We start from the raw sequence: 68,770 nt of genomic DNA, 5'->3' as shown, positions 1-68,770 counted from the left end.
CTGAGTCTTGGGGTCCCCAAGGAAGGTTTTGGGGGGACAGAGTGTACCAGACACTGGAATTTCTGGTTGGTGGCAGCATTACAGGATCAAAGCTGGTAATTAAGCTTAGAGGATTCATGCTGGTACCCATTTTGGACGCTAAGGTCCAGATTTGGGAATTATATCATGACAGGAGGATAGATGGCATGAAGCACCATGGCCCTGGGGGCCCACCATGGCCCCCAACTTGCCTGCTCCAGGGAATACCAGGCAGGACGGTACCTGGGGGTGGAGCATGGGTGTGGGGACATCAGGCTGTTTGAGAAGGCAATGCCTTCCCGTGCCTATGTTACCCTCCGCCAATGGTAACATATCAGTTGTGATTAAACTTTAATCTGAAAGGGTTCTCAGGTGAAGAATGGAATTTCTGCTCAAAGTGAGACAGAGATACTTACACTCTCACCCCAGAAAGTGGTTAGGGTAATCACCTGGGATGTGGGTGACCCAAGTCCCCATGCCACCTGATCCAGAGCATGGACTGAACATACATTGCCTATATGCCAGATGAATGGCCTAAATACTTTGCTATTCAGCTGTTAGGGTCTAGGGTTTGTTCTGATGTGAAATGGGAAAACTCTCTGAAATCTTGACATGTTAATGGGACAGCAAAAGCATTCCAGCTCAGCTCTAGCAGTACTTATAGTATGTGTAGAGAGTTTTTCCTTCTTGCTCTTATTTTCAATGATTTAGTTGTAGTATTTAGATTTTTTTTTAAAGTTTTCTGGCCTGAATTGAAGAATTGATAAGCACTCTGAAATCTTGCTCAAGACCACTAGATTATTTTTATTTTTTTTAGATTATAATTTTTTCCCCTATTTTGGTTCCAGATTTAGGCCTTGGTCCTGCAACTTCAAAAGATGACATATGCATTCAGAAGGGCAAGTTGCATGATTAGTGCCTTAGAACTTAGCTAAATATAGCTCTTCTCTCAACAAAATATGAAGAGCTTCAGCTGACCTCAAAGCATGAAGGGAAAAGGTCAGCCAGTCACAGACCCTGAAAACATATAATATGATTTGGACCATGTGCTCTTCCCCAGCAAACTGAGAAGATATTTACAAATTACACCTCTAAAGATTATCATGTCCCTAGATTGAGAAATTAATTCATTGCATTCACTCTCAGCAAAAGGAATGTGTAGATGTAAACTTTCTTAGACAAAACTTTACTGACTTGTTCTGTCAAAATCTGAAAACACACAATTTTCATGTTTGTTTCAGTTTTATTGTAAATGTTTTTTTCAGAGCTCAGTTTTCTATAGACTACAAATGTGCACCAAACTGAACACCACATCGAAATCCCCTAAATTTGTGTGCACTGTTAGTGTGGTCTGAATTTTGCAATTTATTGCTACATTTGACATCTCTACATTTGCTACATTTGACATCTCTATATTTGTCATGTGCTTCAAGATTTTTATGCTTCCCTGGAATTTTTAAAATGCTAATACTGGTAATTGGAATGGACTAATTCCTGTCAACCAACTCACCCCATCAGATTACTTTCCTACCCCTATACACACACTTTCTAAGTGGCAGGCAAAATGTACAATATTCCATTTCTATGTATTATGTCTCTATGTACACATGAAATATGGAAAGATAGACTATATGCATACACACTCTGATAATAAAGTGTTGCATGTTGCACCTGTCATTTGCTGTAAAACATTACTATGGTTTATTTTAAAAAAGCACACACACAGTTGCCTGTTGTAATTAGAACCTGACTTTTGAAATATTGTATGCTAATTTTAAATTCTAATTTTAAATCTGTGTTGAGAAAATGCCACATCCACATTACAGGGTAGATAGATACCAAAGGTAAAATTTACAATTCATATACTGTCACAGTGAGTTTAATTAGAAGATAATAAAAAACCTATAGTTTATTGATGTTTTTAGCATGCATTAATGGCTTTTACCTTAGGCTAGCCTAAGGCATATCTACTGCTTCTTTGTTTAACAGAATATGAATATACAGAATCAGTTTAATATTGTATGTGGCACATATCAGTAGAATTACTTATCACAATACTGAAAATTTCAATGAACAGATGTGTTTGTACACTAATCAAGTCTAGCATACATGACAATAGTATAAAAAAAGGTCAGTTTTCTTATGATAGCTATAGTACAGGGGTAGGCAGCCTGTGGCCCGCGTGACAAAGGCAGCACGTGAGGTAATTTTCATGACACTCAAGCTGACTGGATCCTGGTCTCTGGTTCGGGGGGCTCTGCATTTTAATTTAATTTTAAATGAAGCTTCTTAAATATTTTAAAAAACCTTATTTACTTTACATACAACAATAGATTAGTTACATATTACAGGTTTCTAAAAACGTTAACATGTATTACCGGCATTCGAAACCTTAAATTAGAATGAATAACTGAAGATTCAGCACACCACTTCTGAAAGTTTGCTGACCCCTGCTATAGTACTTTAGTGTATTTAGTGTATTTCAATGGATATCTGTGATTGACGTTTTATCAACAATCTGTTTCTTAACACATAGTATCAGCAATGACATACTTTTACTGTGACAATCCTTCTTTCATATATAGATATAGACAGATATGATATCTTACTGTCCTGGAAATCCCTTTTGGGATACCTGAGTGGGTTCCTATTTTTAATCTAATTAAGCCAACTTCTTTCCCCTTTCTTTGTCATTCTTTTTAAAATAATTTTTCTATAATTTGAAAGTGTTTGTTCCAGACATATTGCTGGACTGCATAAGATTTACTCTGTGATTAGTAAGAACAGTTTAGTGGAACAAGTGTTCAGTTTGATTAATAGCATTTGGAGTGAAGAGAGAAGTCAGATGGGCCTAGAACACTGCCAAAGCTCTTCTTTTGCTCAAATTCACTGTTCATAGAAAGATAGAGCTGGAAGGGATCTCGAGAGGTCATCTAGTCCAGTCCTCTCAACTCAAGGCAGGATTAAGTATTATCTTTTCTAGACCATCCCTGACAGTTGTTTGTCCAACCATCTCTCAAAAATCCCTTATGGAGATTCCACCACCTCCCTAGACAATATTAATGAAACTTATTCAGTGTTTCTTCATAAACTCATTCAGAATATTAAATTACTGGAATAAAAACCTCAACTAAAGAAATGTGCCACTGTTGAGCCAGTGGTTGGCAGTACTGATGCATGTATGTGTGTGTCTGTGTGTGTACCCGCATTCACCAAAGCCCATGTTAAAACTCCATTGACTTCAGTAAGTGCCACATATTTCCAGTATTTGCATAGCTCCTGATAGATGCTGAGAATGTAAGAATGCCCAGAACAGTAGTTTGACACATTGTATATTTGTTGTATTTCTTATTCCTCTGTAGCTTCTTTCGGCCCTTATCCTGCAAGATGCAGAGTGCATCAGTTCAGTGAGATTTAATGGTGTTCATGACCTTGAAAGAGAAAGTGTTTAATATTTTCCAGCTTTGTGCAAAACAAGAATAGAAAACATAAGATATTTGCAATGTAGTTACTGTTATTCAGAGAACCTTTACTTTTCATTTCCTGGCTCTTGAGCATTTCAATTCACAACCTTAACATTGCATTTAGAAGTGCAGGAATATAGTAAAAATGTGTACATTTATAAATGTTATTAAGAGTGAAATCATATTTGTTTCTCTCATATTTGCTATCCCTTTTGCTTATTCACAAATATTTTAGCAAGTCATGTTTTTATTCACATAAATGTTTGTGGAAAGCAAAAACACCACAAATACTAGCACAAATAAATCGTGGTGCATATTTTAACACTCTGAACTAAGCAATCCTTAGGTGAAACCTAGAAATGTAGGAATGGAAGGTGTCTCAAGAGATCATCTAGTCCATCGTCCCCAACCACGACCCTCCCCACCCCCACCCTAATGTTTAGGCAGGGTTAAATATACCTATACCATCCCTGACAGCTGTTTGTCAGAACCACTCTTAAAACTCCTCTAAGGATGGGGATTTGACAATATCTCTAGGTAACATGTCCCACTACTTAATTATCCCTAAAGTTAAAGTTAGTTTTTTTTCCCTAATATCTAACCTGAATCACCCTTGCTCCAAATTTAGCTGTGTACTTTTTGTCATACGCTTAGTGGACATGGAGAACAATTGATCACCATGCTCTCCATAATAACATTTTACATATACAAAGTTATCTTGGACACCTTCTGCCGTCTCTTTTCTAGACTAAACATGCTCACATCTTTTAACCTTATAGGTTTTCCTTATAGGTTGTGCCCCGAGGTGCCTAAGGAAGCCCACACTGAAAATGCCAAGGTCAGGGCAGACTGCAAAAAGGAGAACAGATTCTCCCAAAACTGGTGGTTAACACTGTAGTTTTAACTACTGTAGCGGTTAACAGTAGTCACAAACTGTGCTCCTGATCCCTCACACTGATTATCAAGAAGCTTAAAAAAACAAACAAACAAACAAACAAAAAATCACAGACCCCCTTTATTTCATTCCAGTCTCTGGTTCCCAATCAGCAAATAGGTCCAAAAAAGTGAGAAGTTATTTAAAACTCTACTTACTATACAAAATATTCTTCTGATTCCCAAAGGGCCAGTCACATTACTAGGCCAATACTAGTTTGGATCTTACACAAAATGCAACATTGCCATCTATCTTTTAGTATCTAAAACTAAAGGTTTATAATAAAAGGGAAAAAAAAGAGGAGAGAGTTGTTAAATGGTCAAAGCAATCAGATACTTACATATGACAGAGTCCATATATCAGGTTCTTAGCAGCACTGGTGAGTTTGCTGGCAGCCAGCATGTCCCTTTTTAGTTTATTTTTTTTTAAATTAAATAATTGGGGATACACTCATCTGCTAGAACTAGAAGGGACCTTGAAAGATCATTGAGTCCAGCCCCCTGCCTTCACTAGCAGGACCAAGTACTGATTTTTGCCCTAGATCTCTAAGTGGCACCTTCAAGGATTGAAGTCATAACCCTGGGTTTAGCAGGCCAATGCTCAAACCAATGAGCTATCCCTCCCCTCTGCATCCTGTGTTACTTCCCACAGCTCCTATTAGCTGCAAACAGTGAACCATGGCCACTGGGAGCTACAGGCAGCTGTGCCTGTGGATTGTCAATGTAAAAAAATATCTCACAGCCCACCAGCAGATTACCCTTATGGGCTGCGTGTGGTCCGCAGGCTGCGGGTTGCCCACCACTGGCTTCTTTCAAGGCATTCATTGTAACAGCTGATTGTCCTTGATGGGCCATCAAGCAGGCTGAATAGTGCTGATACTTATCTGTCTGGGGGTGTCACCCAAAAACACAGCACAAGTTTGATATACAAATATCCAATACATTTATAACTTCACAATACAAAGATGATGTGTACATATAAATATGATTATTATATTTAGCAAATCATAACTTTTCCACTGATACCTTAGATGGCATATCTCATACCAGATTGATTGCAATTTTCTAATATTGGTATCAATAATATTATAAGTCACTACCTTGTCCATACACTCTCACATAGGTCATATTTTGTAAACCTCTTATCTTTTTTGTTTCTGTCCTCTGGACTCTCTTAAAGTTTGACACCTAAAACTGGATGCAATACTCAAGTGAGGTCTTATCAAAGCCAAGTAAAGCAAAACAATTTACCTCCTGTGTCTTACATACAACACTCATGTCAATACATCCCAGAATGATATTTGTCTTTTTCTCAACCGCATCACACTGTTGACTCATATTTAATTTGTTATCCACTATAACCCCAGATCATTTTCTGCAATTTTGCTGCCTCGCCAATTACTTTCCATTTTGTATGTGAGCATTTGATTTTTTCCTTACTATGTGTAGAATTTTATATTTGTCTTCATTGAATTTCATCTTGTTGATTTCAGATTAATTCTCCAAATTTATTAAGATCATGCTGAATTCTAATCCTATCCTCCAAATTGCTGGGAATCTGGGCTCTACAGAAGTTAGTGAGAGTTTTCTGTTAGACTTTGGTGGGATCAGGATTTCATAACTTATCTTTTTCTCTGTGTCCTCATATGGAAGCCTTTCTGTGTTTTCAATAATTTTCATCTGTCTCTGGATCCATTCTATTGCTGTTAAATGTTATTTGAGATAAGTGTGCCACAAATGAACTCTGTTCCACGTAAGGGCATACCACTGACTTATATGATGGCATGATAACATTTTCACTAATATTGTTATCTTATTCTTCTGATTTTTTTTTTGGATGAGCAGTGCACATGGTGCATGTATTTCAGATGAGCTGTTCACAGTGAAACTCATCTTTTCCCTAACTGGTTACAGACAATTTAGAACCCATCCATGTATATGTGTAGTTTAAATTATTCCCTCCAGTGTGAATTCTAATGCCTTTCATTTATAAGCAGTGAAAAAAATATATTTTAAATGTTTTCAACAAGAAAAAGGGACACCTCTTTAATGAAAACTTTGAAAAAATTTTTAAAAGGTTTCTAATTGCATTTCATGTGCCCTCATGGTGAAATGTAAAGCAAAAATATCCAGGGAGGTAAAATTCTTTCTAATGCTTTCACTGGGGGCATTGCAGCTTCTATTCCACTTCCAATGTGGGCTTTTGTGGATGCAAATATATCTTGATCTCCTCCTTTGTAATTAACTTTTCTTTTTGAAATACTAATATTTAGCTAGAGTTCATTACTGTGGCTTCTATACCAGAGGTTCTCAAACTGTGGTCCTTAAACCCCAGTGGTCCATGAGCTCCATTCAGGTAGCCCGCACATAGTTCCCTCTAAGGAGCACACAACAAAATGAAGTGTGACCCGCCAAATTAGTGGAATCACGCAGGCGTGGCTCCACTCATTAGGTGCCTAGACTCGGGAGAAGACGCACATATAAGATGAGATGGTGGCCTTGGGGGAAGCATGGGGGAAGTGGAGGGGGCAGTGGGGTGAGAAGAGGGTGCAAGGGGAATTTGGGAGGTGCAGGGCTGTGGCAGCCAGAGAAAAAGGTGACTTTCCCCAACTCCAGTGCTACAGCTGCCAGGAAGAGACCCCCTCTCCTTCCCAGCTCCACCTTGGGGACTGCCATGGTGGGGAGAGAGAGGGAGAGACCCTCCTTCTTCCCCACCCCATCTCAGGGGCTGATGCACGGGGGAAGAGAGGGCACATCCATTGCATTAGAATTGGAAGACTATGGATATTAAAATATGAGTTGTGTGCTTTTATTTGTAGAACCAAAAATGTTAATTATTAAGTTTTTTATATAACACTTTTATCCAAAGCACTTTCCAAATGTTGTTTCTACCATTAGCTAACTGTTGTAAAGATCATTAAGTGGTTCACCGAGACCCTCAGCAATTTTAAGTGGTCCACACATAAAAAAAAGGTTTGAGAGCACTGTACAAATCCACCATAAACTGGGTTCTGGCTACTAGTCCTGGTGGGGCTGTGGAAAGCCAGAACCTACTCTTCTGCAGGGGTGCTCCCGGGCCTGGGTCAGACCCACCTCTGGGAACCTCCCCCAGCAGAAGGAAGCTTCATGGCTGCTCCCCATACAGTGACCCCCCCACCGCATCTGGGAAGTGATTGGGACAGGAAGTGACGCATGTGAGTGGAGTTTCCTGATGCTGGGGGAGGTTCCCAGAGGTGGGTCTGACCCAACCCTTGGAACAGCCCCAGCAGGAGAAGAGGAAATCTTGTCCCTCTGCAGGCCGGCCAGGACTAGCAGCTGGAGCCTGGCGTGTAGGAGGAGCCCTGGCTATGGCACCCGCAGCCCTGCCCCTCCCCAGCAGATTTAACAGGAGAGACCAGACTTCATTGTCCTTGACACATTTTTCCCAGCTGTGAAATTGGTAGGGTCCTACCTATAATCCTTCTGGACTGCACTTTCCTTTAAAGGAATTCACTCTTAATACCCTTGTAGAAGGTGAATTACTACGAAAAAAATGTTTCCACTTCAGAAAGATATGTTAGTTCTGATTAGCTGGGACAAACATAGTGAATTATTATTATTATTATAGTAAATTAATTATAGCTCTTAAATTAAAAAAATAAAACAAAAAAAAACTTTAAAAACAATCAAGAAACATTTGCTCCACCATAATGTGACCTTCTCTTACAATTAAATGTTTCTTGCTGTGTCCTGTTGGGCTAGTGTTGACCAGACATAGGACTGAATCTGTGACAAGGAGCAATTTTTTCCTTGCTCTCCATGTCTCCCTTCTCCCCCAAAACTCCCCATCTCCCCCATACCAGTCCCATGTCTGGTGAGAACTACTTTCCCAACATGACACAGCTGGAAACATGCTATGAGAACAGAGAATAGTATTATAAAGATATAAATGTTTCTTGAGTGTTTTTAACGGGTTTCTTCTTTTGTAGCATATCTTCAGGATATTTTTGCTTTGCATTTCACCTTCAGGCATATGCAGTGCAGTTAGAAAAGTAAAAGAAGAAACATTTTTCCCAAACAGTTTAATTTTAAAAGTGCTCCTTTTTGTTGCTGAAAAATTTCAAAATACAGTTTTTTTCAATAATCTCTAAACATAAACTGAATAGAGACAATTGATGAATTAATAGAGACATCTCCAAGGGAAAAGAAATAAGTACATGAATATGGTATTTTGGTTCACGTCTCACAGTTCTTTTCTGTCTTTGACAGATATTGTGGTTAGTTAAGCCTTGTATTTTATTTTAAGATTAACAGGTAAATGTAATTAATCTTTCAGAGTTTTTCAGAGGAGCCTGAAGGGAATAGTCCACCTGAATTTGAACTCCTGGCAAACAAATTCTTGAAGCTCTGGTAACGTTTTAGCTGAATGAATAAGTCTGAGGTGTTTTTTTTTAAATTGAGAGGAGTGATTGCCTGAATACGACATATGCTGGAAGCCAGTCTAAAACATTAGATTCTCATATTAACAATAACCTGGGACTTGTTGAACAAATGTTAACTTTAGTTCACAAATATGTGTGAAGGTAGCATTTTCAGTAGCATGATGAAGATATACTGTGGGCATACAAAAAGATCCCTGTTGTCACATTAGCACAACTGGAATGCATATTCTGGTGCTACCTTATTATAATGCCACCAAAACCGTGACATTAAGTGTTCTGTCAGTTTAACACTTTGTGCCCCATTTCTCAGGAGATTATGAGTATGTCAACACTGCAATTAAACACCCATGGCTGGTCTCCGTAGATGACTCAGGCTATTGGGCTGTAAAATTGCAGAGTAGGTGTTTATGGGGTTTCAGAGCCCAGACTGCAGCCCAAATCTAAACCTCTACACTGCAATTTTAAACCCCAGCACCCCAAACCCAATGAGTCTGAGTTAGCTGATACCGGACAGCCACGGATTTTTAAATGCAGTGTAGATATACCCTATGCGTGAATTGGCTACAAATATTTGCTACCACTGAAAAGTGAGCAAAAAAGGAACCTTCATAACAAAATCACAACAGTACTTAAGGAGAAAAAGATATATTCCATAATGCAAGAAATGGAATTATGTCAAATTCTTTATTCATTCACAAAGTATAGAATATTCTGTTCTGCTAGCAAAATAAATACTACAAACTATAAATACATTTCTCATAGAATCATGGAATTGGAGATACAAAAGACGTATTACATCATGTGACCACCACCACCACCTTTGCCATTGAAGGATTGTTCCCTATAGTATATTCCCTAGTGTGCTGTTGAGGCCAGGTGTAAATGTTTATATATAACAGTATTTTAAGTTTTGCTCCATTTCAAGCCTTTCCAGTATGACACACACATGTTGAGTATTTATAGATAGAAACTGTCTGTTGCAAACCCCTTGGATCTGACCCAGTGGTTAGTCTGAAATCTGGATCCAGATCTGTGTTGCTGGAACAATGTTTATTGTAGAAGGTAGAAGAGCTCTGTCTGCTACCCCTAACAAAACTGGAGCTTCTTTAGAGCCACTAGTTCTTTAGATGCCTCATTAAACGGACAGTTCTGTATAACTTTACTTAAATCTTCCTTATCTGTAACTGGATTTTGAGAGGTGAGTGTGACCCATCGGAAAGTGCCAAGAAATGACTATTTAAAATTCTGACATGAATAATGATCTTATGATAGAGGTTGCTCTTGTATGCTGGCCAGTAATTCCACTTCTTGTATGAAGTTCCTTATTGCAGCAGCTGCTCAGAGATTCAAGGTTGTATTATCCTTTTAGGCTAATCATGAGTTATTTTTGAAACCTTGTGGGAGGGACAGAGAAAGATTTGTTAATTTGTGATTGAGGCTGATGCACAACGATATATGTCATTCTGTAGAACATCCACTAATTTGTTGCTTCAAAGGTGAATGAGCTCAATAATTAGGTTAGTTGTTTCAGTTCAGTAATAGAGTAAAAGAAATATAGCAACATATATGCTAAGTAAAGCACTTTGTTTAGGCATATGCTTCGAAAAGAAGTTCATGTGTAACAGCTGATGGGAACTCTGCCAAACATTACTCCCTTATGCAATAATTACCGTAAATAGGATTCTGCTTTCACATTATCAGTCAGTCAGCATTAAAAGCTAACACAGCACCTCCTCTTCCTTTCCTATGTCTTTCTCTGTTCAAGTATAACTCTTCTTCTAGGTGCTAATGACTGAAACAAGAGCTGAGTTCAGTCTATAATTGTGCCCTTTTCAAAATAAATAAAATTACGGCTCACATCCCTACCATATTCTTACTTTGACTCTGGAAAATTAAAATTAAAATACATTTCCCTTTTCACCTTTCTAGCTGTTATTTCCCATTCATAGGTACTCATCAGTCCTTGGGAACGAGGATCCACAAATACTTTTTATTTTGGGAAAAAGTGAAAAGAATAAATAAAAGAAACACAATAATTATGTAGAGATATAGATTATATAATACCACCCAATTAATGTGTTATGGCATAGTTCCAGGTATTAATCGTCTGGTTTGTTGAGGTCCAGAACTTGCACAACAACCCCCACCCCGTAAAATCCCACTCATTGGTCCACTTGGACTCACTGGTATTCAGGAGGGTATTGGGGGTGGTTTGTCACCGGTCTACTACAATTCAGAGAAATCTGTACCACAAGGCAGCTACCTGGCCCAGTTCTGTGACATCAGCTCTGCCACTACTAGTCTGGTCAGACCTTGTTGTGAAATCAGCTCAGTGTTGCTCCTGACAGTTCAGCTTATGCTAATACTGCAGAATTACTCTGCACAGGGTTCAGAATCTCTAGGTTGGGAATGGGAATCCAGAGAAAAGCTGGACTGAGTTACATATAATAACACAAAATGAATCCTAGGATTGAGTCCCTGCTTCCTGGGCAAGAACTCTTGATCTCAGAGTCTTTACCCTCATTTTGAACTTGAATCCTATTTCCAAATCAGACTCCACAACCTGTACATTCAGAGTAACCCACTAATTCTAGGGAACAGCTCAAACTCTTTCTATGTTTTTTTCATACCTACAGTTAAACAGTCTAGCACAGGAGTTGGCAACCTCTGGCATGCAGCTTGCCAGGGTAAGCTCCCTGGTGGGCTGGGCCAGTTTGTTTACTTGCCGTGTTGGCAGGTTCGGCTGCAGTTCACCATCCCAGGCCAATGGGGATGGTGGGAAGACGCAACCAGCACGTCCCTCGGCCCATACTGCTTCCCACAGCCCCCATGAGCCTGGGACAGTGAACCACAGCCAGTGGGAGCTGCGATTGGCTGAACCTGCCGACACGGCAGGTAAACAAACTGGACCAGCCCACCAGGGTGCTTACCCTGGCGAGCCGCGTGCCAGAGGTTGCCGACTCCTGGTCTAGTATTATTCATACAATCAAAACATAGGTAAATTCCAACTAAAACAAAAAAAAGTGTGAGGAATTATGGGTAAGCAGCGTATTCGTGTCAATGAATCTGCCCAGAGCTTTTCCTCTTTTCTCCATAGAGCGAACAGAGTTCTATCTCTATAAGCCCTATGTCTGTTACACAAGGATGTATTTCCTTTTCCTATCTACATGGGAAGGAGGCTAATGGGGATCCTGATCCAGGGAGACAGAATCCCCAGGTGTTTGGGCACTGGATTGCCCTTAATCTTTCAAGGTTTATGAAAGATGGTGACTGGAAGGATAGGGTCACCAGGTAACTATTGGTTAATTTTGCATTACACTTTTGTGACTGAATATTTTGAAGTTACAGTCAGAGATCTTTAAACAAAAATGTTCCTGTGAAAGTTTTACTGATGGTGCTTGTATGAAAGTAATGGATGCCTTAGTGGAAATCAGGATCTGTTTGAGATTGATTTGAGAACAGAAACACAAGAGTAAATTTGTTGGATAACTTCATTCATCAAATAGTTTCAAGAGCTCTAGAGTTAGGGGTTCAGGGTTTGGCCTCATTTGTCACTTTAACAATGATGTTACAAAGAACACGAATTTATTACTAGGACAGTGGTAAAAACCTGACATTTTTATTTGAAAGCATAATTTAACGTAGGTAGGGATGTGCTGCTATTGTAATAACCTGTACTCTGACAGAAACAACCCAAAGAAGGAGTTCCCTTTCTGTGTAGTTAAGTGCTCCTTTACATTTATGTTGTTAAACAAGCTAAGATGGAGAAGTTGATCAGCTTTAACATGTCTTCTGTGTTTAGACAAATGTTAAATGATATAATTAGTTGGACAACTCTTGCTCACCTTATTCATCTGGGTGATCTCATTGACTTTAGTGGAACTAGTTTCTGGAGTAAAATGAGCAGCATTTGATAAACTGAATGGATTTCTAAAAGCTTCAGTCTGATTTAACCATAGCTCTAGTATTAAAAGGGGAACTAACTCTTATCAGAAGTAGGAAAACAATATTATTTTTCCAGGTATGGCTCAAGCTTAAGTTGGTGCTTTTCTTGAGACCTCTCAATAGCTTCAGTTAGTTTAGAATGCTACCACTTGTTTGCTTAGAGGCACTTTTTCTTAGGCGCAATTAACTCAGTTGTTCTGGGAACTCAACTGGCTACTAAGAAGATTTCAGGTGGAGATGGGTAGTGTTCATGGTTCAATTTTCAAGCCCTAAATGGATTGAGTCTGTTTTGCATGTGAATCAGATTGCTGCTCTTTCCATATTACTAGAACAGGTCAAAAATGTTGCAATGGAGTGTTTCCAAACTGGAAAACAACCATTTTGTTGAAACTACGTTTTTTTACAGGAACATGAAATAAATTAAATTTCATTCTGAAAAAGTCAAAATGGAAAGTTTTTACATTATCAAAATTCTTCAGTTTGAATTGGTTTAATTTCAGAAGGGCTTTTTGTTTGAATTTTATATTATACATTATAATATAATGTAAAGTAAAAAGTAAAAATCTAAGCTAAACATTTCTATTTTATAAAAACGAATCATTTTGCTTGACCCAAAATACTTTTGCATCTTTTTTTCCAAAAAAAATTGTTTCTCGGAAAATTCAAATTCAGATTGAAAACAAATTTCCTGTGATGTGGAAATTCCAGTAACCGTACAGTTCTTTGTATTAATGTTGCTGTGATCAGCAGAGGTGGTGAACCTGTGCTCCCTAGATATAGAGGGAGCTGTTGGCAAGGCACTCCCAATAAGGATTTTTCACTTTTTAATGTGCTGAATCGGTCAGCTTGCCTCTGGGAACTCCTGTTGCTCCACAAATACTTTGCATTTTATAGCCCCTTTTAATTAAGGATCTCAAAGCAACCTGCAAAGACTTTCACATATATTTTACGAGTGAGTTTGTTGTTAGTGCTGCAGATTGTTGCTGGTGCTGCTGTTCTTGGAACACCGGTGTTAGCTGCACTAGCAGAGTTGCAGCTTGAAGACTCAGCAGACATCGAGGTTGTTCATGAAGAGAGACCACAGACTCGGTTCGGTGGCAGAGGTTCTGAGCTAGGTTAATTGTTGACAAAGTATGGTAGTAGTGCCCCATAGAAGCTAAAAGTATACTAATGTGTATAGCTGCAACAAGGTACCAGTTCAATTGACTTATCAGGATGCCGTCCCCTAGACCAGTACAAACATGCCACTCCTATGACTTCTCCTTTTATGCATTGATACAAATAAGTTACATATTGCATTGCAGATGTTGTTAGTTACTACCCTTATCCCTTGTACTTGCTAGTTCAAACCAAACATCCTCATCTATTATCCTGTCAACCCATCCTTATCTGTGTGTCCCTGTACCATCTCTTAGGAATTTGTTTACATAGATTCTGCAGAGGTTGGTGTATTCTTGTACCATCCTCTCCAGTCAGGAATGTACTTACTTGATTAACCAATACCTGGTGTGTTACTATTCTGCCAAAACCAGGCCTACTTTTGTTCACAGACTTTGTTTCATACTGTTAATTATCCCAAGGGTTCCTGCAAGATCTTCAGGGTAAACTGAGGTCAAGGGAGTTCAGGTGACATGCTCAACCTCACATAGTGATCTGGTGGCAGATCTTAGATTTTCTAACTCTCAGTTGTATGTTCTAACTTCTAGACAGCTGTCTTCTTTTCTTTGTGACTGAAGACCATATGTACTCCAACATCTTGATCCATGGAGACTGAGCTAAAAGTGTTATTTCTTTTTGGATTTACCCACGAAGTTCCCATAAAACTATTAAGAGTTAAGACTTAATTGTCATGTGCTGTAATGAAAGTTTACTCTATAGTTTCCACCATTTTTTCCTAAGATAAGAGTGTCTACAATAGGTTGAACTTTATGGAGAAGCCATCAATCCACCATTGCACCAAGGATATAAGGGAAGGAGATTATAATGGAGTTCTTTACACACTAAATTATTTATGTAATGCTCCTGAAAGAAGAAGAATATTTTTATATATATACATATTATGCAAACAACAAAAATAAACTGACATCATTCATAAACTTCCACATTTTGCATCTTTATAGGTAGGAGACCTGCTGTTCATCAAGATGACAAAGAAAAAGGTAATGGAGCAGAAACAAGACAGAGGAGAACTCCAGAGTGACACTCCGATCTAAATTAGCAGTGAGGCAAAGGTCGTAAAAGAAGGGAAAAGGCATTCTTTGTAAATGACAGGGCTTTTATGCAAGGCCTGTATGACATGGTAGTAATTTGTGTGTGTCTGTGTGTGTGTGTGTGTTTCTCTCTCTCTTTCGCACTTTACGTTTGTCAGCATTTTTAGCTTCTGATTACTAAAGCCCTTTAGAGTAATCTCATTACAAAATGAAAAGTAATATTGTAAGTAATTAAATTTTGGTAAAATGAGGTGTTGTTGCTTTATTTAAATTAATCCAGCAGGATGTGACACAGTCTCCTGTGACTAAGATCTTGTTTAGTATCAGCTCCATCAGCAAAAATACATTTATTCTTAATGGAGTTACTTATATTGTTTTATTTCTTTTGATAGGCAGTAAAAACAACATTAAATACAAACATATTTGACAAGAAAGGTTTCAGGTCCATATTAAGTAGGGAAACAGGCTTCAGTGCCTTTTTGTTTCTGTCTACTGAGGAAGTTGATAATATGTAGCAAAAATGTAACATCTATATCAGGGGTCAGCAATCTCTGGCACGTGGCCAGTTTGTTTACCTGCTGCATTGGCAGGTTCGGCCGATCGTGGCTCCCACTGGCCATGGTTCACCGCTCCAGGCTGATGGAGGAGGCAGAAAGCCACGGCCAGCACATCCCTCAGCCTGCGCCACTTCCCACAGCACCCATCGGCCTAGGACGGCAAACTGCGACCAATGGGAGCCGTGATCAGCCGAACCTGCTGACGCGGCAGGTAAACGAACTGGCCCGGCCAGCTAGGGTCTTTACCCTGGTGAGCCATGTGCCAGAGGTTGCTGACCCCTGATCTACATGAAATTAAAATGAATAATAATAATTAAAAATAACAATCTTTTCATAATAGGGTTAAGGCCTTTGGAGAGTCAGTCTTAACTGAGGGGAAAGGGAGAAGTTGATATAAGTGGCCAGTTAGTTAGGAAATTAGATGAGATATTTGTTCCAAGATGAGGGGGGTCATTTTGCAGTTAAAACAAACAAAAAAACCAAATTCTTATGAGTACCTGAAATCTGTGTGAAAGCCCGTGCCATTTCCCGCAGCTCCCATTGGCTGAGAATGGCAAACCGCAGCTACTGCGAGCTTAGGGCAGCCATGTCTGCGGCCGGTCAATGTAAACACTGTCTCATGGCTCACCTGTGGATTACCCTGACAGGCTGCGTGCAGTCCACAAGCTGCAGGTTGCCCACCACTGCACTAGGTCCTCCTTTCTCCCGAGAGAATATAGGAAATGTTTCTTTAAATACAATTTTTCCATGTCAAATTTCTCTCTCTCTTCATATTGGCACCTTCTTAACACAGAATAGGACACTAGGAAAGATCAAAGGTCATAAGAAGGGTTGGGGGGGGTCAGTGAAATCAAGTAATACAGGTTTAATATTGTTTTACAGACCATGTCTAGACTTCATATTGTATAGTGCTGAGCACCTTAAAACAGCATGATTGAAAATATGCTGGTGGGAACAGTGTGACATCAAGGACCTGATATAAATCATATTGAAATCAGTAGGAGTTTTTTGATTGACTTGAGTTGAATTTGGATCAGGTCCTTAATGAGCTGGATTTATATCGTTCTTCTGTGGAAAATATCTCAGTTCTCTCAGTGATGGATACAAAAAATGGATCATGAAAACAATCAGTATTGGCATAATTTTGCAAAGGTGCCAACCTAATAAGTGTACTCTCAGAAATAATTCAAATGGCATTGTCTGCTTGTCTCACTATCCAAACTCTCTGGGTTTTATGCTTCAGTCCTCAGTCTGATATCAAAGTGTCTTGTCGCTGCCTGAACTAAGGAATCTTCTCCTCCCCAAAAGAAATTTCCTTGTGAAAATATTATGCAGCTTCAGTAGTGGACTTCCTCCTTGAAAGAAAGTTTACTGTTCAGTCCATTTCTTTTCCTAGTCAGCTCTATATAAGTAAATACAACAAATTCCTCCAGACATATTCTGAGGTGAAGATAATAGAGTGATAATATTTATCCAAAATTTAAAACAGTACTAATTGAATAGAGTATTCAGTGAAATCATTACAATATTTAAAATTTCTTTTAGTAGCAATTTTAAGAAAAGTAATTTAAAGGAAGAGCTGCTTGGACAAATGCATGCAGATATTTAGCTAATAATTATAATTTACAAAATAGACTTATCTATACTAATGCAACATTTTAAGATGCCTTAGGTTTTAAATATTGCTAAATTGCTTTATATGCCAGTATTTGAAATAATTACTTGCTTATTAAAATGTAAGTTTCTTCAAAAGGCCTACTGTCTCTCCAATTGTTGAAACATTTAAACATCAATTATCTTCCTGAGTCATGAAGTGAGGTAGTGTATGATCTTGTGCACCAAGCTCCACTGTCCCACTGTTACTTTAAAGAGATAAAACAAATCTAGAGAAGGAATACAGAATGATTGTCAGGGAGATAAAAGGATTTAATTTATGATTTTTAAGATGATGTGGATAAAATAAGCAAAATTGAATGCTTTATCAACCCCATGGGAGAAAATGATGAACTAAATTCATTCCTGATATAATTTCAGTGGAGAGACACCAGGAGTGAATTTGAACAAGCACATTACAAGTACCAAAATGGAATGATTGTGGCTTATTACTGGTTACTCACCTATTATCCAGGTGGTTTAGACTCTAATGGTATCCAAGACTCTTTGTGGATGATATTCCTATGCTGTGAGTCATTATTTAAATGAGAGAAAAAAAGGATACTATGTTAATTCCCACAATATTGTGAGATCAAAAACTCCTGGCTCTTAACATGCACAAAACATACACAGCAAAAGAGGTGTCATTAACAACCTGCCAGGAACTAGAAGACCACATCAAATTGGCATTGAATAGAACAGATCACAGCTACCTGTGGCTTTAATTCAGAAAAATGTTCCATGGAGATTTGGTCCCCACATGCAACATTATTTGAGAACTAAATTGCTTTGCTAAATAGTACCTATTAAACCTAAATGAAGATACAGCTAGATTAGGAGTAATAGCAAAATCTTCTTTAAAAGAACTCTGTTATTTAAAAGAATTCTGTCATTGTTAAGGCTAAGGACCTTCTCCTTTATGTGGGAGATACCCACAACAATGACAAAGAGGGTTGTCTTGTAGAGTAACAATGTGTATGTATCATAAGCATTCCCAAATCTGGACCTTAGCGTCCAGGAATCTGGGTGCCTGCATGAACCCCTCTAAGCTTAATTACCAGCTCAGATTTGATCTCGCTGCCACCAGCCAAAAATTCCAGGGTTTTGGCTCCCTCTGGTCTCCCCAAACCCTTCCCTGGGGAACCCCAAGACTCAGAAGCCCTGAGTCTTACCACAAAGGGAAATAACCCACTTCCCTTCCCCCTCTCTCTCCCACCCAGACTTTCCTCTCTGGGCTAACCTGAGAGTTACTGATGCAATCTCTTTACATCACAATACCAAGAAGCATGTCTCCTCTATTCCACAAAGAGACAAACCCCAAATACAAGGAAACAGAAATGATTCTATCTCTCTTCCCCCTCCCACCAATTCCCTGGTGCTGCAGAGCTTTACCCTCCGTAGATCTAACACAAAGAGAATTCCCCTCCCCTTCGTTCCTTAGCCTACCCAGAGAGAAAAACTCAAACAAGTCTTAAAAAGAAAACTTTATATAAAAAAAAAAGAAAAAAAAAGACATCAAAATATTCTCTGTATCAAGATGACAATAATACAGGATCAATTGCTTAAAAAAAAAATTGAATAAACAGTCTGATTCAAAAAGATATCCAATTTGAAACATTCCAGCAAGCTACACACATGTAAATACAACCAAAACAACATAAAAGCCTATATTGTTTTTCTACCTGTACTTACAATTTGGAAACAGAAGATTAGAAGATAGAAAGAACCTTCTCATAGCTGAGAGACAGACAAAAGACACAGACCCCAAAAATTCCCTCCCTGACTTTGAAAAATCCAGTTTCCTGATTGGTCCTCTGGTCAGGTGTTTGGTTCCCTTTGTTAACCCTTTACAGGTAAAAGAAACATTAACCCTTAGCTATCTGTTTATGACAGTATGAATTAGTCTTCTCCTAAGACTTTCAACACAGTATCATATTTTAACTCGTGAAAGTTACATCCCAAGTATTGTCAATATCATCCGTTTCCTTAAGTATCTGCAGTTTTCTTTTTTCCTTTTTCTACTTTTTCCAGCTCTTTTCCACTTTCCTCTTTTCCATCTCTCCCATTCCTTGCTTCTGCTAATATTTCTTAACCTTCAAGAATCCATTTATGTAACTCACCAAGCTGCAATAATGAAAACTAGACTCATTACTGTCGCACGTAAACATGTAGTATTAATGAAATTAATTGTTGTTCATGAAAATGACTTTTAAAAGCTTTTTTTAGGTGTGATAAATTGCACACACAAAATCATATTTATATCTGGTAGTTCTTGTGCCTGCACTCATTTTCTAAAATAATGTTTTTGTTTGTTTTCATGTCAAGATTTACATGCTGAGGTTGCATTAGCCATAAATTGCTCTTATATATATGAAAAAAGAGGGTTGCTTGTGTTTGGCCCATGTCCTGAGTAAATTGAGTATGTGTTTTGCATAGTATGTTAATCCTGTAACCAAATGGTTAACTATCTCATATTGGATGTGTAAAGGCGGCAGTGATTCAAGAGCATGAATACCAACTTCAAGCAAGACTGTTAGGTAGCAAGGTAGAAACCCCAAATTGGTTGTGATTTTACCAAGCAATTATCAAGCCTAAACCTCTCAGGCACTATACTAGCCTAAACAGGAATCGCAGACAGTCCCCTTGGGTACTCTGATCTATCTCACGGCTCACGTGAGCATACCATCGTGATTGATGGTCCCTTACAGCAATATTCAGCTTACTCTTAGTCCCAAAGGACCAGCCACTTAGCCTAGGTCAATTGCACCTTAGGTCTTATACCAAAGCTTGTAGCCAGTCATACAGTGCACTGTATAAATATTTATTATGTAGGAAAAGAAAATGAGTTGTTTACAAGTTTAAAGCAGGTATATATATACAAAAGGAATTACAATCTTAAATTTCAAAAATTAATAGAGGCTTCTATAATAAGTAAATTCTGTATATCCTTTAGGGCTAACCCAATCAAAGCACTGAGGATCACTTGTTTATACCTAATAAACCTTGTGCCATCCCCCACTCCAAGTCCAAGCAGCATAGAGATAGACTTCCTTCTTGTTAGGGGCTTTTATTCCCTTCCTCCCTTGTGCTCTGAGCTGTAAACTCAACTAATAGGAGTAATCCACTTGCATGATTCATCTTTACAGGGCAGGGAAGGGCAGAACAATCAAAATATTTTGTCCTTTTTAATGTCCCACAATAGTCCTTGTTGGTCAGGATGTAACACTTTCTGTTGGAGATCAGTACTTTACACTAATTAATGTCTCTGCCCCGCCTGGTTATCTGCCAAGTCACAGTGGCTCACAGTAAATCACTCAAATATTATCTTACAATATGGGATGCAGATGTTATAACTGAGATTAATGGATGCAGCAACAAACAAGTATTCAATAAATCTAAACACTAAATCTATTCTTATAATTCTGATATTCATTTTAACAATCCTAACACAAGGTGAGCCAGACTGATTCCAGCTGTGTACTTGTGCGTGTGCAGTTGAGACATGAGGATTTTGGCATGAGCTGGCACCTGGTTTGCCAGTATAACAGTATACACACTGGATAGGCTACAGTCTATGTGAACTGCTGTGCTCCTAGATTATTATAACTCTTTGAGGGAAGGACTAAAGGAGATTCATTGTTACATCCTGAATTCTGGTTCTCCTGGTGTTTAACTACTCTGACTTGGTCTGGAAGCAGAGCTATGTGAAAAGAGAGCTTGAGAGCTGCTGGTGCAGAACTGCTTTATTGAGCTCTAGTAATCTTCGGTGTTTAAACCAAGATAAAGGTTAGCTTTAAAAGAAATTCAGTGCAGGAATTTGGTGATTCTTCAGACTGTTCTCCTGCCTAATTGCATTATAGCAGCAGTTGTCGCTTCACATACAATAGTACGGATAGGTGTTATGAACATTTAGTTCTGTTGAACCAGAAATCTTAATTTTAAGATCAGCTTCATTGTTGGTTTGCTTTATCAGAATGCTCCCTGAAAGCTGAATGGACAAGATAATTCAGAGTGGAATATTTGTTATCTCCTCCCACGTACATAAATTCAACACACAAGTAAATAATTGAAAAAAACAATTAGGAGTCCTTATGACACCTTAGAGACTAACAAATTTATTTGAGCATAAGCTTTTGTGGGCTAGAGCCCACTTCATCAGATGCATGAAGTGAAATATAGAGGAACATGTATAAGCACAGGAAAGGATGGTGGTTGCTTTACCAAGTGTGAGGTCAGTCTAAAGAGAGAAGTCAATTAACAGCAGGATACCAAGGGAGGAAAAGCAACTTTTAAGTGGTAAGAGAGTGGCCCATTACAGACAGTTGACAAGAAGGTGTGAGTAACAGGAAGGAAAAATTAGTAATGGGGAAATTAAGTTTAGGTTTTGTAATGACCCAACCACTCCCATTCTTTATCCAGGCCTAATCTGATTGCATCCAGTTCGCACGTTAATTCCAGTTCTGCAGTTTTACTTTGGAGTCTGTTTTTGAAGTTTTTTTTGTTGAAGAATTGCCACTTTTAGGTCTGTTATTGAGTGACCAGAGAGAGTGAAGTGTTCTCCTACTGGTTTTTGAATGTTTTGATTCCTGATGTCAGATTTGTGTCCATGTTAATTGATTTATCTCATTAGACTGACCTCACACTTGGTAAAGCAACCCCCATCCTTTCATGTATTTATACCTGCTTCTGTATTTTTCACTTCATGCATCTGATGAAGTGGGCTTTAGCCCATGAAAGTTTATAATTTGTTAGTTTCTAAGGTGCCACAAGGACTCCTCATTGTTTTTGCTGATACAGACTAACTCTGCTACCACTGTGAAGTAAATAATTGCCATCCCAAAACTGGCCTACTCCTCTGTAAAGAGCTGCTGTTCATAAACATTTAATTAATTAGACAGAGGTGTTACTAGATGTACACTAATTAGATATTTTCTCCTTTCACAGGAAAAACTCAATTGCTTCTGCTAACATTTTCAAAAGTACTTAAACAACTTAGTAGCCTACATCTCATTGATTTTCTATGGGACTTAAGTTCCTAGGTCACTTTGAAAATTTTGCCCAGTGTGATTAAATTAAATCAGTGGCAAACAGTGTACTTCGCATCTCCAACCAAATTGAATTCCTACCTCTCAATAGCAGAAGAGAAAGGTAATTGGTACAGATTTAGAGTACTCGTATGAACCTTTGTTATTCATTTCAAGCCTGGAACTCATCTTGCAAAAGAATTTAGAGAAGAGGTATGTCCTAGACCAGGGATCGGCAACCTTTGGTAAGTGGTTCACCAGAGTAAACACCGTGGTGGGCCGGGCAGTTTGTTTACCTGCTGCATTTGCAGGTTCAGGTCAATGGGGGCTGTGGGAAGCGGCCTGGGCCAAGGGATGTGCTAGCCACCACTTCCCGCAGCCCTCATTGGCTAGCAGAGGCGAACTGTGGCCAGTGGGCGCTGCAATCGGCCAAACCTGTGGAAGTGGCAGGTAAACAAACCCACCCAGCCTGCCAGAGTGCTTACCCTGGCAAGCCGCATGCTAAAGGTTGCCGATCCGTGTCCTAGACAGAGGCTGAGTAAAATGAAAAGTTGTAATTTTGTATATTTTTGTGAAATGGAAATTCCAAGAAATTTCAATTTGAAAATGTCAAAACATTTCATTTTGTCATTTTCAATTGAAATAAAATATGTTGACATTCCGAAAATTGAAATATTTCATTTTATTTTGTTGAATTAATCTGAAACACTTATTTGTTGAGTCAATTCAGCATTCAATTATTTGTCTTGCCTTACTGGAGTTGTAGTTCTAGACCCTATTGTTTCTAGGGAGCCCAACCCAAAAGAGGACATGATCTCCCACAATGCAATATGGACTCAGCTGACTGAGTTTTGTGATGCATGGAGGAGTTATATGACTCTGGGCGTATCATGGCAGATTTAGTCCAACGGGAGAACCTAGTCTAAATGTGAGAATGGGGCCAACTGGCTCCAGGAATGAACTATATTTCTATGATAAACCCAGAGTCATATAACTCCCACAAGTATCACACAGCTTGGTCATCTGGATCCACATTGCATTGTGGGAGATGTAGAACAACAGAGAGTCAAGCTAATAGGAAACAGTGGTGACTTGAACTATAGCTCCCATAAGGCCATGTTAGGGAATTGCAGTTTAATGAGTTTTTAACTTATTTAAAATGTGGGGTTTTTTTTCAGTTCAATAACATGAAATATTTTGACTTGGGTTGATGCATCATTGGCTCAAATGTGAAGTAAACATTGTGGAGATAAAAAAATTAGCTTAAATTAAAAATTATGTTTTATGTTCTCATGTCTCTGCACTGGCTCCTCCTGCCCATCCCATGCTTTTGGAGGACAAACAGTTTTAATTGCAGAATCTGGCCCATCTACATGAATTCATGATAGTTAAATCAATATTTCAAGTGTGTTTGAGCGGGTTATCCACCCAGCTCTGCTGCCTTCCCACTTGCAAAGGCTAATCTGTGCAAACCACCCATGGTGACTCTCCTGTTGGCTTGGAAAAGAACATCCCATGTCCCATTTCCAAGACCCCAAGTTGGAATTTGTGCTAGAAGCAGAGGGGAAATATTTGGCCTGGAGTAAAATCAACTGTGGCATAAATGATAGCAACTTTCATTGACTTCAGAGGGAGCTGACCTGAGGAAGGGGTGAGGGATAGCTCAGAAGTTTGAGCATTGGCCTGCAAAATCAAGGGCTGTAAGCTCAATCCTTGAGAGGGCCATTTAGGGATCTGGTGAGAAATCAGCACTTGGTGCTGCTAGTGCAGGTAGTAGGCTGGACTCAATGACCCTTCAGGGTCCCTTCCAGTTCTAAGAGATAGATATATCTCCATTTATTTATTTTTTAAGAACTCTGTGTAAGCTCAAAAGCTTGTCTCTCTCACTAACAGAGGTTGGTCAATAAAGGATATTACGTAACCCACCTCGTCTCTCTAATATCCTGATACCAACATTGAATATGCCAAATTAGTGAGTTGCCTTCTGCAACCACTTATCTGTTTTCTGACTAGCTTTCATCCAGTATGGACTTTACATCACCATTTATATGTTTCTGTGGGCCAAGTTAATGCCCTCACTCACACTAAAACTACTCCATTTAAGTATTTCCTAGGTGTAACTGAGGGCAGAGCTTGAGCCCAGGTGTCAGAACTCCTACAGAAAACTCAGTAGGGCTGACTTGGCTAACTTGTTTTTGGTTCCAAATCAGCTGAATGATGCTTCAGTGTCAGTCTCCCTAAGTGTGGGAGAAAGGAGCTTCAGTGTCTGTACAACACACTATATTTAAGAATTGTGCTGTACAAAACTCTTGTCAATATTATGTGTGTCAAATTGCCCTTATTTGTTCACATTACAAGCTGAAGGTGATTGATTTTTTTTTAATAGGATTATTTTTATTAGGGTGTGAAAAGGCATAGATAAAACAGTGCAAAGGCAATAACAGTTTTCTGAAGAAGGAGAAGAAAAAAAGATCAGTATGCTCTTTTTATTTATTTTCTATATGCATTAAATATTTATCATAATACAATCACTGACACAGTTGAGGTAATGGATTTTTCACTCATCAAATGAAAGGTTTCTCTGAGGCAGAATTGCATTGTCTCTTGGGATCTTGCAGAAGAATTCCTAACAAATTATCCTCTTTGTAAAGTTATACATTTTAAAACTCGGTATATTGTAGAGCTTAGTGGAGCTAGCAGGGTTATCTGAATTATTAATAATAAATAAGATATGTAACACTTATATTGCCTTTTACAACTACATTAGCTAATGAACTGCATGTAAGAACCTGGAAAATGGCACTGAGAATGAGTGTTTGAGAATCAGAAGCCCTGTAATCCTAACATAACACTTAGGTAACAAGACTTGCTTCTGCCTGCTTTTCCAGCCAGCCCTGGACATGCCTGCCCTCTCATAGAAAAGTTTACTTAGATGCCCACCTAAACTTCTCCTTTCTGGGTGAAGACAGAGAATAAAATGATGTGTGGCAACCACCAAGGATTGTGAGGGAACGTAAGGATATGGTGTTAAATTGAGATACCATCAGACAACATTAGGGGAGCTGAAGAGAGCATCTTCCCAGGAATATTAGGGGAAAGAGAGGAGACAGGTACCAAGACAATTGTGGGGAGGGGTATTACATAGGAGTAACTGAGGAGGAGAGGGCAGTCACCAGGGCTGGCTGCAAAAGTGAAAGAAGAGATGAAATAGTAGGAGATCAGGGGTATTATGCTCTTACTGAAGTCCAAGGGAGTTTAACCATTCACTTCAGTGGTAACAGAGTTAGATTTAGATCCACGTCAAGAAAATCCCACCTGCCATATTTAACATAACATGCAAAAAATGTTATCTGGAAAATTTAAATGTTTAATTTCAGGTCAGTTCAACATTAATCACTGTGTGCCTGAGCTGCCATGCTGCCTCATGAGAGCTGTAGATTGGCTGATTCTTGCCCTTATTCCTCTGAAGAGGCCAAGCTTCTTGCCTGACCTATATCTCCTATTTTGCACCACAGTATTCCTTCTGGTTGCACAGTCACGATGCACCATGGGAGTCATGTGACCATGACATATTATGGGAGATATAGTCAGGATAGGAAACTCAGCCCGTAGAGGAGAAAGAGAGCATAAATCTACAGAATGGAAGCATAAGAACTACAACTATGAAACAATGACGTCTCACGGGAGCACAGATTAATGGTGAACCAAGCTGGAAGGGAATAATTCAATTCAGAAATGTTAACTGAAACAAAATGTTTAAACATTTCTGAATTTAACTGTTTCATATATTTCTGTACAAAGAAAAAATCAATATTTTGGCTTTTTTAACTTGATTTATGTTTAAAATGGATTTTGGCTCTGTGAATTTCCTGTGGGCTGGAAATTCTGATTATTATTATTGTTTTTTACTAGCTCCGTACTAATGAAACACAACTTTAGGAACTTTGACCTCCACACAATGTTTTCTTAATTTGGACAGGTACTTCAGTACATATGTATTTATATTTTTCACTCTATAAATCATACATTATGAATCTGAGTATCTGATGTATAGTGACTAATATAATTAGATGTTTCATCCACTGAAGTCTGTTACTTTGATGATGTACTACCAGTAGTGTCATCACCTTTGCTATCCATTAAGATTCTTGTTATATTAAATAATACGTAAGTATTGGGACTGATGCAAAAGAGAGTGCCTTCTTGCTGTTTACATAGTAATTAATAATTTAATAAAAGCAATAATGTGGGAGGAGAGTCAGATTGTAAGCCCTTCAAGGTGGGAAGTGTGTCTTTTCAGTGTTTGCACAGCAGCCAGCATACTGATGTTCAGTTCTTGTTTTTCCAATAAAGTGATCCTGAATTATATACTATTTGAAGGTAGGAAAATGTGAGGGGTGGGAAATGTTGTTTGTCTCTTGGAGCAGAGGAGAATCCCAGTGATTAAATAGCTTGTTATCCCTCTTCCCGTCTAGCATCAACAACCACATGAGGCAGTATGATGGACCAGCCATCAACACACTGCATGTCCAGGAGCTGGCAACCTCTGGCACGCGGCTCACCAGGGTAAGCACCCTGGTGAGGCCGGGCCAATTTGTTTACCTGCCGCATCGGCAAATTCAGCCAATCGCGGCTCCCACTGGCCGCGGTTCACCGTTCCAGGCCAACGGGAGTGGTGGGAAGCTGCAGCCAGCACATCCCTTACCCGCGCCGCTTCCCATAGCCCCCATTGTCCTGGCATGGTGAACCGTGGCCAGTGGGAGCCGTGATCGGCCGAACCTGCCAACATGGCAGGTAAACAAAATGGCCTGGCCCCTCCAGGGTGCTTACCCTGGCGAGCCGTGTGGCAGAGGTTGCTGACCCCTGGTCCAGTCTGTCTCTCTTCCTTGTGCATGAATACAGAAGAAGGGAAAAAACCCAGAAAGTGTTTATCAGAATAATCTGGGATCTTTACAGAGGTATGGATTTGGTTCTACAAATAGATGAAGGCTCATGGAGGGCTAATTTTTTTTTCTGACTCATTTAGTCTACTTTAATGCTCACTCGTGGCTTGTCATTGACTTTGCCTATGCTTCAACCCTAACCTCATGCTCCCACTAGAACATCTGGAATATACTTTATATAGTACGAATGCAGACTCTTATGGAGCTTTGTATCTAAAAGGTTGACGGACATTGGGGGAACATAAATAACTGTTTAATGAAATACAGAGATTTGTTGATAGCAATCAGATATATGTTTGAATGTGCATTTATGTATAAAAATGGTGTTTTTTAAATTGTTATGACTTCCAAATGTGTAGCTAAATGACTGCTATTATCTGTTTACTAGTTTCATCAATGAGGTGTCACACAGAAACTCACTGTGGGAATTCTTAACAATATCTTTAAAGGATTCTATGAGTCTCAGACTCTTATTTTCTGCTCCATGGTGTGTGGATTAGAACAACAATAACAATAATATGAAGGTAATTACCGTCTCTAAATTATTTCAGTTGAGCTTCCTCAGTAACTTTCTGTTTCAGTTTCTCAAAAGGCACAGCAGAATCTGTTCAGGAAAAAAAAATCTAAGAAATTGGAAGCTGACATCAATCAGCTACAGTTGTAAATAGTTCAGGCATGCAACAACTGTGCGTGCAAAATGTGCATGCAGTTTCTATGATTGGGCACAAAAATAAAGTAGTTACGTGAAAATGACCATAATTATCCATTTGGTCCTGTTTTCATATACCCATAATTGTGTGAAATGTATGTACCCACATAGGTGCTGGAACTCTAGGATGTTGGAGGTGCTGCCACATCCCCTGGCTTGAAGTAGTAATAACAACCCAAATATATGGGTTCTGCCTTCAGCACTCTCCTCCCTCCTTCCCCGCCTCCCACCGCCTGCCACTATAAAAATTATTCTAGTACCATTGTATACACATCTGTGTAAACAATTGTCCATCTAACTTGTTAACAAAGCTGGTCCAGTGCCTACAAATTCTTACTCAAAATATTGCTATTTACAGATACAAATTTCACGTAGCAAAATACTGTTCCTTCAAATTCTTTTCTAGTATAACTCCACTGAAGGCAATGAAGTTATCCCATCATAACATTTGGTACTTCATAGTTACAAATGCATTGACAAAACATTCACAAATTATTGGCCTAATCCTGAGATGCAATGAGGATGTGGTTCTCCTGTTAAAAAATATGACTTATGTAGAAGGTAGTTTCTGTGGCAGAAGAAAGATCATTTGATAAATAGATTTTCTTTTAGACTTTTTATTGATGCCATTGCTAAGATATCTGGATGCCGTAAATTAAGCAAACAATCTGATTAAAAATCAACAGAACATAACAGAGACCGTACATAATGTGTGTTATAACTTCTATATAGACAGTTCGCTTATTTTTCATGCTATAAAATAATTTTATGATTATATGTCATCTATACAATTAGCCATTTATATTCCACAGACCACAGAATGTAAGTAGAGTCCAGATGATCTTCCTCCTCAGTTTACATTTAGGTGGATTTTTATTTGAACTAAAAGGTAATTTTTAAGATATAATTTTGACACTTAAAATTGATCGTTAATTTGTTGTGGCATATCTTCATAAACACAGGGAGGAAAGTTCAGGACAGTCAGTCATTTAGACACTCCCAGGTGGGAAACCTGATCTCAACAACTATACTTAATGTGTATATAGTACAGTCACTTAGCTGCTTATGCTCATGCCAATCTGTTAGGATGGCATTGTGCCCACTGAAAAGTTACTTGAGCCTTTGCCCTAGTGCATGATTGCCAAGCATTTTTTTTTGTTTTTTTTAATGAGCAGCTTGCATGATGCTTCAAATTCCATCTCTGTGCAGGATTCCTATATCCATGAAAGCACTTAAGCAGTATCATCACATGCATCCTTAAACTTAATCACACCTATTGACTCTCCTGTGCCACAAAAAGAAAATCTCTATAGTTCAGGAAAGAAAGACATATGGGTCATTAACTACCAAACTCCTCCTTCAGGTAATAAATTTAATAAATTGTGAATGATAAAACTAGTCATTCAATTTGCTAGTGACTCATTCCCCTGTGTTCATTCAGCTAACTTGGTTCTTCTCTTTCTTTTTAATAAGATATCTTTCAAGGTTTGGGTGAAATATGTACTGTCCGATTAAGGGATTGATCCAAAGCTTACTGAAATCAATTGTCTTTCATCAACTTTAGTGGACTTTTATATCATGACTTTACAAAGTATGATTTAGTAGACTTTCTATAAATGGTTTATCCTAAAGCTAAGTTGTTACACACTGGAGAAAATATTTAGACACAAATCTTGAACTCATAATCTACAAAAATTAATAATATAAAATAAATAGATCTGTTTGGAAAATGGAATCCCCACTTTGGGGGAATTATTCTGAATTATAACAAAAGGTCAACATTTTGATTTTTTCTTTGAAATACACATTTTGAAAATAACTGATTTGTGTGTCTGTTTTTAATGAGGTAGAGACTTTTTGTTCTAATAATGTTTAAACATAGTACATTAAATGTAAAATATATTTTCATATGTTTAAACATAGTATATTACATGTAAATATATTTTAATATTGTGTAAAAGTTGAAACAAAATTAAAGAAAATGATAGTCAAATGAAATGGTTTTACTTTATTCAAATGCAACATTCGGATGTTCTTGAAATGAAATGAGAAAATAAAAATGATTATTTTCATATTTCCCATGGAACATTTTGTTGAAATAAGCCTATTTCTCTGAAACATTTCAATTTTGACAAAACTGCATTTTCTATTACATTTTGCATTGACAACAAACTATTCAATTAAAAAAAAATTAAAGCTGCTTTAAAATACATAGCTGCAACCTAATTTAATTATTGTTAAAAGAGTAACCAAGCTGAGGAAAGAGGAGATGCTATGTGACAAAGGATATGTCTACACAGCAACATCTGATACATTCTAGCCTACAGAAACTAAGTTGAATCTAGCTAATGCGGTAACAATAGCCATGAAAACAGCACAGATCAGGCTTCAGCACAGGTATTACAAGTCTGGAATGGATCCTAGACCCTTACATGTACTTGACTCACTAGCCTGATTTGAGTTTTTCTTTGCATTATCTTCACTACTGTCATTACCTACATTGGCTAGATTCAAACTGGTTTAGGTAGGCTAGCTCATGCACAAATTCTGCAGTATAGATATACTCAAAGATGGATAAATTCTTTGCCTGGACCCCATTTAAGGTTCAATAATGCATCGCTTAAAGTAAATGACAAAATTCCCATTTGCTTCAGTAGTATCAGCAGACCTTGGGAGCACCAGAGCAGTGTTAAGTGAAAAAGTCAAAACATTGCTATCTAATGTTCTAGTGTTGATGATGATGAGTTAAAGGAAAGTGTGAGTATCAAAGGTATGTATAAGAAAATATCAGGGCTTCTGGGAATATTCTTTCAGTTGGGTGATACATTAATATTTTAATTATATAATATACTTATTTCTATTAAAATGTAGTTGGGCTCATTAAGACAAAAAGGGTTTTTTTGTTCCTTGTAAATAGCAATAAATTTTTACCTAGCTTCACTTCCAATTTCTAAGTAATGTTATGTGAGTGCAGACCATATCTTTAATCATTACCTGTGGATGAGTAGAATTCATTTTTGATACATAGAAAAATATGGTAATATACCTGGATAAACAATTTTAAGAATGAACAAGTAATAAAAATACAGTGCAGAAATAACATAATTCAGAGTGATTATAACAAAATTAATAGAATGATTTAGTTCTTGTCCATTTTTTTAACATTGTGAAGAAATAGGTATAAATTTGCCTGGTACTATTTCACAAAACAAATAGTAAAGTTAGAGTCAGAAATAATTTCTTTACTACTAAGTAACACAAATTCAAAGAATTAAAGGTCCTGAAGTATTTCTGCTGCAGGATGGCCACCTTAAGGTCTGTTGTAGTGTGGCCAGGGAGGTTGAAGTGATCTCCTACAGGTTTTTGTATATTGCCATTCCTAATGTCTGATTTGTGTCCATTTATCCTTTTCAGTAGAGACTGTCCAGCAAAAAAACTTCAGGACCAGACTTCAAAGAGAAACTGCTGAGCTTCAGTTCATCTGCAAATTTGACACCATCAGCTCAGGATTGAACAAAGACTGTGAATGGCTTGCCAACTACAAAACTAGTTTCTCCTCTCTTGGTTTTCATACCTCAGCTGCTAGAACAGGGCCTCATCCTCCCTGATTGAACTAACCTCGTTATCTCTAGCTTGCTTGCTAGCATATATATACCTGCCCCTGGAAATTTCCACTACATGCATCTGACGAAGTGGGTATTCACCCACGAAAGCTCATGCTCCAAAACGTCTGTTAGTCTATAAGGTGCCACAGGATTCTCTGCTTCTTTTAAAGGGGGACAGAATTTCTCTGGGTTTATCTAAAGAATGGCAGCTCTCCTTATTGGTTGGGAGGGAGGGGATGGAGAGGAAGAAGGCAGAAACTGCTGTAAAAGGTGCTCAGTGGTCAACTTTGCAGCAATGACTCACCCCCTCCCTAGGAATATGCATAAAGGTACGAAACCTGGGTGGGGCAAGTCTCTGTGTCCAAGCAGCGAGGAAGCCAGCATGTCTTCAGGGAAGCACAATCAGGATTGTTTAAGCAGCATGGCTCCAGGGGCATGGAAAAGAGTGAGCTCGGGAAAACGGGGCTGTTTTCCCCCGGCCCCGGGGCAGGCAGGGCGAAGAGAGAAAAAAATGCAAGTAGAACACATGAGGGTAAGTTAACAAGATAAGCTCAGCATCTCTTGCAGTCAGGAGACAGCCTGGCTTCAGGATCTCAGCATCAGAAACAATCAACATGAATTGGAAGGGGGAAGGAGCAAGACAAGAGAATCAGTGTCTGAAACAATCAACATGCATTGGTGTGGGGACAGAGCAAGGAAATTTATCTGTTTCATGTACCAGCCATGCTGCAAGTGCATGTATCAGGCAAGAATTCATTCTGGCTGTGTGCAGATTGCTGTTCAGGTGTTGGTAGGCAGGCTGGAAGCTGCAATATGGGAGGGGGAATTGGCAAGAATGCTAGGAGTCTCAAACAATCCACCTGCATTGGGAGGGGGGAGGCAGGGAAAAAAATAACTGTTTCATGTGCCAGCTGTGTTGCAAGCGCATGTGTCAGGCTGCAGTTCTTTCTGGCTATGTGCTGGTTGCTGCTCAGGTGCCTGTACCTTTGCTGGAAAGGGGGCAGCCCCAAGGGAGCCCATGGACTGGAAGGGGACCCCAAACAGACAGTATGGCCGCAGGGTCAAGGGGGATCACAGGTTTGAGGGCTGCTACTGCAGCAAGACAGGGAAGGGCACATGGGAAGTGATCGGCCATCAGGGCATGTAACCGCATGGGGCAGAGTAGACACTCCCGGGAGGCCTATGGGGGAGCATGTCTCTGCGGAACTCCCTCCACGCAGTCCTCAGTACAGTTATGCCATCGTGGCTTACCCGATGGTTGTTCATCTACTCAGTACAACTAAATATAAAGTCCTCGGAGGTGAATTTGTGGGTATAATATCCCTTTGGCACAGACAGTAAACATGGGCAAGGCAAGCAAATGAGCGAACAGCCCAAGTAGCCAAGGGTGCCTAGAACACGGGAAGAATTGGGAGTCTGCCCTTGTCATCTACATGGGTGTTACCCTAGGGTGACCAGACAGCAACAATTGGGATGGGAATGGGGTGCAATAGGTGCCTATATAAGAAAAAGACCCCAAAATTGGGACTGTCCCTATAAAATTGGGACATCTGGTGACCCTAGCCTACTCAGACAGCAGCTCAGCCTTTGTTAAATATATAGATATAATTAGGCGGGCACACAATATGTTTGGGGGCATGTCATAAACAGTTTTGATTAAGGGCAGCAACACAAACTGGAATAAGGTGGCATCACACACTGTGGCTGAAGGACATAACACCAAGGGCGCCAGGGGTTTGTTCATAACACAGCAAGCTTGAAAAGGGTCCCGGGCACATAATAGTATTTGCTGGGCATTTAATAATGGTGGTTGTTTTCACAGCCTCTGTAGATTCAGGCATGTTTGCAAGATGATAACCACCGGCAATTTTATTTCGACAAGGCTATGCCCATGGGCTGTTCAGTATCCTGTGCTGCTTTTCAGAAATTCAATGTTCAATGTACAATGTTGCTCTGGGCAATGGTGCAGTCAACAGGACTAAACCAAATAATACATTATTTGCATAATTTTTGTTCGTGGGACGAACTGGGTCAAATGAGTGTTTGCACTTGTTGAACACATTTCAGGCCCTGGCTAAATTGTTGGGGGAACCCCTATCGAAGGACAAAACAGAAGGCTCTTCCACTACATTAACGTACCTGGGCATTGACCTGAACTTTGCTTGCAGGGTTGTTGCCCCAGGGTGAGCATTTTGTGCCCGACTGGCAGTGGCAACAGCCTGGCATAGCCAGACTACACATTTACATATGAGTCACTACAGACATGTAGGAAGACTTGTAGTGTGGGAAAGTTTTCTCAGTGAATTTAATGGGGTATCGTTGTGGAGGTACAAATGGTTATTAATTTGGGGATCAGAGCTGGCTAATATAAAGATGTGCTTCTGTTGTGACAACATGGCAGTGGTACAGGTTATCAATCACCAAACTTCCAGATCACACAGGGTTTTCAAGTTGGTAAGGGCATTTGTTCTCCAATGCTTAACCTTCAACATCTTTTTTTTCTTGCAAGCACATGCCAGGCATGGATAATGGTATAGCAGACACCTTGTCTCATTTCTAGTTTGCCAAATTACTTAAGCGGCGGGCTCTCTGGAACATCGAAATGTCATGTAGTTGGCGGAAAGCAGACTTTTGGCTCTAGCTTACAAGTTGTTTATTTTGTTTTCTTTTAAGGAGTCTTGTCAACACAAGGATCCAGAGAATGGGTCGCCTATGAGGCCCTCCGTTAAGGGTGGTTGTTGCAGTACCAGGTCAAGGACAATGCAGCTGCTGATGCCCCTTAACGATCACACATGGGACAATGGGTTCTTTCTCCCCAGTAGGGCTGCTATCGAAAAGGCCATTTGCAGATGTCTGAGAACCCAGCGGGGTTGGGGGGAAGGCAGCCAAGGAAATGACTGGCGCCTCCTTGGGGCAGATGTTCAGTTCAGGTATTCCATAGGCAGGGCAGCCAGTGACCAGATAAATGGCCTGGTAAAGGATGTAAAAGGAAGTACTGGATAAAGGAACAGAATGGGGGTGAGGGTTCGCGGACACCTATAATTGATATGGCAGGGAGCCAACATCCTCCTGCCCCCACGCGCACACACTGTTCTCATAGCCCTCCTTAACCCTCTTACAAGGATGGTGGATGGTAAGGTCCAAGCCACGGGTTGCTGGGGGACCTGGATGGAAAAAAAGGGGGGCTGGTAGAAGCCCTGAAAATTGATTTGAATAAACATGGATTAAACAAAGGGGGGCTGGTGGAAGCCCCAGACAATTGATTTGAATAAGCGTGGATTTGCCTGCACTGTATACTGTATCTGCGGGGTAGTCCCAGACAGCTATGTAATAAAGTTTATGTAGATTAAAACCCTGTCCTTCTTGCGCTATACCCAGACAATTAAATATTCTGGCCAAGTACTAGAGTTCACTTAACCAATCAGTAACTTCATCCATCTGGTGACTGAATATAATATGAATGCTGCATTACAGTAGCCAACTTTCAATTTTGACCAACCCACTCCCTAGTACTCTACTTCCCAATGGCCTGATTCTGTCCTTCTGAAGCAAGCAAAATAACCACTGATTTTCAAACAGGAGAAGTTTCAAAGCTTAGATACTGTGCTGATGCTGGCGGTGCTTTACTTATGTCAATTCATACATTGTTGTATGCACTGTTGTTTTAGCCATGTTGGTCTCAGGATATTAGAGAGATGAGGTGGGTGAGGTAATACCTTTTATTGGACCAACCTCTGTAGGTGAGAGCTCTGTGTGGCTCAAAAGCTTGTCTGTCGCCATTACAGAAACTGGTCCTGTCAAGGCTTTTTTCCCCACTTTGAACTTTAGGGTTCAAGAAGTGGGGACCTGCACGATCACTTTTAAGCTTAATTAGTAGCTTAAATCTGGTATGCTGCCACCAGCCAGAAGTCTGTGTCTGGCACACTTCTGTTCCCCCAAAACCTTCCCTGGGGAACCCAAGACCCAAACCCCTTGGGTCTTAAAACAAGGAGAAATTAACTATCCTCCCACCTTTTCCCCCCAGACTCTCCCCTCCCTGGGTTGCCCTGAGAGGCTACACAGATCCACACTCCATTTCCCCCACCAATCCCTTTATTAAATATATTGTCCTATTTGGCGCATAAGCAAACAAACAGGCCTTATTCCAGATACAGGCACAATCTATGGCTCACTTTCACCATTCTGGTGGCTCAGGGGGCCTTAATACTGCCTTAAGTGCCTATGCCAATGTCTGTTGAAGTCAATGGGAAAAGTATATAGATTTCAGTAGTCTTTGAATCAGTACTTAGTAGGAAACTGAGGATGCCAATGGCTCTCCTCTTATGCCAATGATCTACTGGCTCTCCTTACCAATGTAAAAATACTCTGTTAGTGCTGGCCCCAGTTGGCCCTGGGATTGGGTGTGGTTGGAAAATTGGGATAAAGTCAAACATAGCTTTTGTACGTCAGAGTACTGAGTCCCAGTTTGTCACTCCACATTCTACGGAAGTAGCCATATAACACACATACACCTGTCCCACCCTCTATACATCAGAAGTTTGTACTATGTTTTGTAATAGGCCACAGAAGGTATGGTGCTGGAGAAAAGAAGATGTGGACATGGCTGAGTGTGTGACCATACTCCCAGTCTAGAAGCCATATCTCTGGTACTTAATGAATGTTTTATTTTGCAGCTAGTTGTTCCTCCCTCCCACCTTTCAAGAACTACAGACAGGTATCTGAGGAAACTGGTGATGAATAAGAGGGAGAGTATGGCTGCCATTTGCTTTCTTGCACACACAAACATCTGCACACTGCAAGATATGGCCCATAAGGGATATAATATTTGTTCTAGAATTTGTGGACAACAGCTTTTCCATGTGAGCCAAAAGGACCCGCTTTCTGGCTAATCCAGCAAGACTTGTACAAAATTTCTCTTTTGCAATTTGTTCTTTACATACATAAAAATTTCCAAATATCTAACCCAATGTGCAGGTTTTATACTTAGGAAAGCAAATATCAATCATCAACATAAAATATTTCCTATATTAAATGCAAAAAAATACTTTGAAGTAGCATTGTGGTTGCACATTTGGACAACCACATTTCTTGAAATCTGGAATATTAACCATGGAACATACCATTTTAGGCTGAAGAGAGCCAGGGAGCCAGAGAAGAGGAAGTGCGGTTGAAGGGCTGGTTAATGAAGACACTCTCAAGCAATCGGTAAGGGAGCCCTAAGGTAAGGGTGAAGAAGAGAGAAGCGGGATAGCTGTGGGGAAGTGGCCCAGGGAAATATAGCAATTCTGGCAGTGAAAGGTTGGCTGCCAACAGCTGCTACCATTAGAGTCCCTGGGCTGGAACCTGGAGTAGAGGGTAGGCCCGGGTTCCCCCCAACCTGCCACTACAGAAACACCTCCTGGAAGGGGAAGTCAGGCCCCTGTCAGGACAGGAGGCTAAACTGTCCTGAAATAAGCCCCCACGGACAACAGAGACTGGGAGTTGTCTCACCAACCTCCTTGCTGGCTTATTATGAAAAGGGCTCAGTAGACTGTGACCTTGGCCCTAGAGAGAGAAGGGCTACGTGGAGGGTCACAGTGAGCCACTGAGGCTAGCATATACCGCATAGAAGTGCAGGACCCATGGGGACAAGGTCGGAGCTCTGCCACAGTGTATAATCACATTATATCAAACTAATGTGCAGTGCATAACACAGTTGTCTACAGCAGGGATCGGCAACTTTTGGCACACAGCCCATCAGGGAAATCTGTTGGTGGGCTGGGATGGTTTGTTTACCTGCAGCATCTGTAGGTTTAGCTGATCTCAGCTCCCACTGGCTGCAGTTTGCCGTTCCAGGCCAATGGGGGATATGAGAAGCAGCAGCCAGCATATCTCTCAGCCTGTGCCACTTCCTGCAGCCTGCATTGGGAAAGAAAAGGAAGAAATAAGAGCTGTTGCCATATAGGCCTAGAACTCCCAGAATCCCTCACAAGTTATGTCAAGAGAGCTAAAAGTGTTCATGATTTTAAGCATATTAAATTTCTATAGAATATGATGTGGCATGACCCATATTCAAAACCTATTTCAACAGCTACCTAAGTTACCTTTAACTGCGTATGTAATAGCAAAATAGCAAATAAGTGTAATTGGTTCTGCAATTTGAGTAAGAAGTTATGAAATCGTAAAACCACAAGAAAGGAATAAATAGGTAGACACAAATGTAATTGGAGAAACTGCATTAAATAACTGAAGTTTTTCATGGTTATGCTGAGCACAATGGAAAATTGCTCACAGATGAGCTTTGTATTGTATAAGGAAAAAATGTAATCATATCACCTCTACCAGTTGTACTGACCACAAGGTAACATTAACATGTCTGGAAAATGTGCAACCAACCACAAAATGTGTTGGGTGAGTGAAATATTCTAAACAACCAGGATATAAAACTCAGCTTTGAGAGAGATAAAAATTGGAACTCAGTGAAGCTGCAACCTGTCTCCCTAAATTGTGTAAACTATATTAACACTTGCTGTATAGTGTTAGTTAGTCCTCTGAAGTATAAGCTTTAATTCATATCTTGATTAAACTTGGTTATCTGATTTCTTCTCTATCAATAATCTAGATTGAATTTTCTTACAGATAAGTTTTTAATTCCATCACTAAAGATACCAGTTGACCAACTGGCACTTTATGAATATTATTAACTATATACATGATGAAGTAACAGATTCCAGTTGGCCAAAGGGCAAGTTTTGTCTTTTAGCACTACTTGGGTGAAGGTTCTATTGCAGCTTTTAAGCCACAGCTTAAAATAAGAGAGAATGCCAAGCTTCATCTGAGGAGCAGTCTTTGGTCATGCAAGTAGTTTCACTGAAGTCAATGGCAAAACGTATGTGATCATCAGCTGAAGCCAATGAGGATCCTTTTAAGGAATCTCTTGGGGGAACTAATCTTTTGAGGAATTGTTTCTCTTAAAATTGCATTTAAGGAGGGGCTAATTATGCCCTTGTTAAAGTCAACAACAAAGTCCTGTTAATTTCAACAGAAGTTGAACTGATGCTCCAGGAGTTTAACTGGATTTCTCTCTTTTTCCACTGAGTTGCTGATTCTCTTTGTTGTTACATCAGCTTTCCACTAATGTAACCAGCATAACACTGATGTAAAAATGTGGAGAATAAGGCCCTCTAGAGCTTATCACTTCTTAAAAGATTTTTTTTCCATCTAAAGATTAATTCAAGAATATATCTCAAGATAACATTTTCTATGACTATTATTTATGATTTGCTAGCAATGACTTTGAAGTCTTCTGCAGCTGTCATTTGTGCTGGTGTCACTTAACATTCTCTCCATAAGTAGGTCTGTCACTGTTGATGCAGCTATAAAATGTAACCTCAGAAACATTTTTAAAGTCCTTTTACAATTTACGATTGCACTGGCTTTGTGCAAATAAGGCAGATCCATCTTTAAGACAAAGTCCTCCTTTGAAGTGCATCATTTTGAAAGTAAAAAATAATAAAAAAAATAGATTAATTATAAATAAATATATCTTTAAATTACTTCTGTTCTTGCTCTTGCACTATAATTACCGAAGAAGTCCCGTGAAAAGAGCTGAAGGCTATAATTAATATTGTTCTCTTTTTCTTGGATGAAACATTTAAATACGCTTTATTATTTCATTGATCTCCCTGCAGACAAAGTAATAACAATGCTTCTTTTTTAAATAGAAACTAGTGTCCTACCTAATTTCCCTTCCTTATAACATTGAACACCATGTTCTTTTACAGTTCCCAAATGTTCAGAAATACTTGCAACATTGTAGTGAAATAGATGGGAAGAGTGCAGTCATGTTAGCATTTAGTTCCTTCTGCTTATATTTTTCACTCTAATGATTAATAATTAATGCCAAATTCTTCTTGCTTTGATTTAATGCAGCAAAACTGGTCTGCTGAAGCTTTCAGAGAGATTTCCTCTATAAGGATCTCTAAGGATTCAAAGTCAGCCAGTTTGTAGAAGCATGTCTCTTTTTTAAAGCACAGAAAGTAAAACAAAGAATAATTCACCAAAAAGAGAAATATAGAGTTGTTATAAGGAAATTTTGGACTCGAATAAAATTTGGGAAACCCTCAGAACATAAGAATGGCCATACTGGATCAGACCAAAGATCCATCTAGCCCAGTATCCTGTCTTCTGACAGTGGCCAATGCCAGGTGCTTCATACGGAATGAACAGAACAGGTTATCATCAAGTGATCCATAGTGTCACCGTTCCCAGGCAAACAGAGGCTAGACACATCATCCCTGACTGCTTATGAGAGAATGCATCTGTCCTCACTGGGACTATTCATATGAGTAAGAGTTACAGATTTAGGCCCAAAGTTCTTCATCTAAAAGACATTCTTTTCTCTATAGGCGGATTCCCTAGTCCACATCAGGTCCTTTTTCATAAGGGAGACCAAAAGTGACCAGATTTCACCATCAGCCAATCCTCAGTGAATGTGAGAATCATGGCTGAGAATTGATCTGATTCCTATAGCAACAGTTGACTCTTGTGTAATTCCTTCATACTCTTGTGCTCTGATTTCAGCTGAGAATCTGGGCCTCTCTTGTTAGTATTTAAATATATTATTTTAATATTTCCTCAAGTACATCTATTTTGTTTGTAAGCACATTTTCCACGTGTGCCCTGCTTCAAGCTTAGGTCTGCAGTAGCTACAAAATGGTAACAGAACTCCGCTGACTACAATAAGACTTATATATGTTTCAGGACTGTAGTACTGGGCATGATAGACTATCAGTGACCAAAATATTCCTCTTTCTTTATCAAAAATTCCTCAAATCCAAACAAAGGAACATTTTAAAACTGTTACGTTTTAAGAAATCACAGAAGTATAGTATTGGAAGGGACCTCTGTACTTTATCTAGCGCAGTCCCCTACACTGAGGCAGGTCTAAGTATTATCTAGGCGAGTGGCTCTCAACTTTTCCAGGCTACTGTACCCCTTTCAGGAGTCTCATTTGTCTTGTGTACCCCCAAGTTACACCTCACTTAAAAACGACTTGCTTACAAAATCAGAGATAAAAATACGAAAGTGTTTGTGACACATGGCCAGAAAGGGTTAAGCAGCTTGCCTGCTAACTGACTCAGAATCAACCTTCAGAGACATTATAGAAAAGTATGTAAATGACAATTAGGCCATTCCATGCTAGATAGGCTAGAACTTTGAAATGTAAACTTGTATTGTTAAAGAATTAGAAGAAGATAGTGATTATAGCAGTCTATATTAATTTTTATCTTGTTAGAGGTTAATAATGTAACCAAATGCTTCCTGTCTAGGGCTGTATTCTGTTAATTCAGAGATCAAAAAGAAATATTAACATTTAGATGAAATTTAGGTGAAATAATGTCATTGTCTATATGTCTCTTTACAGTTTGTGGTAAACTGTCTATAAACTGCTTAATGGATAATTACCTTATGTTAATCCATGTAGTTAATTATCGGTGATGTTTAGGAAATGAAGGTTACGTCAAAAAACTATTCTTCATCAAAAGACTGTGGGCTGCCCAGGAACCATATGAGCTGCAAGACTGAGGTCTCCAAATTCATTTGGATTACCTTGGTATTGGACATTGAACTGTAACCTATGGACCAGATGTCGGCAACCTCTGGCACGCGGCTTGCCAGGGTAAGCACCCTGGCGGTGGGGCCAGTTTGTTTACTTGCTGTGTTGGCAGATTCGGCTGATCATGGCTCCCACTGGCCACGGTTCACCATCCCAGGCCAATGGGGGTGGTGGGAAGCTGTGGCCAGCACTTCCCTTGCCTGCGCCGCTTCCCACTGCCCCCATTAGCCTGGGATGGCGAACTTCAGGCAGTGGAAGCCGCAATCCGCCGAACCTGTCGATGAGGCAGGTAAACAAACTGGCCAGGTCCACCAGAGTGCTTACCCTGGCGAGCCGCGTGCCAGAGGTTGCCTATCCCTGCTATGGACTAATTCTGAAAGAACTCTCTAACTCTGAATCCCACCATCTCTGCTGTGAAACTGACCTAAGAATTATCTGTCTGTGTGTATAATAATCTTTTAACCAATACTCTCTCTTTCCTTTTTTAAAATATTTTTTTGTTTGTTTAATAAGAATTGGCTGTAAGCGTGTATTTGGGCATGATCTGAAATATTCATTAAACTGGGAGGTAACCTTTGAGGTTGGAAGAACATTTTATATGATGAACAAGATTTTCAATAATCCCCATCATATTTGACTTGGCTATCTGGAAGGAAGATGAAAGAAAGGCTGGTTTCTTTATGGGAACTGTGTTTTGGCTTCTGTGTAATAGTAAGGTATTATAGAAGCTATTTTGTTACCAGCTTCTTGGATCTAAGTATTGAACTAACCATCAGTCTGGGGGATTGTCTGCCCCATTCTTTGCAGTTTGCCCAAAGTGAACACCCTCAGAGGGGCCCACTGGGATCCCAGACACAGTGTCACAGCACTCTATTCCTGAAAAAAGCTTACTTTCTCATTGTTACCATATAATTATAAAATAAATCAATTGGAATATAAGTGTACTACATTTCAGTGTACAACAATGATGGGCAACCGGCGGGCTGCATGTGGCCCATCATTGCAATCTGTTTGTAGGTTGTGAGCAGTTGCCGTTTCCCACAGTTCCCATTCACCAGGAACAATGATCCATGGCCACTGGCGGTCAACATGAGCAAAATGTCTTGCAGCCTGCAATCAGATTATCCTGATAGGCTGCATGCAACCAGCAGGCCACGGGCTGCCCACCACAGTTTTATAGTATATAGAGCAGTGTAAACCACTCATTGTGTGAAATTTTAATTTGTACAGACTTCACTAGTGCTTGTTACATAGAACTAGGAAATACCTAGATGAGTTGATGTACCTCCTGAAAAACCTCTGTGTGTCCTCCCCGGGAGTACATATACCCCTGGCTGAGAACCACTGATCTAAACCATCCCTGGCAGGTATTTGTCTAACTTGTTCTTAAAAACCTCAAATCACAGAGATTCCACAACCTTCCCAGGGATTTTGTTCCAGTGTTTAACTGCCCTTACAGTTAGGAAGTTTTTCCTACTGTCTAACCTAAATCTCCCTTGCTGGAATTTAAGCCTATTACTACTTATCCTATCCTCAGTGTTGAAGGAGAACAAATTATCACTTTCCTTTTTATAACAACTTCTTAGTACTTGAAGAATATTATCAGACACCCTCCTCCCCAGTCTTCTCTTCTGCAGGTTATACAAACCCAAGCTGTAAAAAAACCTCTCCTCATGGTTCATGTTTTGTAGACGTTCAATAATTTTAATTGTGCTTCTTTAGATTTTCTCCAGTTTCTCCACATCTTTCCTAACATGCTTCCCAGAATTGGACACAAAGCTCTGGATGAGACCTTAGCAGTGCTGAGTAGAGTGAAAGAATTGCTTCTTGTGTCTTGCTTACAATAGTACTGCTAATACATTACAGAATGATCACTTTTTTTGCAACAATATTACACTGTAAAAGCAGCAGAGAATCCTGTGGCACCTTATAGACTAACAGACGTTTTGGAGCGTGAGCTTTCGTGGGTGAATACCCACATCGTCAGACGCAGGTATTACTAATATTAGTAAATTAGCAAATATTACACTGGTGACTCATATTTAGTTTGTGATTCATCAAAACCCTCAGATACTTTTCTACAATACTCTTTCTTAGGCAATTACTTCCCATTTTGTATTTGTGTAGCTGATTATTCCTTGCTACCTGCAAATACTTTGCATTTGTCTTTTTGAATTTCACCCAATTTATTTCAGATCACTTCTGCAGTTTGTCAAGATCATTTTGAATTCCAATCCTTTCCTTCAATGTGCTTGCAACACGTCCTATCTAGTATCATCTACAAGCATTATAAGTGTACTTTCTATGCTACTTTCTAAATAAGGTGTCGGCAACCTCTGGCACGCATCACCAGGTTAAGCACCCTGGCAGGCTGGGCTAGTTTGTTTACTTACTGCATAGGCAGGTTGGCTGATCGCGGTTTCCACTGGCCATGGTTCGCCATCCCAGTCCAAAGGGGGCTGCAGGAAGCAGCATGGGTGAGGCCTGGGATGGTGAACTGCAGTCAGTGGGAGCTGCAATCGGCTGAACCTCCCGACACGGTAGGTAAACAAACTGGCCTGGCCTGCCAGGGTGCTTACTCTGGCAACCCGCATGCCAGAGGTTGACAACCCCTGTTCTCAATCTATGAAGATATTGAATAGACCTGGACACATTCCTGTGGTACCGCACTCAATATTTCCTTCCAGCCTGACTGTGAGCCATTGATAACTACTCTCTGAGTATGGTTTTCCAGCCATTAGTGCAACCCAGCTTACAGTGGGTTCATCTGGGCCAGAGATGGGCAAACTTTGTCATGCGGCCCTTCAGGGAAATCTGCTGGCAGACCGGGATAATTTGTTTACCTTCAGCGTCCACAGTTTCTGCCGATCGCAGCTCCCACTGTCCATAGTTCGCCATTCCAGGCCAATGGGAGCTGTGGAAAGTGGCGTAGGCCAAGGGATGTGTTGGCTGCCATTTCCTGCAGCCACCATTATCCTGGAACGATGAACTGTGGTCAGTGGGAGCTGTGATCGGCCGAACCTGCAGACGCTGCAGGTAAACAAACCTTCCTGGTCCGCCAGCGGGTTTCCTTGATGGGCCGCATGACAAAGTTTGCCGATCCCTAATCTAGGCTATAGTTCTCTAGTTAGTTTATGAGAAGGTCTCATGAGACAGTAACAAAAGTGTTAAAAATGAATTACTGTCCTGGAAGATAGAAATCCAGTGTTACAAATGAATCATTATGCTCAGAAATAATTGGATTTTGACTTTGATTTCATTATTTAAAGGGAAGCGTTTTTTGTTTGAAAGCTTAGAGGCAAGTATTTCTATTTATTTCATCTTTATTTTACTCAAGACTCAGGACCCACATCTAAATAGTCCAGCACATGTTGATTATAGGTATAAAGGGTTTAAGTGATCCTGTACAATCCAGTTCACAAAATCAATTTTTCTAGATTGAGTTAATTGAATTACTCATGTCTTTGGATATTTTTTTCCCTACTACTGCTCATAGAATACACAGAAACAAATGGGAAGAATACTGCTTTGAAAAAGGCAGAAGAAAAATGTGCCCTATAGGTTTAACCCCAATCTCAAATAGATAAACATGCATTGCTGAATATCTTGTTAAATCATCTGCAGTGCTGTCATACACATGGAGAATCTAAGATCAGGACCAAGCCCTAAGCATATTATCCCAATTTTCTGATATTTAGGGTGAAAATGATATTTACAGTATCTCAGATATATAAGTAAACCACTACATAATGTAGATACATGAAACAATCAGGATGCTTTAGAAGGGCTTGTGTGTGTTTCTTTGCCAGTTTGCTGTGTGCTTCAATGTCTCTCCCACTCTTTCATTATTACCTTCCAAATGAAAATTTCACACAGGCATCTGACACAACCTTAACAAGTTTTTGTGTGCCCATAAATTCATTTGAGGATTAGTTGTGCATGAGTTGCATTTCATTTCTCCGCTTCCCATCCTTAAGGAAATAAAGAATATGCTACTGTGTTTTTCTAAGGTTTTATCAATGTCCTTGTAAAGTTACTTAAAATAAAATAAATAAATAAATAATCAGTATACAGTGGCTGATATCTTAAAGGTTCAAGACCTGTGCATGAACAAACTCAAATATCTTTGTGAATAATTTACTATAAATGTTTTCTTAGACAATCTTAACAGACTTCATTAAAATTCAATTTCTTTTCCACTTAGCTGTTGTACCTTCTTAGATTAATATTCTCAGAGAGTTGGCTGAATACTCCTCATTGGTATGCTTGGGCACTCTGACCTTGGGATGTTAATCTGAACACAAACATTTATCTCCGCCCTATCACCATTTTAGCTTGTGTCTTATGATCAAATCCCTTAGATAGTTGGATATCCATCACTTTGCTGCCATTGGCCTGACTTGATTTATTGATGACATCTAGAAGCCGTAGTTACTATGAACAGTTTAATGCTTCATAAAATAAAGCAAGAAATTTCATAGTACTCTGATGCTTTGGTAACTACAACTCTTCAGTATTTTTTAATGAAATTTATCACACGCTGGGACAATACTCATACTCATAGTGTTTACAACAAAGTCTCAAACAAAAATGCCACATGGCAGCTATAAATTGTACTAATTATGAAAAACCAAACAACCCCTCAAATTTATAAGTATATTGCATTTGCTTTTAAGTTTTGTTTGTCAGTACTACACGCAAAACCTATTTGTAATGTTTTTCCCATGTTTTGATGGTCACTGACCCTTATCACAACAGCTAGTTTTGGAGCACTAATTTACTAAATTTGGAAGATTAGGATTCCCTAAACTCTTGTGATAAAGCACAATACTTAATCATGAGCAGTAAGAATAGTCACAATGTTTTGGGTCACTTCAGCATTAAATGGTGTTATCCTGATCCAGTGCTGTGACTCAGGGGAGTTCTAGTTGGGTCCCTCATGTCCCCATTGTCCCTGGCCAGACTATGTCCCTCATGATACATCATCACAACTGATGCAGATTGATATAAAACTGACCCCAAATTTGATGTTTTATTTCAATTTGATTAAAAGTTTCAAGTTGGTTCAACCGGAAGCTGACCTTTTCATTTTGATTTTCCTGGTAGAAAATAGAAAGATTTGTTGGCAAAATTGGCATGTTCTTGTGGATATTTCTGGGTTTATGGAAACCACATTTTCCACTGAAAAAAACATTTCACCCCAAAATGCCTAACCATCCCCACATCTTAACTTATCTAAGCATGCCACGTATAGTCCTAGTCCTATATACTCCAATTTCATATGCCCTGTCAATTGAATAAATTTTGTGACGATCTGAAGTCAAAGACGATACTCTGTAGTTCATACACACAAAGGCTGTGTAGAGAACAATAGTTTTGACAATTCCTCCTTTCTGAGCCTTTATTATATTATGTACAACTTCTTGGCAATTTTTGGCAGCATAAGAATTTGATAAAGTAATTCCGAGGGTTTTTATGTGGAATAGCTTGCTGTTTATTCGGGATAGAAGAGGCAAAGAAGGAAGAATTTTCCCTTATTTGCATATGTGCATGTTCCTATCTTCTCCTGTCAGCCTCAGTTATTATGCATGCCCTGTAGTTAGGCACAGCCATTCAGACTTGATTGGGAAGTGAGAAAAGATTTTCTTTATGGTAATGTTATTTCTGCTATGGTTTCTAGGTAGGTTTTGATCTCATTATTATCAGCATCATATCTCATATGATAAGTAAAGATTCAAAAAGGCGGTTTTAGAGTTTCCAGGACTAGCTAAAGATCCATTTAAAGAGAGTAAGGGAAGATCATGCATGTTCATTTTCTTGTCTTTTTGGCTTGTTTACTTTTTGATAGAGGGAGGCTGACATATGCAAATGCCTGCTCTACATTGTGTTCTAGCCTTCCCAAAGGCCAAATATTTCCAAGGATTATCATTATTGAAATGTCTCTCAATAAGATAACAAAAAAAGAAGGGGGAAAAAAAAGCCTCTTGAAGAATACTGTTTTGAAACTTCCAATGACAAATAGAAGGAAACCATAACTCGAACACATAAATTGAAGTACTTTGTACCACCATTTATTTTGTTCTTACTCATAATTTTATATGGACAAGTATTCTCCCCCCAGCACTTTCATGTGGTATAAATGAAGAGCAAAAGGAGTAAGTTTTCTGTTATCCTTTCATATCTTTAATCAAAATGTATACATCAAATTATTACATAACAGAAGAAAATACTGCAAGTTATAAAGCATATTATCTCCCTATTCCCACAAAGATAAACTCTTCAACCAATTATACTTTCCTTGCGGCCAGGCATCAGCCACTGCATTAAATATGACTTTCAGCCAAATGTGACAGATACTCTGTGCCTGTAGACTACTTGCTATTTTGATTGCATCTTGTCCTTTGTGTATTTAGGTCAGAAAAAAATATATTAGATTGGAGTGGCCCCAAGCTGTACATTTATGGTAAAATATTACAAATGTGGATGTTTCTCAGGGGAAAGGCACCCATGCTAGACTTATAATAAATTTCCACACTTTTTATTATTACTGGAAATTGCTATACTATTTTTGTGGAAACTGTAGTTGTGATGTGCATCAGTTAAGATGCTGTTATAGTGAAACAAACTGAAATGGAATGAAGGAGCATAGGAATATTGTAAAATTACTGTACAGTTTTTTCCCTCACTTTTGCAACTCCCTGTACTTTGGTTGACTGTGGGTGTCTGATTTGAATAATCTCTAGTTATTTCTTAGCTGTATTATGGCTATGCAAATCTTTCTGCTGTGACTGGTTGCTATGAACTTTCTCCTCAGAAGATGCTGGTAGTCAGACTTTTGTAGTTGTTTGCCACATCAATTTCCCAGTTCCTTCAGCTGAGGTCATCAGAGCATTCGAGTCTGGATCATCTAATGACATTGATTTATGGTCGTAGTGATATCCCTTCCTGCTTTTGTTGTCTTCATCCATTTTGGGGACAATAACTTTGTCCAGGGACAAGATTTGTGAGGTGTTTGGTTGTGTGAAAAAAAATCAGGGTTGCTCTTAAGGTACTGTTTTCTCATCAACTATGTTGGTATTCTCTAAGCTAATACCACAAGTTTGGGGAGGCACTTGCAGAACAATGTCAGTGAACTCCGTTTATGGAATTTTCTTAACCAGGCAATTAGGGATTTCTCATATTGTGCTGAAGGGCAGATGCTGAAACAGCAGGCCATTACCTATGACCAGATTTCAATATTTCATCAGATGGTGGGTAGGCGTGAAAGTAAGATGAGCCGCTGATGCGGGGGGAGGAAGGAGTGCAAAAGAGGGAGCAACGTTAAAGTGCTGGCCCGGCAAAGGTCCCTGCTTAAAGTGCTGCCGCGGCAGTGCTTGAACATTGTTTCCCCTCCCCCCAACCTCACCCCCAGCAGCCAATGGGGGCGTGGGACAAAAGGAGCAGCTGTCCTAGGGCTGGCCCTTTAATTTGCCACTGGAGCCCCGAGTGGTACGGCCAGGCAGCGTGGATGGGCTGGCTGGGGGATGCTGACTCCCAGCCCTGCCCCTTCTATTGAATGTTACTCTCATCCCTGATGATGAGCATCTCCTATACATGAGAGATGTTTTCTATCTGATAGAACAGATTAGGATTAAAAATTGGTTGCAAATCAAATATCTCCTTATCACTAAGATTGAGAGTTGAATGAGAAATCTGGACTTTCTTCTACAAAATATGGACTATTGTCATAAAAAGATAAAGTAGTATCTCCATTAGCTGATAACAGTAGTAGGCACTATAAGTAATCATGTAGGAGCCCCAGTTATGGACCATGAGTCAACTGTGCTAGGCAATGTGCAAACACTGAACAAAAAGACAGTCTCAAACCAAAGAGTTTACAATCTAAGTATAAAACAGGAAACACAGATGAATACAGACAGGTTAAATGAGTTCTTATTCTCTGCACTGGCCATATGTTTATGTGAAGAAGGTGCTTTTGCATCTCTCTTTTGCTTTGTCCAGGCAGTAGGACTTAATTTTTTTTGTGGAGATGGTTTAATGACTGATTTTTCCATATCTACAGAAATTGGGCATAGTATCATTCCCTGCAAATGATGCATCTTCAAACTTCCTTTTGGCATATTTCACATGAGGATGTATTTTGGGACAGTGGTCTAGATTAAATTACTATCAAGTGGGTGTACAACTGGTTGAAAAGCAATACTCAGAGTAGTCTTCAATGGTTCACTGTCAAACTAGAAGGATGTATCTAGTGAGTCCCAAAGGGTTCTGTCCTATGTCATGTTTCATTCAATATTTTCATTAATGACTTGGATAATAGAGTGGAGAGTGTGACTACAAAATTTGCAGAGACACTAAGTTGAGAGGAGTTGCAAGCACTTTGAAAGACAGGACTAGAATTCAACATCACCTTGGTAAATTAAAGAATTGGTCTGAAATAAACAAGATGAAATTAAACAATGACAAGTGCAAAGAACTATACTTAAGGAAGAAATTAAATGCACAACTACAAAATGGGGAATAACTGAATTAGCAGTAGTACCGCAAAAAAAGTATTTGGAGGTTATAGTAGGTCACAGATTGAATATGAATAAAGAATGTGATGCAGCTGTAAAAAAGGCTTTATTCTGGGTTGTATTAACAGCAGTATCATATGTAACACATGGGATATAATTGTCCCTTACTACTTGGCACTTGTGAGGCTTTGCATCTAGTTTTGACATCATAGCTTAAGAAAAAATGTACACAATTGAAGAGGATCCAGAGGAGACCAAAAAAATGTGAAAATATTTAGAAAATCTCACATAAGGAATTTGAAAAAACAACAACAAAGCTTTTTAGAAGAAATAAGGTTTTTTGATTAAATAGAAATGTTCACAAGAAAATTTTCATTTTAAACTTTTTTTGTTTTTTCAAAGAAAGTTTCTAAATGAAAATTTTCAAGTTTCCTCCTCCATAAACAGACTGGCTTAGTGAGCTCTCTACTACTGCTTTAATAGGGAAAAAATGACTGTCTAATAGAAATGCTTGGAAAAAAATTAAGAGACACACATGAAACTATTGCATACCTTTGCAGTTTAGTATATATTAGTCCCTGATATTCATAGGTTATGTTCTCATTTATATATCTGTTTAGTCACTTTAATAATTAATGCTCTGCATGACCTCTATTAATTCAGGTTTTTTTTTTTTTTCCAGGTTTTACTAATAATAAGTGTTAAATTTTATTATTTATATCATATTTCCATCTTGTGCATATATTTGTTTTATGTTTTAATATTTTATAAGCAAACAATAAAAATAAAGCTTTAAAAGAAAAAAAATTCAAATATTTTTAAAAAATATTTTCTAGGAAAATTCCCATTTCAACTCATTTTTTCACCTTCTTCCCCACATTTCCTCCCCCAATGGACAAGGAGAAAGGAGTAAATGAGAAAGAGGGAGGTGAGATAACATTCTTTCTCTTATTATTGCCTGTCTCTTTTTCTAGAAGAAAAAAAGCAAGAATTTCTCCCTCAACACAAAATGATTTATTTGTCAATAAACAAAACAAAAAAACTTGTTTAATATTTTGAATGAAATAAACATTTTTTTGTTTCTTTTCAAATGTTTACTTATTGAATGGAGCTGGTCAAATAAATGTCATTGTGTGCTCTTGAAAGTCCAGCTGTATTAACAATATGATACAAAATAATAATTATTAAGTAATACATGCATTCAAATAAGCTGTTCTTTCTTTTATGAGCAACTGCAACTACTAATTGATATGACCTTGTCTAATGTCTTTACTTTTACCAAGGAACAAAACTTTGAGGTTGTGTGTATATTTAGAACAACTAAGAATGGAATTTATGAACGTAATCTTAAATAATAGGTTTTTGAAGGCTGAAGATTTTGCTTAGCTTCTATAACCCCACAGACTTCGATATGAAGGCAAATCCTTAAGGGGACAAATTTTGTTTTGCCATTAACTTGTGAGATGTTTGGGACCATTCCCCTCAAAATATATCTCTTCTTGGCAGATACAATCCAATTTTTACTGGGTCCATTCATACTGTTAATGGTTCAGGGAGCATTTTGAGTATGTAGGTGTTGAGTGATAGAATATGTCTGTTTCAGCTATCCCCCTATTCCATTTTGTTTTCTTACAGCTGTCTCCATACTCCATTTTGTTCTCCTCCTGTGGCCGCCCCTTCCCTGGCTGTTAAGTTGTTTACCAGGGCCACTGCCCTTCTCAAAGGGATGGCCCCTAAGTTGTTTACTAAGAGCCATTGCCCTCTCAAAGGGATGGCCACTTGTGCTAAGTGGGACCACTGCCCTGTTCAAAGGGTTAGTCCTGTTATCACCTTGTTAAACCTGGGCTCGGTGTAGGGTAGACAATGTCCAGCTGCAAACCTATTGTGTTTTTAAGGTCCTGGGCATGAGTCATAGGCCTCATGTGCTTTGGATCACCTATTGCACAGGACTCTGCCTAGACATGTCTCTGTGCTCACCTGTTTTTTTTTCCTCTTTCCCCTGCCTCTGAGCCAATCAGAAGTACTGATGGGAGACTGCCTAAGTTTGCCCTTAAAACCAGACATTTTCTGATCAGACCTCAGAAAGGTTCCTGAATTGCTGCCTGGTCTGATCAGCCAGGGGTTCTGGGGTTCTTTCTCCGCTCTCGTTTATTTTTGAGCGTACCTCCATTTTTTGAAACCCCCCCCACGAAGAACGAATTGCTGCCTAAGAGATCTCCTGATTATTGAGACCGTACCTAGCCTTCTGATGATATTGCTGCTTTTACCTCTGCTGCTTCCTTTGGGGCTGGTAAGAATCCCTCTGTGAAACTCTCTATACTTTTATTTATTATTTTAGCTGCTGGTTCTGTTTTCCCAGCACCCAGACTTAAGCTAAACCTTGTCTGTGCCTAAAACCTCTCTTAAACTCCGCAGCACTTTGCTGCTAAAAATAGCCTGTGCTGCTGCTAAGGCTGCCTTCCTGGACGGCCAGCTTGCAGCCCCCACCCCCACTGCTGCTAAGGTGCCCTATTAGAATTAGGTTCTTAGTCTAGATAAGTTGTAATTTCATTTTGCATAGCTGTGGTTAAGTTAGGTTTAGAGAATTGTTTGTATTGTGATCTGTAAGTTAGGTTAAAAAAAATTGTTGCATGTGTGTTCTGTTACTTGCTAATTTGTGTAGTCTTGGTTAAGTTAGGTCATAGATTTGGGCTTGTGTTTCTGTATGGTGGTTAAGTTTTGCTGTGTTCTGTATAGTTGTGGTTAAGTCTCTGTTTCTGCTGCCTGCCTCCTCCCGAGCTCTCCAGTCACCCCATACCCCTCAGTCTCTCTGCTGTTTAAACTGCAGCCTGCTGCCTCTGCTCTCTGAACTGTTTAAACTGCCTCTGCCTCTGCTCTGCTGCTGTTTCTGTCTTTCCTGAAGCTCTCTCTCTCTCTCTCTCCTTTTTAATCCCTTCCTCCACACTCTCCTATTACCCCAAACCTCAATTGTATTACTGAAGTCTAGCATAAAACCCCATGGTTACCTTTTCTCTCTAACACACCTCACACATTTTACATTTTTATACCACTGTGACACATTTTTACCTAGAAGTTGGTTACTTACCACATTTTTCCATATACTGTTAGTTGGCTATATGCTGCTGTGACACACCTTTTATAGTATAGAAATTGTTAGCTACATTGTTACATTTATACTTCAGTGTTAATTGGTTACCAACTGTATTGTACTCCACTGTATTGTACCCCACTATTGGAACCCCCTATACTATTTGCTAAAAGAAACCCCTCCCCAATTGTCTATCTTAAACCCCATACACCTCACTATTGAATTTTTCCTGTTTTGGCATTTTCTTAATAAAGTTTATTTTGCACCCCACCTGTGTGGTAATTGCTCCCCAAGATCCCATATACCTGCTGGCAGGGACATAAAGTTTATTTTGCACCCCACCTGTGTGGTAATTGCTCCCCAAGATCCCATATACCTGCTGGCAGGGACAGAATCCACTTAAAATGAATTTTTCTGTTCAGATAAACATTGATGGAACTCACAGATTTTTATAGTTGGAATTCTACTGTGAGATCAGTGAACCTGAAACATGGCTGACCTCTGTTGTATTAATTTAGATGGAATAAATGGGCCAAAGTTGTTAACATTATCCAGTCACTGTCCAATATTAACAATGTTTAACATTGTCCATTATTTGTTATACAGAGATAATCAGCCAGACCAAGACAAACACACCATTAAATATCCATTTAATTTTTTTTTGAAGATACAGAAAAGAAGGGAAAAACAGTTAAAGTATTTGAAATGTAAAATACTAAATGTGGCTTTCATTTTTACATGTATTGTGCTCTCTCTCCTTTTTAGCTAGAGAGAGATTCTAGAAGGCAGCCCCTTCCCACCTGGTTTGCTAGTCTTAGATAGTATCAGATATGCTATTTTGGGTAAAATAAGTTAGTAGAGATAAGCTGGAGCTATTGTTGCTTCTGTCATTAAAATCCAATCCCACTTCATCTCAGGTGGTGGTTGAGATTCAGTTGGAGCTGGTAGGGGTGGAAATCTAGATCCTTCTCTCTGGCCCAGTCTGGTCAGGACGTCACTCAGGATTAGGATGCTGAAGACCCAGGGTCCTAGGAAATGCTGGGTGTGGCAGCCATGATAGTGAAACCTGCTCCAGCAGCCTCCATCTGTTTTGACATATTTTCCTCCCAAAGTCTCTTTAAGGACTCTGAAAGGGAACGAATAGCCCACCCCATCATTATTTTGTCAACCAATTAGAATTAATATCCAACACACCAATTTGGGTTCATTGATTTTTGGTTGTATGTTGTCAACTTTTACTGAGCATGATTTCAATATACTCCTTGAATTATATCAATGTGGCATTTGTTTGTTTGGACTTAGTCTCTCTGGTTTCCATGTACCTGTTCATAACATTTATCATTGAAAGCAACATGAATATTTGTTGTTACAATAATATATAACACCTTATGAAATTTTCTATACTTACAATTGAATTTACAATTAGGCTAAATTTGTAGGCCCAATTATCACAATACCTCTGGAACTAGCTGTGAGGTTATTTTTACAGGTTTAGCAGTTTTTAATAAAAACCAATAACTATTGTGACTGGATATTGTGAGAGGAACCTGCTAGATACCTGCAGATATCTTTTACCTGACACTAACATAGTATTGAGAAGTGTCTTATAATCAGACAAATAATTTTTCAGTTAGTAAGCGCTATCTAATGTAAATCAGGAAGAAAATAAATGTTTCTTTTACTGTCTGTACTCAGTGCACTCAAGATGCCCACTCATCTTAGCACACACTTTATTCAGGGCAATGAAACTGACATCTTTGTTAAAGCACCATTTTCTTTGGGAAGAAAGGCAAGAGCAATTCACTTTATGCTTGGAGTCCATGGTGTATTTAATCCTGCCTCAACATGGGATAAAGGATGAGACGACCTCTGTGGATTTCTTTCAGCCTTTATGTCTGTGGGTCCCCATTCCACCATTCCAAATTACTCCATTGCTGTGAGTGGTCAGATATCCGAAGTAAAACACTTTGTCACCAAAGATTCAATATTCTGCTGGCATGACTGCTGGTGGATACAATGGATAAATTCAAAGTGTCTGTATTCAGACAGGCATAGCAGACACTCTTGCACAGTACTGTTTGAAGTATTGTTCTATATATAGTTTAGTGTTTAACCCATGGGATTTGATTTAGAGAATGAATTTCCCGGCCCTATTAAAGCCAATGGTAAAACAGATTACCTCAGTGGGGCTAGGATTTCATCTAGTATTCTAGTTCCATCTCTCAGTGACTATAGGTCAATTATTTGGCCCCTCACTTTACCCATCTGTAAAATGGAGATAATGATTTTACCAAATACTATGATTATCAAAATCTATATTCCGCACAATATGTCAAGTGGGTTCCTTTAAGTAGGTGGGTATTTAAACCAATCAGATTGCAGCATGCAAATTAATCGACAAGGAAGATATATTTACCAAAAGATTATATTTAGAGCAGTACAACTGCAATATGCAAATAAAAGTGTAGCCTCTCCCTTAAGGTGTGGTTAGGGTGACCAGATGTCCCGATAAACTCATATTTGGGTGGTTGTCCCACGTCCCGACTGATCTTTGTTCTGGATGCAATTTGTCCTGATATTTCGCTCCACCGGCAGCACTGTTTTTTGTTGTTGTTGTTGCTCCATCGGCAGCACTCTGCTTTTTTTTTTTTTTTGCTCTGCCGGTGGACATCCCCCCCCATATGTCCTGATATTTTCTTCATCTCATCTGGGCACCCTAGGTGTGGTTCAAGCTTCCTCCTTGGTGCTTGCCACGTAGAGTGACTTCTCCCCTCTGCTAGCATGGGTTGGTCCTTGCATTCTTTTTCTGTAATACTTGGTGACTCCATCCAAGGAAATCTCTCATTGTGCCTGAGAGGCAAGGGGTGCTGTCCTTTGGGAGAATGAATACCACAGATGGCAAGGAATATAAAGCCCAATACACAAGAAACAATAAAGTGCATCAACACAAACACCAGCAAAAGAAAAAGCACACCGGACAATAACAGTGTAGCAAAGCCCGACGTTATTGGGTTCAATAAAGAATCTGGGGAAGGAAAGGGTTAGGGTTAATTAATAAGTACTAAACATTATCAGATGAGTCAATTTCCTATATCTTCTCTCAACCCTCAGTTCCCTCCTTGACACCGGGGATGAGTCTGGAGGCAAAAACTGCAGCACTGTGAAGACTACATGGCTTAAACTAGAAGGATCTCCTTACTATGACTTCATCCTTGGGTGGGGCAAAGTCCTCTCTTGGCTCCCTGGCGTAAAGTCCTGTGGAGATATCAGCTGACTCACAGTAGCCAGACCTGGGTCAACTCTCTGCCATTGTGGACAATGGTCTCCCCAGGACTGGAACAGCCTGGCCCATGTATTAGATCTTACAGCAGTTCCTTTGTGGGAAGGCGCTGTTAAACAGGATTCCCTGTGCTGTTCTGCTTCACTCAGGTCCCAAACTCAAAACTGAAACTAAACTAGTCTCTGGAGACTTGTCCTCACTTACTGTGGATCGATGCAGCAGCAATCAATCCACCAGTGGTTGATTTAGCAGGTCAAGACCCACTAAATCAACTGCCAATCGCTCTCCCATCAACTCCGATACTCCACCAGAATGAGAAGCATATGGAAAGTAGATGGGAGAGTTTCTCCCATTGACCCAGCGTGATGCAGAGAATGCAATAAGTCAACCTAAGGTACATCGACTCCAGCTACATTATTCACATAGCTGGAGTTGCGTAACTTAGATCATCTTAGTCCTGTAGTTTAGACCAGCTTTGAGTCAAGCTGTCCTCTCCCTCGAAGGGCTGAGTAGCCCTGGCTCATCTGTAGCCCAGCAAACTGCTTGTTCGGAAGACCCCAGCAGAAGCCTCCCTGTTGGCCTCAGTTGGAGTTTTTAGTCCATTCTGCTCCCAACTTAAGGTCAAGCATGCTGGGAAATGGTGCCAATGGGCAGAGATTACAAAAGAAAGAGGAGAACATGGGAGAAGAAGAGATGGAGGCTGGACGGATTTGTTTCTGATGTCTTAATGCCACTACCACTCCACAGTGGTCTTGTTTAGAGGGCAGCTGTTGAGGGAGAAGGAACTACCACAGAGCTTCTAGTCCCACCAACCAATTATTTTTTTCTCAGCTATTTGATAAGTGTTCTCAAAGAGCTCCCGGTTAAGTGCAAAGCATTGTTATAACCATGGCTGTGGTGAGTACACACAAGTCAGGACATCAATATATATTTCTGCTGCATATTTGTTCTTGTTTGAAATTGACCAGTTTATTAAAGTCCAGTTCTACAAAATGAATATTTTGGAGTGTAAGCTTAACACATTTTTGTAATAACAAAACAAATTTCACATTGCAAATAAAAAAGCAAATATTATGTACAACAATCTTGAGTAATAGTGCCCTATAAATATGCACAATCTTATTTAAATTTAAGTTGTTAAGTGATTGTCTGGTATTTGGAAAGGGTATTCCAAACACATTTATTTCAGTAAAACAAAGAAGCAAATAAAAACCCTCTGGTTGTTGAAAATGTCATCACATTGGAACCAACATAATGAGTCTGTATAGGTTTGTTTATTTTTTCCATCCCCAAGATGTTGCATCTCATTTACAAAGCAGTCCTGGAATATTACAGATAGCAGTAGCATACATTAAAACTTTAGCCTAACGCCAGAGACATGTTTCAGTGCACAGGGTGAGCCTTTTACTTTTGAGCAACGTTAGTTCAGTCTCTAATACTGCTAAAACTTATTGCATTTCTGGTAGCTTGTAAAGTAAGAACAGCTGCCTTCTGAGACAGACAGAATAGTTAAAGGGATTGGTTTGGTCCTGCCTTGGCAAAATAACAGCCTCCATAGTTTGAATATTTATATGCTCTTTATATTTGTGATCTAGAAAGGTATTTATCCAGTGGCTGAGTTTGCTGTATTGTGATAGTTATTTTCTTTTTCTAGGTAACATATCTGGGGGTGAGACCCACTTTGACTGTTGTATGCTGTGTTGTGGGAGCCATGTTGGTCCCAGGATATCTGAGAGACAAGGCACCTACCTTGTCCCACTTTGATGTGCCATTTTGCTGCTAATTATGCATTCTGTGAGGTTGGCTCAATTATTTTAATTCCTCTTTTCATTGTTTTTGTATGGGAATACGATTGTGATAGGTATCTATACAAAATCCTAAAACACAAAGAAAAAATTGCATGGTACTTGTCAACTCTGTTTTATGTAAACGGACCAGTGTAATCCTGTGCTTTGTGTAATCTATCATTTATATCATGACATAGAAAATACCTCTGGTCTCTGATCATTAAGACAACAATATGGTTGCACCATTTGGGACTGATTGCATGCTGGAACTGGGCAGGTAATTGGTGACTTCTGTTTTTCATTTGGATGTGGCTTCAGCAGTTTCTTACTCATTGTCATACTCCACCTCTCTCCTTCCATTGTAAAAAACTGGCTAAAGGTAAGATGCTCTTCATCGTCTTATCTGCAGGCATTTTTAATTGCTTTATGAATTTCTCTACCTCAACACTATCTATGGAAGCAGGAGATTTTCATAGGAGCTGCCTGAGGTCGAATGACTTTCCAAAAAGCAGAGTGGGCTGACACTGAATCTGCTAGACCCTCTTGGCTCTGAGCCCACATCTCCTATCTGGCATTGGCTGTATAGTTGGTGAGCTGACATTTTGGTTTTTTATGGTAAATTCTGTTTGCTGTGTGATAATCTCACCTTTCCAACCTAGCCCCACTTCATTTTTCTGTTTCTTCCACATATTGCAGTCTGTCTGATGTATAAGTTTTAAACTTTCCGGATTAGGAACTCTCTTATTTGTTGGTGGGCTTTATAGCACTGAACAAACTCCTGCTTTATTGAGGCTCATAAGTGCAATCCTACTACAAATAATAATAATAATTAATAATCAGAAGATGGCAAACATCCATAAATAGTTGGATTCATAGTATTGCATAAAATACATTAGACAAATAATCCTTTTTTAACATGAGTTTATGTTTAATTGCAACAGAACCATTATTTTACAAACTAATTGGGGATTGATTAATTCATAAAATTGAAAAGGTCATAACATTGAACATCTCAAAATTACAGTAGAAACTATGCATAAGAGTCACTATGGTGCACTGCATTGCTTTCTTCTTGTCCTTTCCACCACTGCAAAGATATTTTGAATTCATTGAAGGCACTATTGGGTCATGCCAAAATGCTCAGGGTACAGCTGACTGCCATATTTGGGGTCATGAAGGAATTTTCACCCAGGTCAAATGGGCAGAGACCCTGAGTGTCTCCCTCCGCCACCTTTCCTCTGCAGGATGGGACATGGATAACTTGTAAGTGGTGGATTCCCTGTAATTTGAAGTGTTTAAATAATGATTTGAGGACTTCAGTAACTCAGCCAGAGGTTATTACAGGAGAGGGTGGGTGATGTTCTGTGGCCTGCAATGTGCAGGAGTCAGACTAGCGTATCATGATGTCCCTTCTGGCTTTGAAGTGTATGAGTCTGCGAGGCTCTTAGATATCCAGGGATGCCAACTTCTTCTTTAATGAGATAACTAACTTTGTTATTTTCCCCCCTGGTCAGGAAAAATGGCTTGTAAAACTAATTGTTGATAAGATTTATGTTCATACAATTGAGGTTCTACTATAGCAAAATTATTATTATTATTATTTATTTGTACAATTGATTAACTAACTGAAAATAGTGGAAGAGATGACTAGAGGTAATATTACTTTTGTCCAGGGCACTAAGTGGCAGCTCTTAGACAGAATCTGATTCTGGCAGGAATCAGGAATAATAGAACATGAGTACTTAGAAGTTTCTTAAGTATTTTTTTTGTTAATTTCACTTATTTGGAAAAAAAGATTGACTACCTTCTCTTCTTCCCTTTACCTTTCATGGCTGTTTGCTGACTGCAGAGGAATGTTGAGATGCAGGAATCATGAGTTTCATTTTAGGTTCTGGAGAGCAGTGAAATAAAACAGGAAGTTTTCATTTCACTTGAACATTCTCAGATTTTTTTTATTTTATATTTTTGAAAAAGTAATGTTTAGAAAATGAAAAATTAACTTTTCAAAAAATGTTTCTCTTTGAAAAATTCCATTTTGAATGTATATTTTTCCTTTTCACTTCAGTGGGAAAAATAGATTTTATTTTGTTTCTTTGTATTTCAGTAAAAGAATGTGGAGAGAGAGAAATTCACTGTTTCACATTTTTTTGCACACTTTATCAATGAGAACAAATGAGTATGCAAGCAAGTATAATGGCATTATTTATCTAATTACTATATTACATGTACTATGTTATTATTGTTTCATATTTGCATATGTGCCATAGACCTTTGCTATGCTCATTAAATTATAAAACTTCATACTCTTCTGTTTTGTCTATTTTTGTTTCTGAATGTTTATCCAACGCTCCATTTTCCCCCAGATATTTTTCTCTTTTCCTACCATCCAATCTTCTATATTTTTGTTCTTGCCATTTTTTCCCAAATCCCTCTCCTTTCCCTTTAATTTCTGACTTCTGTTTTCTTTCACTGGATGATTGACTGCTTGTGACAGGTACAGTTGCTTCATTAACATTAAATGGCAGTATTCTGAACATCAGTCAATTTTCATCCAGTTGCATCAGATCCAACTGTTTTCTTTCTCATTTGATCATGATTTTATTGAGTAATTTTTGGAGATAAAAAAACATGGGGTTGAAGAGCTGCAACCTCTGATAAATATGCGTCATTTTAAGAAAATATTGCCCAGTATGTTGAGATGCAAATATTAAATATATATCAAATATAAATCTCAGTTTCTGGACCAGAAACACATGATTTGGATTTTATGCTTTGACAGGTGAGAAAAAAATACCTGGAAGACATTGCTAACTAATTAGATCTGAAAGGAAAATGCCAGAAACTTCTAGACAAACATATTGGAGAAAAGGGAGAGGATGACGCACAAAACATATAATTTATAGGAAGTCTAGAACCTCATATTTTGACCTCAACCATTTTCTGACTCTTGATTATCATTGCCCAGGGGAATTTTCCATCTCTGTAATGATTTTGATGGCTGGATTTCCACACGTCTGGTCATGTTAGAACAAACACAAAAGAATAGTCCAGTATGCTGCTATTGCTGATAAATTTGTAATATCCACCTCCACATTTCAGTTACCCATTTGAACTGTGTTTATCCTCAGTCCAGGAATGGAGTTTTTTCCCTTATATTGTCCCATCAATGGAGGGAGCATAATCAAGTGGCTGCTACTCCTGTAGCAGGAGATTTGAGCTCAGAATTTCTGGATTCCCTTCCTAATTTTGCTACCTGAGTAACCCTAGTAAGTCACAGTCACTCTGGGCCTAATATGTAAAATGGGCAAAATAATAACTACTTTAGAGTGACATGGGAGAAAATTTATTTATTTACCCTTTGTAAAGCTTTTCTAGTAGTCCTTGCTCCATGAGTAAATCAGTTGAAAGGTGATTCCATTGCTATTTAAATGCCGATCACAATTAATTCTTCCTTTTCCCATACATATTGTTACTAGAGGCTTCATATTGAAAACATTGTTGCCAAAGCTTTTTGTTTTGTTTTTGTTTTTAGTTATTTTTTTAAAGATCACCCTTTTAATCTGTTGGCAGCTCATTCACTGAAACATGTTCAGATAACACAATTTTTCTTTGCGCTTTATTTTTTTTCTTTTCTGTTATATTTTCTCTTTGACCTCATTTTCCCACTGTTTTTCTTTGCTGACTTGAATTTACTTGACCGAATAAAAAATTCAAAGTGGTGGGATTATTTTGTTCTGTTTTATTTTAAGATCTACCTAGCTTCACAGCAAGCAAGCCTTTTGAAACTTTCACAAGCTGGTTTCCAAATAAGCACAATTTTTGATGTGTACTAGCTGATCTTTTTGTAAAGTGTCCTAGGGGAAGAAAGCAGACTTTTAAAGATAAAAGTGAATTGAGAAATCTAATGAAAGGTGTTTTTAATATCTCAGTTTTTGCCATGAGGTTCTCTATATAATCATGCAAAATGACTTTCTGCATGTAGCCACTGTACTGTACTTTATATTTCCCCTCTTGGTTAATGTTTTTTCTTCTACTTCAAAGAACCGTAAAATAATTGTACTTGTGCTATATGTGGGAAATGGGGGAAGGTAGGATTAATTAAAATTGGTGTTTAATTGTACTTTCTTAATTGCTGCAAATATGGATCAGCACTGTTACTGACTTCGTAGAGCTTTTAATAGCACTGTAAATCCTAGCATGGTTTAAAATTTATTTCAAATATGACGTTTCAAAAATTAAATGATAGTCTCTTGTGTGGTCCATGGCACATGAGGGGCATACTCAAAAGGTATGTCTGCACAGCAATTAAACTCTTGTGCTGTCCCAGGTCAGCGGATTCAGGCTAGCTGGACTCAGGCTCTGGGACTGTAAAATTCCCGAATGTCTACACAAAATTTTTTATCCCCAAAGCACAGGTAACACAAGGTCTGTGGTTTATTTCTGTTCCACTTAAGCCCTCAAAACAGAGATTAACTGGGACTTCAGCGACACACAGATTCTGATGTGGGGAGGGGTATGCACATCAGTGTATTCCATGCTTTCATCTCGAGTCTGTTTCCCTCTGTATAACCCCTTTATGCCACTACTGCAGTGTTAAATGGCAGGTGGATCAGGGCCCTTGGGAGTTCCCTCAACTCAGAAGGGTTCCCCCAGCATCACAGGGGTACCTTAGGTCAGTGGCTCTCAACCAGGGGTATGCGTACTCCTGGAGGTACGTAAATATCTTCCATCAACTCATCTAGATATTTGTCCACTTTTACAACAGGTTACGTAAAAAGAACTAGAGAAGTCAGTGCAAACTAAAATTTCATATAGACAATGACTTGTTTATACTGCTTTATATACTATAGCCTGAAATGTAAGTACAATATTTATATTTCAATTGATATATTTTTATATTTAAATGGTAAAAGGAGAAAGTAAGCAATTTTTCAGTAATTGTGTGATGTGACACTTTTGTATTTTTGTACAATTTTGTAAGCAAGTGGGTTTTTTTAAGTGAGGTGAAACTTGAGGGTATACAGAACAAATCAGACTCCTAGAAGTAACACAGTAATCTGGAAAGGTTGAGAGCCACTGGCATAGGTGATCATACAAACCCCAGTTTAGAGGCAAATTGGAGGCATGGCTTGGGGCAGATCAGGGGAGGGTGAAGTTTCTGTGCTCTAGCTATTATGAATGGCAGAGTTATCTATGGCAACGATGCAAGGCTTCTGTATGTGCAGGAGCCCCAAATGGTCAGGAATACCAGAATTCCGACAACACCCCCCTGGCCTTGGTTATTCCCATTATGCTGCAGCTGTGGTTACATGAAGTACATGTAGTGCACTGTACACAAACTGCATCCCAACCAATATAGCTAAGACTTGGGCCACAACCCTTCTTACTGTGGTGAAGAGAAATCTCTACAAGCTGATGAAGCTGAAGCAGTAAGAACTATGTTGCTCACCTGGATGATGATTTTAACGACTTCCTAAAGAAGCAGCCTTGAATAAAGACAGTTATGTCATAATATGAGTTTATTGTGCCCAGTACTTAAGGGCATCAGCTTAACAATGATGTTAACATCACCTTAAGGTTGTTCATAAATCTAGAGCAGTGGTGAGCAACCTGCAGTCCGCAGGCTGCATGAGGCCCATCAGGGTAATCCGCTGGTGGGCTGCAAGACAGTGTTTACATTGACTGTCCATAGGCACAACCACCCACAGCTCCCACTGGCCGCAGTTTGCCATTCCCGGCCAATGGGAACTGCGGGAAGCAGCAAAGGCTGCAGGGAATTGCTGGCTGTCGCTTCCCGCAGCTCCCATTGTCCGGGAATGGCGAACTGCGGCCACTGGAAGCTGCGGGTGGTTGTGCGTACGGGCGGTCAATTTAAACACTGTCACACGGCCTGCCAGCAGATCACCCTGATGGGCCGTGTACAGCCTGCGGGCTTCAGGTTGCCCACCACTGATCTAGTGACTGGAAGCTTAATTTTCTTTAAAATTAAAGCTAATGTTCTCAAGCACAGTTCTTCTCTGAAGGTGAATTTCACAGATTTAGTGATTGTGGAAAATAGGGGTCTCTGTCCACAGAGTAATAACTTCTTGCTCACTGATCTATGCACTGACTAAACCATGTCTTTACATGAGCTAAATCTTAACAGGGTAGTTGTTTTATATTATTTTATACAAAGGTTTTTGGTTTGTTTGGGGGTTTTTTTTCTGATTTTGCTGGAGCCCTTGTGTTAAGTGGCAGCTTTGTCTATTTGACATAGTTCAGGGCATTTCCACAATAGTATATATTTATTCAACCTTTCTTGTTTTTATATACCTCCCATGGTGCTGATTAAGGGAATTTTCATTGTGGTTTAGACTACCTTCATTATACAATACCTCATGCAGCAGTCCTATCTCTGATAGTGCACGTTTTATTTCTTTTGTTTGTGTTTTATACTGATGTCTATTGCCAATTAAGGATACAGGGAGGATGGGAAGATGGGGACATACAGTTTCACTATCAATAAGAGAACAAAAAAAAGGATTAAAGAATAACTGTGTGTCAGACAGTGAAACCCTCTGTGGAGCTAACATTACATAAGTTACCCCCATTTATACAAGCACCTTTATTTAAAAGCTTTGTAGAATAAGGTATTAAAGAGAAGAAGGAATTCATTTCTTTTTTCTATGCAGCTTTTTTGAGATACAAAGTGATCTCATCCTATTGGTACTTCACACAGCAATTGATCTAAAACAATACCACCAAGTTCTTATTGTCTTATGTGAGGAAAAATGAATCCCTTCTGTATCATGAACCTAAATATGCCCAGGCATCTAAGTGTCCTTAATGATTATAATGAGGTATAAAGGCAATGGAAAGGCTGGAAGTAAAGGACACATTATGGCAATAGTTCCCAGCTACTGGAGTATAATACGGAAATTGGTTGTGAGAGGGGTATCCAGTGGATCATGCCACATTGACTGAGACAGCACCAACATTGCTAGGATTCATCTGGAGCCTAGCCAGGAACAGGAAGGGCCATCTGTGGGGGAGGGATAGCTCAGTGGTTTGAGCATTGGCCTCTTAAACCCAGGGGCCATTTAGGGAACTGGAGTAACAAACCGCTTGGGGATTGGTCCTACTTTGAGCAGGAGGTTGGACTAGATGACCTCCTGAGGTCCCTTCCAATCCTGATATTCTATGATCTTCCTTCTCCTCCTACTGTAAGTTAGTCTATGGAGGTTCAATAGAGCATTGTGTGGGATGTGTAAACAGTGTATTAAATGCTGTCTGAAGTGCTTGTGATAATTTTATGAAACTTAATACTACAACTTAAATTCTTTATTTTCATATTGGATATTTCATATGATGTAATATGGCATCTGGGGCATAATTTTACTTCCAAACTAATATTCTTAAATGGACTGCAACTCATCTGGCCTTTGGTACAGGCCCCTAGAACCAATCTCTGTCCTTGGATAATTGTCTGCACCTCCAGCTGACATCAGCAAGAGTTACATGGGCATATCTGAGGGCAGAATTTGTCCTTGTAATTTAAAAAAAAAAGAAATGCAAATGAGGTGAGTCTCAGTGTTGAATGGATCTCTCTCTCTCTTTCTCTCTCTCAATTTTTAGGTTTACATGTTAGGATTAGGTTTAAATTTGAGTCTAAATGTAAATTGAAAGACAAGTTTAGGTTTATTTCCTTATAATGTTTAATTACAGTTACTGCACTAAAGAGAGGTCAAAGAGCTTTAGTGTTTTAATAATTGTTTAAATCTTCCATCTGTGAACTCTGAGGGGAATATCACACTGCCCAGTGGAGGGTCAAGAAGTAGGAAGGAGGAGATTCTGGTATGGGCCACGAAAGAAGACCTCACAACCTGGTGTGCAGTGCACATATATGACTATGAGTTTAGGAAGTTGGACCAGTGATTGAGATGTGGCAGGACAGATTTCTGGGGTGAGATGCAATGGCCCTATCCAGGCTGATGTCCAGGATAGAATGGGAGGGCTTTGGAAGCTAGGCAGGAGAATGGGTCAGGCAGGTGCCTGAGAAGTGTAAGGGTGTTGGAATACAGGGCATTTCTGATATCTTGGGAGGAGTGACAGGGCTCCATGAGCTTTGATGGGTCTCCTGGATTGTGGTGGGAGCAGAGAAGAAGGATAATTAAACTAGTCGGAATGTTGAGAGGAGTGGGAGGTGGGGAGGGGGAATGTTCCAGCAACTGGGATGCTATGAGTAGGAGTCAGCAGCAGTATTCTGAATTCGTCTAACAAAGGACACCTTGTGCAGGGAGTTTAGAAAAGTTGGGGGGTAGTTGTTCTATTCTCTCTAGAACTATGGCCTGGATTTTAATCTTTCCTGGACTATCATTGGAGTGAGTTCCAACTGTGTCAGCTTAATATGAAGTCTACCCCTTAAAGGGCACCTCTATCTTCTACCATACACACAAACAAACAGTATCCTAACGTGCTAGCCGGTCCAGGTCCAGCCCTGCAGAATATCCTTACACTGAACAACAAAGAATTAACTTATTGAGCCAAATTCTGTTCTCGGTGATGTGATGTAAATCTAACTTATCTGAAATCTTTTACACGGCTATTGTTGAGTGTAGAGTTTGGTTCACTGAGAATAGCAATTGTTGCAGAATCAAGTCACAAACTGTAATTCCACTAGCTATGGTTGATACATCTGAAATCTCTTCAATCTTTTTCAGTCTAGCTAATTCTTGCCAGCAGTTGTTTGATAGTGCACACTACATGTTTAATTATAATAATTAATCCTGTTGAAGGTGCTGAAATATGTACTGTACTAAAAAAATAAAGTTTTATGGTCAGGAAAATACACAGGGATCTTAGATCTAAGAAATATCAATACAAATGTTCCATCTTAAGGATTACAGTGAGCCTCACCCCATGTTAGCTTTACATTACAAATCGTATGAACAGAGCTCCTAATTCAGAGCAAGTATATAAAATTAATGAAATCCAGCACTCATTAATCCTATTAGAAGGAAGCTGTTTAGGGTGCCACTCTGTTTCTTACAAATCCTTAGCAAATTTGAATACTTATTCTTATATTAAAGACCAAGTTCAGAGCTACATCTCTAGGTTTGCCTGTCTGTGTGTTTGTTAGTCTGTCTGCTTGATCCTGGAAAGTTGTCGAGAGCTCTCAGCACTCTCTGTCTTAGACAGAGTTACCTGAATGTTATGAATAACATTCAGGTAACTCTGTCTAAGTCAGAGTGTGTGTATGTGTTTTACCAGTTCAGAAAATTCGTAGGTGATTTTCCTGTCCTGAAAACTAGAGAATGGCCTGCTTTTAAAATGATGGACTTGAAATGTGGAGCACATAGGGATAGGGTCTCACTTCTAGGGGGATGCTACACTGCCTAATCCATCCTCAAGATATTGAGGCTGATTCAGTAGAGAACAGGGTGCTAGTTCATATAAACTGATGGAGGCTGCAGGCAGGTTTTCATGGTTCCTGACAAAAGCTGCATGAATAATCAATTTTTCAGTTCAGTGACAGAACCAAAAAAACTAGAAAACAATAGTTTGTTTGAAATTTCAGTGGAACAAAATGTCCAAGTTTTGCTTCAGGATGAACCAGAAAATAAATGCTTCATTTTGAGGTTTTAAAATGTCTTTTTTATGTGTTTAAACAAAACTGAGGAGAAATTCTGAAATGATATTTCTTTCTGAAAAGCAGAGTCAACATGTTTTATGATGGAAATGCTAATATGAACCATTTCAATATTTCCAATTTTTTTCTGACCAGAAAAATTAGCAAAGTTATCTTGAATTTGCAAATAGTTTTGGTGTCTGTAGTGAGGCAGAGTGGCCCACCAATGTCCCAGAGGGGGGTGGTCCAGTCACAGAGCTCCGGTGGGGGTAGCCAGGTCATGCTCACCTCTCCGAATAAAAGTCAGTGAGCAGAACAGGAAGTAAAAAATGCTAGTCTGCAAGCTTAGTTGGGCTTCAGCCGCTGAAGGGGCCAGTCACTTCCTGCTGGCTTCCACACTGGGAGACTGCTACTGTGGCTCTGTGGATTGGCCAAAACTGCCAGAGCCACACACTGACCAAGCCGAAGAGGAATTGCAAGCGCTCCCGCTGGCCTTCTACCTTATGATGGAGAAGATTCCTTATGGACCCAGGTATACCATGAGGGGGAGATCAGAAGTAGCCCAGGGAAACTAGACAACTATCTGGTTGAGAGGACCACACTGACCCAGTGGTGGACACCTCTGCCACTGTTAGGGCCCTGGGATGGGATGCGGTGGAGTTGGATGGGTCCATATCACCCCTGCGACCCCACCCCTGGGGTGGCAGTACTTCCCCTCCATAGGCCAGAGGGCCTGCATCCACCTACCATAAGCCGAGTGAGGGCACTAGGCTCTAACCCTATCTGAGTTCCCCTAGACTATGTTTGGGTGTTCTACCCTGATCTAGTCTGTGTTTGGGTGCTCTATCCCGGCCTGAATCCAAAGGACTCATTGCCCCATTCTGACTAAGGGCCTGGACTCTGAACAATTTGTTTGCTGCTTGTCCCTGTATGCAGGCCCAAGACCCAGACTCTGTACCGCCTCGGCCCGACTAAGGGCTCAGCTTACTGACTGTTTATTTGCCCCTCGCCTCTGAATACAGGTCCAAGCCACTGACTCTTCACTGCACTGATTACGGGCTAGAGACCCTAACTGCCTATTGCTGTGTCTGGACTGCCAACCAGAGCTAAAGGCTGAGAGTGACTCAGCTAATTCCCCAACCGTGAGCAACGCCCCATAATGTAGTGAGGCAGAGTGACCTCTCACTGACCCAGAGGGTGAGGAGCCACTGCTAACCCCCTACAGTGTCTAACAGGGTTCAAAAAATAATAGATACATTCATGGAGGATAGGTCCATCAATAGGTATTAGCCAGTATAGGCAGGAAGCTGGGAATGGGAGGCAGATCACTTGATGATGACCTGTTCTGTTTATTCCCTTGGAAGCAAGTGGCATTGGCCATTCTCATAAGACAGGATAGTGGGCTTGATGGA

The 68,770-nt window shown here is 39.4% G+C and overlaps 1 long non-coding RNA gene across 1 annotated transcript; it reads left to right on the top strand.

Moving 5' to 3' along the window:
* Nucleotides 1–8,727: 8,727 nt before the first annotated feature.
* LOC116816748 (uncharacterized) lies at nucleotides 8,728–34,363 on the top strand. The gene is made up of 4 exons (XR_004371798.2): nucleotides 8,728–8,804; nucleotides 27,557–27,692; nucleotides 30,535–30,647; nucleotides 34,156–34,363. It is a non-coding gene; the product is annotated as an uncharacterized LOC116816748 (long non-coding RNA).
* The last annotated feature ends 34,407 nt before the right edge of the window (nucleotides 34,364–68,770 follow it).

The sequence above is a fragment of the Chelonoidis abingdonii genome, chromosome 1 (genome assembly GCF_003597395.2).
Source record: "Chelonoidis abingdonii isolate Lonesome George chromosome 1, CheloAbing_2.0, whole genome shotgun sequence".
Lineage (NCBI taxonomy): Eukaryota > Metazoa > Chordata > Testudines > Testudinidae > Chelonoidis > Chelonoidis abingdonii.
Note: the sequence above shows the minus strand (reverse complement) of the source record. Positions and strands in the feature narration are given on the sequence as shown.